This window comes from Phasianus colchicus, chromosome 15 (assembly GCF_987193195.1).
Source record: "Phasianus colchicus chromosome 15, bPhaCol1.hap1.1, whole genome shotgun sequence".
In the NCBI taxonomy this organism is placed as follows: Eukaryota; Metazoa; Chordata; class Aves; order Galliformes; family Phasianidae; genus Phasianus; species Phasianus colchicus.
The window spans coordinates 10,970,674-11,041,340 of record NC_143450.1 but is presented as its reverse complement, the minus strand read 5'-3'; the positions used below and the strand labels follow the sequence as shown (position 1 = coordinate 11,041,340).

The window sequence follows — 70,667 nt, the reverse complement described above, 5'->3', positions numbered from 1 at the left end:
CAACGTGATACAAAGAGAAATCATTCAGCTCTCAGACCCAGGTTAAGCAACCCTGGATCAGCTGAAAAACAGCACTGCAGCACAGGAAAAAAAAGTTTTGTCCGTGAAAAATTGGCTGCCCTACTTTTATAGAATGATATCACTTCATGAAACACCCCTTGAGCTGGGGTGAATATTTAAATTCCAGTATCAGGCTTTTCCCATTTGTAGTGGTTTATTCCATTTTGTAGTTTTATATGAAACCTACCGAAAATACTGCGTGGAAACTGTGTCTAATGGCCACTTTGGCTTTTCCCCTGAATTGCCCAGGCAACTTCTTTACTTTGTGCCTCTTTGAGTTCGTGTTTGCCTTCAGTATCATCAGACTATGTATTTCACAGAGCAGGATTTGGCACGCCTGCCCCCAGCTAATGTCATTGAGTAGGATCTTGATAGCTTTACTGAAAAGGCTGCAAAAGCCAATATGGGAGCAAAGCCCAAGCTAAAGTCTGCCAAAGCCACAAAAAGTTTATTCAGATCTTATCCCTAAGAATAATCAAGCAACAGTTAAACTAGATTAAAGCACCCTGTGTTCTACAAAAACACCTGAAGAGCAAATGGCAAGGTTATATAAACCAAAGGAACGTTTACATTAGGACACAGACTCAAGAAAAGCACAATAAGCCATTGTTAGTTACAAATCATCCTGAAAAGTACATGCCAGCCAGAATCTAATAGCATGGAGGTGCTATGGCCCTATTCTCTGATACAATACCAACAGTATCTCCAAGTTGGGAACATTCGCCTTCAGCCTATTAATCTAGCCTCATAATTCAGTGAGTGACTTTCCAAACTGGTCCAAATAATTGTTTTTCTTTGGTAAACCACAATGGGACTGCTGTGGAGCTGGATGTGGTGACTGTACCTATGCTGGCAGAAGCTGGAGGGTGGCCTCCAGGTCACCCTACCTCCCTGTCATCCATACAGACACAGTGACAGCTATTGTATCAGTGGGTACCCGGCTCTTTGTCACAAGAATTAGCTCAAACAACCAACTGTTGAGCAGAACTGCTTTCCTATGATTTGTCATTCAGTTAAAGTCAATCACAGACAATGCCCTGAATCCTCTTCTTTCCCAAATAGTTTCAGAACATAGTGATTTAGCAGGCCTGTCCCTACCACATGGGCATTTCCAGCCCACAAGACACCAGGACTGAAGTTGTTCTGTTGCATTAATAGATTCAGACATATACTCTATACACAGACACTTCTGCTCTGCAATCCTGAAGGGAGCCTGGCATTCCCCTCCTGTATTTTATTATCCTATACAGCATGTGTCATTGAGGTCATAGTCCAGTGGAGACAGGTTGGGATCACCTTTGTGACAGCAGTTGCTGCCCCTTCCACAGGGCAGGCTGCACAGGCAGAGGTGGCAGCAGAACCAGGACAAGGGGAATTCACAGATAGGCAGTGAGTTTTCCTTTCCAGCCCACTGAAAGAAAACTCTCTTTGTGAGAGCAAACCATCCACCTCATCTTGGGAATTACCCTGTGGGTGGGATGGACCTTGCTCTTGAGGCGAACGTCTCCCTGGATTGACTACAAAGAGGGAGCCCCTGCTCAGGTCATACCAAGGTTTAGGAGAAACTAACCCTGTCAAAATGACTGTGAAGATTAAGGAAATGCCTGCGAGCTCTAAGGGGAGCCCAGGCCCTTTTTTGAAGTTAAAACAACACGGACACGTAGCAAGAAGAACTTTACCCACATTGGCTGTCAGAGTCAACATCAATGGAAGAATTGGTGTGCACCACTGTGTACCATGTTGAGGAGGAGAAAGGGGAAAAGGCATGAAACGTGACACTAAGGTAAGACAGATAAATGTTGCCAAGTGAGTTTATTCACCAAAGAGGTGTTTGGAGAGCTTAGGACACAAAACAAGCTGAAGGAAAACTGTTGGGGAATATTGGCCCATGAAGACTCATGTGCAAAGCATTTTGTTTCTCACGCTGGACTCCAGTGCAGAGTTAACATGTGGTCATACTCACGAGGTTGAGAGTCCTATTGCTCTCCCTAGCGAAAAAGAGAAGAAAAGATTAGACACAATAGACTTTGTGCTGCAGCCTTGTTCTTCTCCTTACTAGCCCAAACGTTGATAACATTGACAGAAGATAAAGAACAGTCTCAAAAGTCCAACTACTTCTTTTCATTATGAACATCAAAGGAAAGATGACAGGTTTCACACATTTGAAACACTCCAGCTAGTTTGGTGAAACACTTTCCCCATACCCTGATGAGCTTGTGGGACAAACTGTATGCTGGTGAAAATTAGCAAAATGTCTTTGAAGTTAAATAAAACATCCACATACAGATTGGCAGAAGTGGGTGCTTTGCATTTTCTCTTAAAAAACAAAAAAACACCTCCTTGCACAAGTCATGGTGCATCAGAAATGTCTAGCACACACCCATAAAGAGTTAGTAAAAAACACCTTACAAAATCAACCCTGCATTTGTAGTAGTTACAGGAAGGGTTTCACTCCTATACTTACAGGTATGCATTGCAGAAGGCACATCTGTTGCTGTATGTCTTGCCATCAGAGCCACAGTGGGGTATGTATTCCATGGTGCAGATGGGAGAGACTTGCTGGATCCCTTGGCAATGTTCCTGCATGCACAAGGAAGGCATGAGTCTCTGCCTGGCAGCAAACAGTATTACCCCAGCACAAAGAATGAAACTGGAAAATCACAGCAATAACCAACTCAGTTCCTCCTGGTGAGGGATGAGACCTCACACTGTTCCTGTTCACTGCCATGTCCATTCCCATGGGATGGGTGGCAGCTATTCTACAACCAATGTGACATTCCCAAAGGACCTCCCCAGGGCTGCACACCGCTCCCCCAGATTTTTTTACATGAAACAGAGGACAGTCCCCTATGACTGTAACAGTCATCAGATCCAGCTCTTTGTTCCCATCCTTTTCCACTCACCTTTGTTATATCCTCTTCACATCTTCCATTCTTTCTCTTGCCAAGATTGGTCCGGTGCTCCCTGGAGGAAGGAGAGATGGACATTAGCAGAAACCCTTCCCATTCACAACCATGGGATAAGAGCACAACCTCATCCCCACGTGGTACATGGGACAATTTCAGATAACTTAGCTAAGCACTACCTGAGCAGCATTAGCAAGAACATGCCCTTAAGGACTACGGATGGTCTTTTGGAATAGTGCTTTCCCAGCAGTAAACCCCTTTTCTGGGTCTCTGGGGGCAGTGGGCATTGATAAATGCCCATCTCAAACACCAACCATGGCAACAGGGATAGGCAGACAGGACCCATGCAGCATGAGGTTTTAGACAGAGCCCTCACATGTTATTCAGCACTCAGAGACGTGTCCAATCACAGCCACAGTGGGTCCCCCTGCAGAAGAATGAGTACTTACAGGTTGTGAGCGCACAGCGTGCATTCGCTGGCATAGGTGACACCATTGGTAGCACAGACTGGATCATAGATCATGGTGCAGGCCATCAGCTGCCTGCCATCCTTCAGCGTGGAGGTTCTGTACTTGCTGCAGTCAAGCTGGGAGACAAAGGCAGCAAATACTCTGTGTAAGGGAACTCAGATACAACCCCCTGTTTACGCCTCTGCCTTTCAAGATCTGCCACAGGATGGATTATGGTTATGTATTGACTCATTCTTCATTGAAAACTATCAATTTTCTGTCACAGCCTCATGCTGGAGAAGACTGAATCAAAGCTTGAAGGCGCGTATCACTCATTCAGCTCCGCATTTATCATGATGCCCTTAGAGCTTGCTGAACCACTGGGACACTGCAAAATGCAGCTCGTAAATAATCTGCAAATCAAACTGGTGTGATTTATGCACTTCCTGCAAGAGAAGCTCACTGTGACCAAGGAGTGTGTCACGGCCCACAAGAATCGAGATGTGCTGACATGCCTTTTGTTGCAAGGGGCTGGTTCTGCGTGTTGCAATCAGCCAGAAGGACCAACAGCAGTTCAAAATGATTTATGCCATTTGAAGAACCAGCCTTGAGTTTTAGCTATCCCAGTTTCTCCAGTGTGAGCTCTTCCTCACTGATTTATGCATCTTGGTCTGAGCACAGAGCATACTCAGGAAACAAAGCAATGACATTTCATAGTCTGTTTGTATAGAAATGAAATATCTGACTCACAATGTTGACTCTTTCAAACACATGATAATGAGATGGCTTTGTTTTTCTATTCCCCAGTGAGTGTAAGTAGTTTAGAGCAAGCCACATATAGTTTATCTGGTATTTTTACAAGATTCACTGTTGATATACATTACAGTATATCACATTTACAATAGAAAGAGAGAGGGGCTTGAATCCTCTGATACATTAGGTATAAGCATCCAAAATGCAGGTAGTTTTCTAATCCTTGCAGAACATCCTTTTGCACAACACAGGTATCCAGAAGGCATCAAGTACCTGGGGGTGCTCTGTGTCCCTTTCCATACTGCCAGAACAGATCGCTACACTCCCATGGCAGGTCTGATAGACTGCTGTGGGAAGGAGATTTCTTCCTGTAATGCCTTAAATCATTTATGCTACCTGTCTCATAACTCATTCCTCACCTGTCCTCTTCTCTTTCTTTCCCTGACTGCATGCAGAAAATGCACAGCGTTCCTGCTGCCAGGGTTGATGTTTACCTGCAGGAAGGATGGCAGCAGGAGGGCATGACACAGCATCACCAAAACCAGCCAGCATTGTGCACGTTAGGCAATAAGCACCACCTCAAGCTCTTGTTTTCCTACCTATCACTTACCTCAGGAACTTCCTCTCTGCACCTCCCATCGTGCTTTTTGGCAATGCTGGTTCCTAATTCACTGGAAGAGAGAGAAAATGGAGTTGACAAAGCTTGACAAGCAGCCGTGATGATACACAAGTGGGTGACCTGCAGAGCTTACATGTTGTGGGCACACAGAGCACAGTCGTTGTTGTAGGTGACACCGTCAGTGCCACAGACCTCCTGCAGGATGAAGGGGCAGGCGGCAATGGCTTCACCATTCTTACTATTGCCCAGGTATTGGGTGCAGTCAAGCTGGGGAGAAAACAGGAACGATGCTGAGTCAGCTGCTGGGAGCTGGGAGACAGACTGCCTCTCGAGCCACAGGAAAATCAGGGTTTGTATCAGTTTAGTCTGCTATTATAAATGAATTAATTGTAGTTGGGTTTGGTACTGCTTGCTAACAAAGGGAACGCAAAGGAATAGCAGACCAGAAAGATAATCTTCCTTATGTAGTCTATGCCCAAGTTTCAAAACAAGCATTATGCAAAGGAATTTGATATGAGGAGTTCGGCATTATGTCCAGTTTGACATTAGGTCATGCCTGACTTAACTAAGCCTTAGGTCTTGTTTCTGCATTTTCAAAACAGCAACAGGAAACTGTTCCACCAGCTTCTGCTGCAAAGATCTTCACAGTGTTTAAAAACAGTTCCAATACTTGAGGATAAATAAGCAAGTATCTACTGAGGCACTGGAAGTCAGTCTACACTAGCTAAGCTTCTGACACTTCACAATTGTTTTGCATATCTTCCCCTGTGTAGTATCTCTTATTACCCACATTCCCCACACAGTCCAAGAGCAAATTATAGCAAAGACAGCATTATAACAGTGTGTCTTTACTATAGAAAAGATACAGCATTCCCTTGAGATGCACAAAGTTATTTTCAGTGTTTTAGAGCTGCTCTGCATAAGCAGAATAAATGTGCTGAGATACTATCAGCACATATTGTTACCGTGCCTGTTTATAGAGCTATTTCTGTATGCATTCCTGTGAGCAGCCTTTTCTTGGCTGACCACGGTACGAAAATTTTTTAACCTGTCTGCTGCAATGGAAATCCCAGCACTGAATGAGTACACAGGCATCTAACACAGCTTCTGCTCTTCCTCTCCTACTGTGCTAAAATGGGCTGTGCTGTTCTGAGCTGACATTTCCCTCCAGAGACCAGCAGTATTGGGACACTTTGTTACCCGAGTCCTGGCCCATTCCCCTCCTCTGTGGCCTGAATGGACAGACCCAGGTTAGCAACCGCTGCACCCATGAGGCACATACAGGAGACAGCACTCATCTGACTTACCGGGGTGCTATGCTCCTTGCATCTTCCATCATGGCTTTTCTTAACCTCAGTACCATGTTGTCTGAAAGGGAGAGGCTGTCATTAAGGAGTGTGATTTCTAAGCAGGATCAGGTCTACTCAGGTCTACTTGTAGCAGACCCATTCTCTTTTTCCTCAGCCCTCATAGGATGCTCAGCTGTCAGTGGCTCTCCCACAGCTCCCTGAGGAGCACATCAGGAATGGAAACTGAGGTGACAGAGCTCGAGGAGGTTGAAAGAAAAACAGAGGGAGACGTATAGACATGCTGCTATAAGAAAAAAAAAAGGGTGGGGGGGAAGCCATCTGAAGTACTAACTGGCTAGTCGCTACAAAAGGGAGTCTTGTATGCTGTACTTACACATTATGGGCACAAATGCCACACTCGTTGTCATAAGTAAATCCGTCTGTGCCACAGACTGGGAGCAGAATCCTTGGGCAGCGCACCAGGAGTTTGCCACCATTGATTCTTCTTGTTGGGTATTGATCACAGTCAATCTGCAAGAAGTAGGACTGTCAGCCCTGGAAAAGTCCTTGTTCTCAAAGACAAACCCCAGCATTGCCTCCTGCTGCTCTCCATGCCTTTTATGTTGGGATGCTGAAACAACACTGGTGCTACACTTCAGTTCTCTTAAAGTCAGTCTGACTTTAAGAGTTTCAGCTCTGCAGAAACTCTCTCATGCCCAGGAGGAGGTACATGGCACTGTATAATCTGTGAGATGCCAAATCACCAGGGCAAACACAGCTCAGGCAATCCCAAATGCCACTGAGCTTCACTTCTGATCCAAAGGGGTTACAACCTACTGGAACTCTTTGCAAGACATGGCAGAAAAGCTAAAAAAAAAAAAAAAAAAAAAAAGATAAAGATATATCATCATCTTTTCATTCTTCACTATAGAACCAAACAAAAGAAGGCAAAAAAATAGTAAAGGACTTTGCTGGCAACGCATTTAGAGATCATCCTTAAAAGAAGACCTAAGTTCTTCCTGACCAACTTCCACATTGTTTGTGTGTTGGATACACGTTGGCACATCCAAAAGACACGTGCAGAGAGCCAGGCTTCAAGCCAGCTCATTTTCAGAGTAGTTGTGGCCTCAGAAAACAGTTCAGTGGGTTGAGGCAAGGGGAGAAATACACCTTATGTTGTATACTCACATCAGGAATCTCCTGCCTGCATTTTCCGTTGTGCTTCTTGCTGACATGGGTCCTCTGCTCTCTGAAAGAGGGAGATAAAGTTGAGTAAGCAGATGCTTTAACTCCTGGTTTAAACACTTGCATGCAGAATGAACCAGACGTAGCCTAAAGCAGATACCTAACAAACTAGGGCTTCAGCCTCTCTGCGTGATTGTATTGATATAGCTACATTACTCTGCTCGTTAACAAGCTCATCACGTCTTCTCATGTTATTTAAAGCAACATTCTGAACTATTCCTTTCTCTGCTCAGTCACTGCCCAGCCCACGGACTAATCCAAGGAGCTGTGTTCTGAATCTTGCAGATTTCCCCTCACGATCACGAAGAAGGCATCAGAAGAAAACTCAGTAAAAACAACAACAAAAAAAACAGTTTTTAAGAGACTTGAAGAAACAGGCATAAGCAGCAATGTAAAAGGAAGGCTCCCAGCATGGCAAAGTGTTGCTGGCTACTTTGGAGGAGTGGGGTATGAGCAGCACTTACGCATTGTGGGCGCAGATCCCGCATTCGTTGTCATAGGTGAAACCATCTGTGCCACAAACCGGGCTCAGGATCCTTGGGCAGGCTACTAATGTTCTGCCATCCTCAGAGACTCTGGATGGGTACTTACTGCAGTCAACCTAATGAAATAAGGAGAATAAGCCCTCCCAGAGCCTGTGCTACGTGGGAAAAGTCAATGCAACACTTTTCCATTCTGTATTCCAGGCTTTCTAGTTCTTGTATCAGGACAAAGCCCTGATACATTTCACAAATTTGTCTATCTGAAATAGCTTTCGGAATACCACCCTAATTCACTAGGAGACAAGAAATAGGACCTCTCTTAGAGAACGAAGCCTTCAGGCAGAAGAACACGTACAGACCTTTCAGTCCTTTTCTCATCAACACAACAGTCTTGAATTAGGTGGGAAATATTTTTCAACAGCTGGAAATCTGAATAATATTGTTTTGATTTGTGTTGGTTTTTCTCCTTCCTCTCCAGTGCTGTGATTACTTAATAATTCAGATTCCCTGCAGTTAAGCATGGCAGTTGAAGTGATAAAGGAGGAATCTGTTGGAAAACAGACTCCCTGCATCCCAGAATTTTTGTGCTGATATATAAGCTTTTTCTTCCTGAGGCACTGGACTCTTATCCCAGTATAAATATACAATAAGCTATACCCTATAAATATGTATGCTTGCTGCTCTTATGAATCTCACTATATCTAACAAAGCTACCAGCACTGGAATTTTCAATGCTTGTTACAAAGGGTGGAAATGCTTGTCACCTCCAGAGAGAAACCTGCCAATCTGCACAGCACAATGCAAGGAAAATCTGGGGCCTCTTCCTTTGCCGCTTTGTTTCAAAAGCCACCCTCACCAGGCAGGAAGCAAGAGCATGGACCAGGACCCCTGGCCAGCCCTGTCATACATTTTCTTAGGTAAATCAATGGGATTCTCTCTATTAACAGCCCTAGGAGATGGATTTTTATTTCTTTTACACTTACTGAGCCAATCTCCAGCTTGCATTCTCCATCATAGAGTTTGGAAATGTTGGTGTGATGTTCTCTGAAAGAAAGAGCTGTTTTGGTTAGGAAGCCTTGCGAAAAAGCTGAGATACTGGGGCAAGAAAGCAAGGTCCCACCCATCATGTAAGGCATGGCTGAGTGGTCTGGGTGCAGCCCACAGGTGGTAGCAACCACTTGTGAGCAGAAAATGCATGGTATTTCCATATCACACAGCACTGAGCAACACTTTGATCTATTCATGCCTCTGCTGTGGGGTGTCCTCTGTCTTTTTCATGATTCCCTTCATGGGCACAGATTGAAAATGGGGAAGAAATATGCAGCTGGCTGGAGAATTACAAGTAGCCAGCTTCAAAAAGTCCCACAGAAAAATCTACCCTAAAAAAGACTTAGAAAGTGTTTTACATAAGTGTTTCCAAGAGACTTAGCTATCTCTAATTACCCAGAAAGATGTTCTACAGAAAACACTTACGCGTTATAGGCGCAAATCCCACATTCGTTGTCATAAGTGAAGCTATCTGAGCCACAGACTGGTTTCAGAATCCTTGGGCAGGCAACCATGACGTTACCATCTCTTACAACTTTGCGGTACTGAGTGCAATCAATCTGTAAAAATAGAAGGAATGGGAAATAAGTAAACAAGTAACAGGCTGAGCAGAGCTGAGTGCCCCATCCCTGGAGGAGCCCAGTGCCAATTTGACTGGAGTCCTGGGCAGCCTGATCCGGTGGGGAGCAGACAGCCCAGGGCAGGGGGTTAGAGCCCAATGATTTGTAAGGTCCCTTCCAACCTCATCTGTTCTTATATTCTATGAAATAAAGTTAAGTCTTTATGGACACCAACAGAGCAAGATTTTGTCTTACTGTTGGACTTACCATAATGTGCTTTGGCCTGCACTCTCCATCATATTCCTTCTCCACATTTGCGCTGTGCTCCCTAGAAGAAAGCAGACCTGTGTCAGATACTGCAGAGAGCAGCCACCACCCCCATGCTGGAGGTCAGCACCCTGGTGCTAGCTCACATACTCCTCCACACTGCCCACGTTTTGGGGACAGAGCTGTCGCCCTCACCTCAGTTCTCCTGCCCTGCAGCTCCACAAAGCTCACCTGTTGTAGAGGCAGATCCCACACTCGTTGCTGTATGTGGAGCCATCTGTGCCACAGACAGGTTTCAAGTTCCTCGGGCAGGCTACCCAGCTCGTCCCATCCTTGCCGATGCCGCTGGCATACAGACTGCAATCAACCTGTGGAAGCAGCACAACATCAGCCCTAGGGTCAGCTCCCACAGTGAAAGACAGCCTGGCAACCTCCTGCCACCCAGAGCACCAGCTGGGACAAACACCTGAGGTATCATTTGGAATCTGCTCAGGCAGCTCAGAGATAGGAATCTTCTTCTGATCACGCTTTCCTGCAGGGAACTGGGGGAGGCATGACATGGAGGAAGGAGAGCTGTGGGTGAGACGGTGCCTAATGAAGGCAGCTGGTAATTGGGAGCCTGGCCATGCTCCACAGCCGCTCAACTCGAAATCTGATCTTTTCCAATCACACTGCAGTCTCTGGTGATTTGCAGGAATCTCATAACTGCGTGGGAAGAACCTGCAGACAAATGCACCGCACAGACCCTGCTGTTTTCTTCGCTTTGATACGGGTATAGGCTGGAACACTGCACTGTACGTCTTACTGTACAGAAAAAGATACCAGAATCATGGTCTTTGATGCTTTCAAGCTTATCATCTTAAGACAGCTTTCCTCTCAAGGAGGTAACTACCACCCCTTGATTTGGACTAACTCAATTATATACAAAAGTTAACATAATAGGATCTTTCTTAACTTAATAGATTCTTTCTTTCTTCATTTTAGTTCATGAACAGAAAATAGTATAAATGAGGTGTGTTTTATTTTTTTCGTGACTTGGCAATATCATTCAATCATGCACTGACAAGAATTATTTGAGCAACCAGGCTTTCATTAGATTAATCCACTTGCTCATCAGGTAATTATATACTGTTCTTATTTGACCAGAAGCCTAGAATAGAAAAGAATAAATGGAAAAAAAAAAAAAAATCTCTAACTCACCTCAATTCCAAAGGTAATATCTAAAAGAAGAGACAGAAAATAAATACACATTATTAATATGCAGAGATGACATACGCAAATCTTTTCACAAAACAGTTACATTTAGAGACTGTCGTTGATTGGCTTATTAGGTTTTAGAAAATGCTATTTTACATTATGCCAGTGATGTACATTCATAAAATGAATTAGAGGTTATTAAATGAAGTTTCAATGCACTTTCAGTAGGAGGCCATGTGTGTTAGCCAGTTCCTAAGATGCTCCAGAAAAGAAATGTAGGTATTTTCAAGCCTGCACTCAGTTGAAACTCTTCTGCGAGACTTTGTATTTGACTTCCAAGAGCTCAGACATGCACATTTCAGGTGACTGTTGACCACTAGCACTGTCCTTCCCACAGCAAACTTCTCAGTTACCAGGAACAGCACAGAAAATGTATAGATGATACAAAATGCAGTGTTTGTATTGCTTACATGGCCACAGATGCCATTTCACATAGCTTTGCTTCGCCATTGTATCAGTGCTTCCACGTGCGAACTCCTGCCCTGCACTAGCACTGCTCCCTCAGCAATTTGCTCCTATAAACCATGATGAAAACAGTCGCCTGCATCAGATTTGCTGAAACCTGAATCTTGCAGTCTGGTGTTTTGCTGTGCTCTCAGAAAGAGCATTCCTTCATGGAACAAGGTCTCTAACACATTGCTACACCCAAATACTCTCACAGATAGCCTAGTCTCTGGTCTAGCTATAGTCAACTATGTGGTATAGCAGGAAACACTCACCTGCAAAGCAGCAGAGGGCCAGAGCCACCTGTACAAACTGCCTGGCAGTCCTCATGGCAGAGCGACTCGATGCCCACACAGCCTGCTTGCTCTCAGAGTGGGAGAGGAAGGGCAGAGGTAACAGCAGGAATATATAGCGTGTTGTCATATCAAATGGTCCCACCTTGTGATGTAACACCCAATCTGTCATCAAGACGGGAAGCCAAAACGTATTTACCCAGCTCAGGGTTTCTAGCTAATGATTGACGTGGGCACAATTGCCAGGAAGGGGCCTTTTGTGTGTCTCGAGGGGAGCCAGGGAACAAGGAGCGTGCCATGGCCCCTCTGCTCCCGGATCTGCCCCAGCATGCTGCAGCTCTCATTTGCCCTGTGGCTGGCAACACGCAATTAGGTCTTCCTCCTCCTCTGCAGTTTTAACTGAGCTCTGAACTGATAACCGAAGCCCTCATTATTTAACCTCAGAGCACAGTTTCGTGCTCCTCATCACTGCATTTCATCTCAGCTTGAGCCCAGGCAATCACAGCCTAGAAGGTCACCCCATTCTCTGTGGGAGAAATCCTGCTCTTCTGCTGTTTAAAAAAAACCAACAGCAGCAATCTGCTCTGTGTGTCTGCTTTTTGTGCATTAATGCAAGGAACAAAAGTCTGAAGTTTGGTCCTCAGATCCACCTTTCTGCCTGCTCACTGCTAACTCCTGTGGGTACCCCACCTGCTCCCCTGTGGTACATTTCCACATCCCCTGTAACCTAATCCTGACCCCCTCACCAAGCCTAGGTGACACCACCCCACAGGGCAACAGGTCAAATGTTTTTGCTGCCTGGGTAGACTAGATCTACTGTACTTCCTTTATCTAGGAAGTCTGCCAACTTTGTAAAGATTGATATTAGCCCATGCGTGATTACCTTCCAAGCAAGTTTACTGTGCACATTAATCATTCCTTTATACTTCACGTCTTCAGTTTGCTTCAAACGTCTCCCGAAGGTTTGCCCAGTACTAAAGTAGCATAGCTTGGATGAGTTCTAAATGAGTTTTTCTCCTTTATTTAAGTAGATTTTTGTAAACTGTAAGGGTTGTACACAAAAACAACAGTTTTCTCAATCAGAATCCTAACTTTGCCAAGTTTTAATCTTTCATATTCTGTACTCACTAATCAAAATCCCTATTTGCAGATCTACTTTCAGTGTGATTTAAACAGAGTGAGCTCAGGTTGAATCATATCAGGTTTATTTTCTAAGGGAAGTACATCTCCAACACCCCTTGCGCTCAAAAAGCAAACCCACAATAACATGATTTTGGGGATTACTTAATGGAAAACTCTATTTGCTCTCACATCCAGTAGCTCTGCTAATATTAGTACTTTGCAGTATGCATCCACAGAGTTAAAATCTCCCCAGATATCAATGTTTCCAGCTAGAGAGGTCTCTATTCACATACTGTGTCTGATACTCAGCTCTGATATCTCCTGCCTTGTTCCTTATCTCAATATCACCAAATGTCAAGGACTCCAAACCTTTGGACCAATGTAGCTCTCAACTACAAGGACCTCTATTCATTCTGATTACAATATCCATCTCTCTGTGCCTATTGCAGCCAAGACTATCATCAATTAGTGCTTCCTGGCAGAGGAAAATGTGTCTTGACAGCTTAATTGCCAGACTCTGTAAAACCTGTCACGGTCAAGAAAATTCCTGCCAATGTCCACAAAGATGACACCTGAATCTTATCAGCAAGGAGACAGTATTTGCAAACTAAATCTGCAGTTAAAATAGATTGACTCAGCATGTTCTATCAAGATCACAGCAATTGTCTTCCAGCTAAGTTATTAAATTCAAGGAATGTTTGCTATAGGATACAGATTAAAGGGACAGAACAGCAAACACCTGTCAGTAATGTAGGGAAGGAACTGACATCTAGAAAATATTGCTGCAGCTGTAGCTATGCCTTTGCTAAGACAAACAGCACTGGTCTTAGGGTCTCTGCGTAATGCACAAGCAGCCCCATGCTGCAGCCCTGCAGGCAAGCTGGCTTCTGTGGAGCAATTAGGAAGAGCTTTTTCCATCAGCTGTCCATCCATCTCATCCTCTTTGCTCATTTTCACTTTGCCAGCAGTGTGTCTGTGCTAACACCACAGTGTTTCTTTTTGGCCCTTCAGCATCAAGGTAAACTGTGAATTTTCATGTGGTTTTGTATCTTGCAGTTGGTTATATTGACATCTTACTGCCTTCAGTGACCTACTCAAAAAGAGTGCTCATACCTTCATGCTGGGGAAGTATTGTAGACCTCTTCCAGCTCTTTGTCGTGTACTGCGGTCCTGGTTGGAGGGCTGCTTAGCAAGAAATCTCCTGCAGAGGGCTGAAGTAGGGCAGGTCCCAAATCTTGGACAAGAGCTCTGCGTATCAGAGAGACTTGCAGGGAAGGGAGATGTACCAAAAGGTGCTGAATAGGAGCCCTAAAGAGAAAAGCCTGCTCATCAGACCCCAAGTATAAATCAGATGGGCCACAGAGCTGAACCTCTGATAATCCAGGGAGATAAGGCTGAAACCCTCAGGGATCCATATGCTGTGGTTGCTTGGAAGGGTTCAGCATCCTAGGGATGTATGGACAGCCACGAGACAGCTATGCAGTAGACACATAGGGTCCTCCTACACAGTGTGAGGCTCCTGCAGAGGCAGTACCACAGCATCACACTTCCATACAATCATCACTTTCCACATCACCCTGCAGCAAGCACAGACTGCTGCTGTGTTGGCCATGGGAGTTGGTGGGCAGAGCTGCTAGACTGCAGGGATTGGGAAATAGCAAGGGAGTACAAGGTCTGCAGAGGGTTTTGCCAGAATCAACAGTCCTCAGAGCAGCATTTGCATGCCCCTAAGGATTGCATAAGTACCTGACACCTTTTATGCAAAAAAGCAGGAGGCTCAAGGCCCCTGCAGGGAGCAGTTGAGCTCAAAACCCAGTTGTGCTTGGGAAAAGTCGAAGAAACGCTGTGAGAAGCAGGAGATTTGTGAGAGGCCTGGAGGCTGCCAATTCGTAACACCAGTCCTGCAAAGCCTTAGAAAACACTGCGAGCCACGTGGGGTCAGTGGGTCTTGGCAAAAGAAACGCCTGTAATACAGCGCAATTTACAGCAAACTGAAGACTTTCCAGAGTGCTGGTACCTTTCCAGGTTTATAGAGGACTGGTCTCTTTACAGTGTTAAAGGGCACCACAAAGGGTAACCAAGAGCAAAACAGAAGACAGAATAATATATCTGGAGCACGTCTTGATCTTTTTGCCTCCTCCTTCTTAGGAACCCCATGGAAATAACACATTGCATTGCTCACACAGAGCCCTACCTGGAGATCAGCTGCTTAGAGCACTGCTGGGGACAGACATCGCCTGCAAGCCACCAGATCAAACTGCAAAAGGAGGCTCTACAAGAGGAAGGAATGATGGAAGGTAGCAGTGGGTAAACCTGCTAAAAGGAAGAAGTTAGCATTGCTACCTACAGTACGCTCACTACAGCACAGGCAGCTTTAGAAAGTCACTGTTGTGTGCCTTCTTAGCAGTTTTGTAATCTGATTAATACACCAGCTATGATTTCTGTGGATAATTTGTGCTGGTAGCGGGAAAAATTCAGAAGGTGCTCAAATCCAGCAGAAGAGGCTACTAGGGCACCCTCCTCATCAGCTCATTGGTTTTAGAGGACAATTAATGCAGGTTTTATGGGTGATTATTTCAAAATCTAAATGCTTGAAATCACTACAAGTTATAATAGCGCTCTCAAGTGCGCCGATTTTCATTTGCAAGAACTTATTTTAAGCCTCAAATTGTGTACTGCTTTTACAAAAATCACGTAGAGGTCCCTGCACACGATTTTAGCTGGAATCAGCGAGCAGACATCATTAGTGAACATTTTTACCATCTGATATTCATCCTTCTCAGAAAGTATAAATAACATTCAAGGATTCACCCGCTCAAAGGCAGAGGAATCTTGCATCCCTAGAAACAGCTAAATTGGATCCAACTGGTGACTTCTGCCATGCATAACTGCGAGGTGGGATTTTCCACATAGAAATAAGCAGAGATAACGTACTTCTAAACCACAGTGTTTGCACACATTAAAAAAATCAGCACACAAAATATTAATCTTGTGTCAAAGCCTGCTGATAATCAAACCATAGACAGATAAATGTGATACATGCGGAAGTACTTTATGAGAGTAAAAATCGATTTTCATTAGCTGCATTAAGAAAAAAAAGATCGCGATAACTTAATTGAAAAAAAAAAAAAAATCAATATCTGTGGAGGGAGCCAAATTAATTGGCATTGAGTGAAATTCTGCCAAAACCTGAAAGTCACTCCGGCCTTATCTACAACAGAGAGTATTTGCAGATCAGGTCATAGCTAAAGTGGACTCAAACACTGTACGTTCACTCAAGGTCTTCTGGAAATGTCCTGCAATAAAGTTTATACAAATAAGAACATATTTGCTTTAAGTAACAGCCATAAACGAAAGAACAGGAAATACACACGGCCCATCGGGTGTTGGCTGGAAGAGGCCATGACTGCAACAGTTAAACGTCCTGCACTCCAGCATTGGTGCGTAGGAACAGAATTCCGTCTGTGGGCTCTCCAATGCAAACCAATTAAAATCTCCAAACAACCCTCTGAGGTAGGTAAGCATCTTTTAATGTCCATTTTTTACAGGCAAGAGAAAAGGGCTGAAGGGAGGCAAAGAGATACACCCAAGGCCCTACAGCGAGTCAGAGAACCCAACTGCTGGTCCCTGCTAACAGAACCCAGACCACATTCTTCTTGTCTGTGTCTGACATCTTCACTTGGGTTTGGTGCTTAGTGCTCAAGGGACGCGCGGCGAGCAGCCGGACCGGGGACTCACACGTCCCTCCTGTGAGGCTCAGTGAAGAAAAGCGACAGGACGCTGTGGAGTTATCTTTATTGTAGAAACATGCTAAGACACAGCGAGGGGGCAGAGCCCGAGCCGAGCAGCGACTACAACAACATGCGTGGGGCCAACGTGGGAAGCCACCACTGGGTCCCCACAGCCCTTCACCCTCCACCTGAGCGAGGACAGGCCTGTTGGCTGCAGAAGGAGATGAAGGTGGATCCAACAGCACTGGGAACTCAGCAGCTTCCCTGGTGCTTGACATCAGATCTTCCTTTACTTGTCCTAAAGAAACGGGGTAGATGGTTTATTACTATAGTTCCAAAAGGCAAGGGACACAGAAGAACCACAAGGAAAGCTCAAAGCTGGGTTGCTTTGGGCCACCTCCACCTCCTTGTGACTGGGGACTGCAGTACTCTGCTCTGCCAGCATCCTTTCCCTCTGCAGGGATGCCTGAGGGGAAAAGGAATGGGCATGGCCCACCCCCCTAGAGATGAAGTCTTCATGATATTTGCACAGCCCAATGGGCTCAGCCCCCTCAGCAGGGGCTTTCCTTCACCCTGCTTCTTCTGCAGAAGACACACACCCCATCCTAGTGCTGTGGCAATAGGGAAGGGTGTGTTGCAGAGCCCTTTGCCCCAGACATACCCCACAGCTTGCCCAGGCAAGATTTGACACCCAAACCCTTGTGAAATGTGGACAAGTTGTCCAAGAGGGAGCAAATCACCGCACCACTGTACCTTTGGTCACAGCTGATCCCTGGTATTTGCTGGCAGTCTGAACTCCATTATTTCTGGAAAGAAAGAGCAAAATATAAGTCCATCCACAAGCACAACCACTGCTGTTATGCTGGCAGAGCATTAGGACCTAGATGGCAGCCCCTTTGGACAGCTCAGTGGCCACAGGAACCAGCTGGGATGCAAAGTGGCACCGGGGCAGTGGGTGGGTCACTGCCAGCCTCAGAAAACAGACAAATTTCAGCCTGGATCTATGTGTTTCTAAAACCAACATCTAGCTGGAAAAGGTCCTGCTTTGTTGTTTGTTTTTATTTTCTTTTCTTTTTCCCTTCTTCTACATTCTTAAGAAAGGCATGACAAAAAGAGCATTGTAAGAAAATGGCCTTGCCCGTTAGAAATCTGCGAGTTCTCTGTTCTTTAGAAAACAAATTAAAAAGGAGAAACTGCATATTTTTTTTTCTGCCTGACCTGTTTACTAACATGGACAGACTGGTATCTGTCACAGGGAGATCTGTGAAGAAGCATCTGAACAAAAAGAGAAACTGAAAAAAAAAAAAAAAGAATACAGCACTGAAAGTAAAACATTCTGGAAAGACCCACCATTAATACAGCTATATGTCACAGCATGAAGGACACAGTGGCCAGCTGCCTTGTTAAAAATAAAAATAAAAATCGAAACCGTGGACTCTGCTACATTCATCTGCAGTAAAGCAGAACAGGATCAGAGGAGGCTGGTTATGGCACAGACCTCACACAGGCAGCAGGGGCTGCCAGCCAGCCCCAGGGCTCTCTCTGCAGGAAGGTTTTCCACCACATCAGTGCACGCTGTCCAGACACACCCTTTAATGTCAGATCTCTCTCCAGCCAGACTTCTCCTGTCCCTTCCTACAGCCATCCCTCCCTGATGGCAATCCGGCCGCTGGTAGGGAAGGACTGCCACAAGCTGTTGGAAATCCAGGAGGAGCTTTGCTAGCAGGAGTGGTTGCAGGCTCTGAGCTTGGACACACATTTTGTGAGGCAGCACAGCATTACCGTGGCTAATTTCAAAACACGACTCAAGGACAAACAACACTTTTGGGCAGCAAAATTTTTCCAAGACTCAAGTCTTTGGGCCTTTGCATCTTTCTTCTGCATATTGCAACAGCCTACAACCTTTTCTGATGCCAAAGGCGCTGTGATCTCCTCCACACAGCGAGTGCCTGGGCCTTCAGAAGGATGCATTAAGCTGAATGTTAGCATGAATTTCAGTGGCAGAAAATAACACTGATCAGTACATTGTTCATAAGCTTCCAACTGAGAAAAAAGGAAAGTCTTTGACGGACACAAGGGGTTTGCTAAGGAAATGGGCTTCCATAAATTTCCAATCTGATTCTTCAGGTGACACAATATACATAAAGAAAGAAATAATAAGTCTTTGTTTGGAGGGGTGTTTTTGTGGAGGATTTTCCCCAGTGGAAAAATCTTATCACTTCCCCTTTAATTGCTTCCAGCTCTCCTTGGAATAGCTACAAATTGTCTGACTTCTAGTGCTATGGCATATTCCTCTAATTGCAGAGACCCAAGAGCTGTAACATCTTGGTAAAACACAAAATGGTGAGGAATCCCAGCCCAGGCACAACTCTGAGGGAATCCTGTCTGGTTTTCAGTTGCCATGGTACACCCAGTCTTGCCTGTCTCCAGCAGCGTGAGCACAGCCACCAACAGGTACGCATAGTGCCTCCACTCCCAGCATACACGAACCACAATGCCTTCATCACACCAAAGAACAAGACACACAGACCTCCACAGCATGATCACAAGCAAAACTGTTTTTCTCTGCACTTTTTCTTCAGCTTTAAACAGCATTGAGAGCACTCTGGTACTTCATAGAAGAGAGGAAGAAGAATGGGAATGCCTCATTTCTAAAGTTTTGGGTATGGGTGGACATCCTGGCAATGAGCAGAGGAGAGTAAAAGCCCTATGATGGTAATTTTGCTCTAAAGCTTTTTCAACAGGCAATACTGTTTTACCTACAAACACTGTCAGCAAATTCATATTCAGAAGCCATATCTCTCATTGGGAAAAGAAAAATCTTGCACAACTTCTCCATTTAGCTGATTTGATATTTTGATTCATTCCAAGTTTGGAATGGGAGTAAGTGTCAGTGTTTTCCTGGGGATGAATATTCAGTTTCTCAGCAGTCCATGCCAACACTGAGGTCAGTCCCATACACCCAAAACACACGAATTAGGAAACCCTGGCTCCAAATCAAAGCTCTGGATGCTGCTGAGCTGCCATGAGTGGGAAGACGAAGCACCACTGACAAATCTTTGACTCATCTACTCTAGGAGAATCACACAAGACCTTTCCCAAAAGAATACCACTTAGGGAATATATTTCCTTCCCAACCAAATCCCTGAATATCATTTGGGAAATTAGGCCCTTATGATTTATACAACTGCAGTCTTTTTTGGCCTCACCAAAATCCCAGGAGAAAAGCCACATATTTTATCCAGACTGTATGGTAGGAGAGTGACATGTCTGGGAAAACATGGAAATTATGCCTCAAAATGACTTAAACCTGAGTCTGAAGTGTGTTTCATGTGTGGACTACATGCACCCTCCTAAGAGGGCTCTGATGATCCCACCACAGATACAGGATCCAGGCTGGGACTCCAACACACACTAGAACAAAAACCAGGATGCCGTAGCAGGGAGGCACTTACCATTTCAGGGACAGTCTTTCGGCATTCACCTCGATAGTTTACTGTGATGTAAACTGATGCTCTCCTGCAAAGGGAGGACAAGACATTGCTTATTCACTTCCAGTGCCACAGCTCTCTGACATCGACACGGTGGTCCTCTGTGGGCTCCTTAAAGCTTTGATACTGCTTCCAATTTGATGGCATTTATTACTCCCCAAACAATCCTATGATTGGGCAGAAAGGGAATAAGGGACTCTGGAAAGTTGTGTATCTTAATTAGCTGTCATCAGATTAATCTCAGACATTTGATCTATGTTTGCTTAACAGCGAGGCACCAAGGACACACTTGATAGTGAGTCATGATACATCAAAACAAACACTGTGCTGCAAAAGACACTCGGGAATGGTGGATGGCCCTGTATTACTGAAATCTCTCCGCCTACTCACATGGCAGCTGAACACAAGTCACATTCATTTTTGTATGTTTTCCCATCAGTGCCACAGACAGGTTGTGAGGATTCGCTGCAGAAAATCCTTCCACCCTTTACCCCGTGCAGAATTCGATCACAGTCCAGCTGAAGAGAGAAAGAAATGACATTTGGTGCTGGTTCTCTTGCAAGACCCTCCTATGCACAACTTAAAGGGCTCACAAACCAGGCGTTGCCCTGAGCCCCTCTGCCCTCCAGCACATCCATCACATCTTCAGCAAAGAGGTAACACCTCCTGCTGAGCCAACCAGCCACGATTTGGGGACAAAGCTGCCCAGACCCCACTTCCAGGCACAGACCCACTCATCCAATCCACCCTGACATCTCAGTCCAGGGCGCATTTACTTCTCCCTGCAAATCCACAAGAATACAAGGAATGTCTGCTACCTGTCCCTAGTCCTTTATCAGGGCTTTCATGCCTGTTGCTTCTGCAAGACACTTGGCAGAAATGAAGGGAAAACCTCGACAATCAAGTCCAGCCGCCCAAGGGCAGCCTGACATGCAGCACAACTTGACACCCACGGAATGAAGAGATGCAAACATGTATGAATAGCTCTGACTAATTAAGTGTGCCCTCTCTTTCTTCTCGAGCATGACAGCAGGAGCATCTAGCATCAGTTTTCCTACAAAGCAGACGTGGCACAGCTAGAAGGAGCTCAGAGCAGGAGGAACAAGACTCCTCATGATTAGATCGTCACCCTGCAAGCACACTGGCACAGGTGCCTGCAGAGTCATAGCAAGTTTCAGACAGCAGAGGTCGGAGATCCTACAGCCCTCTCTCTTCCTCAGCCTCACCACCCACCTCTGCTGAAGGTGGGCACCAAAGACTGAAAAAAAAAAAAAAAAAAATGCAGAGACAAAAGGAGTGAATTCCCCAGGTCCTATAAAAGGTGTTGCACCATTTGCAGTCATTGAAATCGGAGAAGAGCTGCAGGCAGGACATTTTGCCTCCTGTCCCACCTGGAGAAACACCATTCAGCACAAAGCAATGACTCATTGTTTTGCTGGGGTCGGCTGCACTACGGGGTTGAAAGCACCGTGGAGAAGAAAGGTTTCCCAGCTGGGCAGTGCTGAGGGTTCAGCGGCACAGGGTGCTGCAGTAACACCCTCTGTTTAAACATCACTTGCTAATTTCATTAATGTGCTGCTTCCTCCCTCATCTGGGTAATTAACGATGACACGAAGACACACAGCGCTGACCTTTGCAGTTCCCTGCCAGATGCCTTCCCACACACCAGACACCACTGCCCACGGCGTGACCCACACGTGTGCAACCACCACCACACCAGCAGTCCCCCACAGTCCTCACAGCGACTGCTGCCTCTCCTTCAGGACAGCATCTCCCTGGGACAAAGCTCACAGGTGGTCCTGGAGTGAGGAGAGGGGCAGGTTTGCTCTCTGAATCACCCCTCGTCAGTCAGGCTGATCAGCATCCACTCCTTCACTGGAGCTATCAGGAAATACCACTAAGCCCTGAAGCAGACTGGCATTATTATGCCTAATGCTTCCTCTGGAATGCATTAAAACTGCCCTACCTGAACCGCCTCCCAGGTTTTTCTATTCTAATATCATTTTTCTAAGAGCAGTCAGTGACAGAGACTTCAGAGAGAGTTAAGGCAGTCTGCAGTCAGGTCCCTCCAGCCCCACAGAAAGGCATTACCTATCCCTTCCAAAATGGTACCTAAATTGCTGTATGGACTATAAGTGGCAAGTCATTTTTTTTAATCATTGTAGCTCTTGGCAACACCCTGTGACAGCAAGATCCACAGGTTAGTCATCCTTTTTATAGTAACTTATTTTCTCCTATTAGTTTCATAATTTCTACTTTAGCTTCGTTAAAAATAACAAATTTTGTTCTTGTTGAGATGGAGAGAGCATACACCCTCTTCTCCCTCCCACATGATTCCACATACAGTCGTTATCTATTGCTCAATGTGTCCTCCCCCACTACTCCCTCTGCCCTCCTCTTGTCAGCCCCCCAGTCAGCCCCAGCACCCTGCTCTGGCCATGGTCTTTGACCCAACATCTCAGCATTCAGGAAGGGCCACTACCTTCACCTCCTGGAGACTGCTTCCCATACCTGACATACTTCTACAATGAGCCAACGCCAGCATCAGCACTGGCTTCAGAGACTCCCGTTTGGACACATCCAGCCTCACTCCCTTTTGATGCCAGGGGACAGCATCAGGGTAGAGACTCTACCACCCACCTAAACCCCTCTAAGGATACAGGTCCCGTTGTGAGGCTAGAGATTGCAACAGAAACTGGGGCAGCTGCTGGGAAAGGCTGTGCCTGACCCGTGGGAGCTTGGCATACCGGCTGGTAGGTGTTGGTGCCTCCACTCTGTCCCTGGCGGCTGGGTGCCGGGCTGCAGTCCTGAGCCAAGTTTCCTTGTGGGCTGGCAGGGAGAGAAAGCATAGAGCTCATGACACAGCCACAGATGTGCAGATGCTTTCAGCCACATCATCACCCCAGGGTGGAATTGAACTGCACTAAGGTGCATTGCCATCATTTTGTACCTTGTTTTTCAACAGGACATTTGGCTTGCCATGGGATGGAGGCACTCCCTGCAACAGGACCTTTGAATCCTTAGGGGTGGTCAGCAACAGATGCTCATCATAGAAATGATCCCAGAAACCTGGTCCCTGAATTTGCAACAGCCATTGCTGCTATGGAGATCTCTGCACTCTGTCTGCTGGCAATGCTGGCTGGGGGCAGATGAATGGGCTGCACCAGCAAAAAGCAGGAAGATTAAGGGAGTTCCTCAAGGCTTAGACAACACAGTAACTGAGCCCTGCCAGAGTCTGGCAGCCCTAAAATCCCTCAGGGGTTGCTCAGTGCCCAGACAGCACATGGTGCGCGCAGCACTGCCTCAGGTCAGCAGATGAGGATGCACTGGGCCAGGCAACAGGACAGCTGTGTGCCTGCCAGAAGGCAGGATTCGGGGGCAAGGCTAGGGAGGGATTTTGAGCGCAGCAGTCACCACTGCTTTGCGTGCAGGGGAAGCAAGAATGCCTTTGAAAAGGAAAGAGTGTTGTATATATGCCCTATTCTAAGTGCTTCTTCTCAGTGTCAAGACCCCAGGACTTGTGGGCCAGGCTGGGATCCCAGTGCTGATGTACTCACTCTCTGTTTGTGGAGAATGGCCGTCTCTCATTCATACCCTGCTGAAACCCTGAGCCACTGCAGCTCTTCTGGAAGATAGACAGGATCGTGTTTTACAACCAAGCAGTGAGATTAAAGCAGCTCCCGTCCCTCCTTCTCATCCCCCAAGAACCACGGAGCTCTTTATGAAGAAGCAGTTCTGATGCTTGCCCCATAGAGGAGTCCAAAACTGCCCATTATGCATGCTCATATACAAACCCATCCCATTAACCAGCAGGACTTGCAATGCAACCTGCCTCTCTGCCATCACCAGCAGGCTCCTGCACCTCAAGCACCAGGACCACAGGTAACCCTTGACCATCAGGGTCCCCACACCCACTGACCCCTTTTCCCAAGCCTGGTGATGATCCGAGCTCAGTCCCACCTGGTTTGCACACTCTGCAGCAGACTGTTTGTTGCGCTGGGCAGTTCCAGACTGACCTCCTCTTTGAGCTTCTTTTTTGCTGGAAAAAGGGGAGAGGAGAAAGAAAGGAGCACTATGGCGGTGCAAATGCTGCCAGGACCTGGGGCTACCTTGCAAGCCAGCATCATGTCATTAGGCACCAGCCTCCCCATCCCTGGTGGCCCTGCACCTAATTCCCACCCCCTAAGCCTTTTCCCTTCTCCTCACCATTCCCACTGTACGCTACATCCCGGCTCCAGGTGGCTGCTTTCATATCAGGGCTGCTTCTGCATATGCTCTATGGGAGTGGACAGAGAGCATCTGGAAGGCAAAGTACACGCGTGGGAAACCCCTTGGGAGCTGCCCCAAGGAAAGGGCTGCTCTCTATCAACCCTGCTTCTCCTCTGCTCCCTGAGGGTTTAAGGGGGAGGGTGGGAAGAGGGGCAACATCCACAGCCCCACTGCAGGAGCAGCTCCTGGGGGGCCGCTGGGATTCGGGACTCCCCCAGGCACAGCCACACCGGCAGAAGCTGCACTTTTGCAGCATGAGCTTTCCCTCTTTGCTGTTGCCAGGAACTGTACTCACAGCTTCTCGGCACACATGAGGCACTTGTTGGTGTGCTGCTTGCCAGAGGAATCCCGGACGGGGTCGTTCTCCCGTGTGCAGGACAGCCGCCCACCAGCCTCAAACTGGGAACGGTACTCACTGCAGTCATCCTACGGAAGGAGCAGCAGTTAGGGCACCCTGCCACATCCCTCTGATCTTCAGAGACTTCCCAAACACACCAGAGGAGAGCCCGGGTGTGAGATATGGAAGAGGGTGTGTGGCACAGCCACATGGCTGCAAACAGAGTGAGTCAGAAGAGCGGCGGGTGCCTCTGCCTGCATGGCACGTGTTAGGAGCTCTCTGCCATGCTCTAATTGTCATGCTCCACGTGGGGCTATCCAGAGCATGCCAGCGATGTGCCTGATAAGGTAATGGGGTCCCTCCCACTTCTCCCACCGCCCTTAATACACCCTTACAGCTGTTTTTAAGTTGCCACTCAGAAAACTTCACATAAGAAGAAGTCCCCCCCACAACCAACAGCACTTTGAGGACCAAGCAGCAACATCTGAAGCATGACGGCACAATGCAAACGTGCTTCAAAGTCCCCACTTCTAAGTCAGCTATTTGAGGCCCTGCAATAGCCAACTCCAAATTGCAGAAATAGGAGGTGCATAACCAGATCCAACTTAACCATGACTTCTTACCCACACCTTCCCAGTGCCACACTGGCTGGGTGAAGGAGGGACACAGTGAGGCAATGAGCCAAACCCCAGGTGAACCCCAGACCTGCTGTGGCAGAACTGCTTCCCCCTAACAGTGTCTCTCAAACCCTCTCCCTTTAAAGCAGCATTTCTGGAGATTTGCTGTCAGCCCGACCTCTGCTGCACAAGCTTTGCTGAGATGTGCATTTGCCTCCTTCGCAGGCCTGCCGCATCCGTGACCCACTAATAAATGCAGAGCTTTCTTATCCTTTGTCATTTCTAATTGATGAGCAGGAATTCTCGTTAATCACTGCCTGTGTGATCTTGCACTCTCTGTTATTACATTTTATCTTGTTTCTATTACTCCAGGCCTCAGTGCTATCCAATTAGTCCTGAGTGATCTGCTGATCCTCCCTCCCAGCTTTGCCATCAGCAAGTTTCATTAACGCTTCCACTTTTTTTTTGTGCCACCGTTATTAGGAAAAGCACTGAAACAGGATTATCCCCAAGAATGAGGCTTAAGGGGACCATACCAGTTCCTAGCAAGACAGAAATGGCAAGATTTACTTAGTGCTTTTTTTTCCCCATTGCTGAATTGCTCTCACCAGAGAAGTATCAGTGCACAAGGTCACAGTGGCTGCGTCATGAGAGTGAGGTTTCCAATCAAGGAAAGCTGAAACTGAGCCACCCAAGGGACAGCACAGGACTGAACTCTCCTCCCACGACATAATGAACTTTTGAGCATCTCAGAGCTCACATCTAAAGCTTTTCACCCAGATTTTCTTTTCAATCTCATTAGCGCTCTCAGCAGCAGTGCCTTCTCCACCCTCGTGCCAGATATCAGGGCAGTTCCGCTCAGCTTCTTATTGTGATGGGGTTTGTCCCCGTGTCACTGCAGTCAGTGGGATAGACCACAGCATTCAAACAAATTATTCACTCAGGATATGAAAGGACATCAATGAGAAACAGACAGGGAAAGCCACGTGGATCTCCAAAGTAACAAAGAAATTGAGTGTGGCAATATTGGGTAGGAATCCTATAGACTTGTATATTGACCCGGTACTTTAATCTCACCTTTTGTTTCCCTCTGGTTGAAGTTGCCTTCTGCTCATTCTCCCTTTTGCTGAAAGCAAAGAAGGATGAGAAAGTGAAGAGAACATTGCTGTAGGAGCCCACCCCAGCCCCATTACCACTCTCGATAACAAACATTGGTTTCCTCTACTCACAATTTCTCCGCACACATGATGCACTTGTTGCTGTGCTGCTTCCCTGAGGAATCCCGGACAGGATCGTTCTCCCTGGTGCAGGAAAGCTTCCCATTCTTGAACAGATCCCGGAACTCCCGGCACTCATCCTGCAGCAGCACCAGAAATGTGGTTTCACACAGATATGCTGACCAAGATGCATCTCCCATGAATCCACACAGCGTCACCGCCCAATCAATTACATCTCTAACAGTTGTGTTTCCTTCAGGCATAACTCAGTGGCAAACCATCAATTGTTTGCCTGATGTGTTTTTCTTAAACCATAGCACGCAATGTAAAGCAAGTAAATCTGTGTTCTTAGCTGTGTACATTTATCTTCTGATCCAGGGGAGTTTTATTTCTAATAGAGGCGGCACACAAGAGCCTGCCTGAAGAACTTAGATTCTACTGTAAGTATAAAAGCAACACTTTCTTGTTTAATTTTGCATGAAGATGTTGGTTTCTCAAACTGCTGAGGGAGCACACTACCCTGAATCTTAAAAAGCAGAGGGCAGCAGAGGCTGCAGACAACAAAAAACCCCTCCATACCTCAAGCTTCCAGGTATGCAGGGACAGGAGGGGGCATTTGTACCTTCTGCCCAACATGACATTGTGTGTTAACATCACAAGACTTTTGCAGTAAAACCTTCTTAAGCATTCCTGCCTCTTCTGAGCAGTTTTCCTATGACCTTCAGGACTCGCAAACAGGTCTGGGGCATCAGCATCACCCATGCTATACTGAGCCTTAAGGCTCCTTTATTCAGCAAGTTTAACATTTTTTTTCTCTCCCCTCACAGTGGAGGAGATGGTTTGATAGCTTATCCCAGCTATGCAGGTAGGGAAAAGTCAAGTCCAGAGCATTCCTTGCCAAAAGCCACACTGAACGGGTGGCTGAACAATGAAGTCCAAGGTAGGTCTCTGCCTGACACTCTGGAACAGTCCTTCTGCCTTTAGGACCACACGCTGGCAAGTCAGATGTTTAAAAAAGATTTCCTTAGAATAGCTATGCTTTATAAATCATTTAAATTGCCTGGACACAGCAGAGCCAGAAAGTTATCCTGTTTAACCAGGAGGTATAAAAGAATAAATCACAACAGCTAATGCTATCTGATGGAAACCAGCTTGCTCCAATTCTGAATGAAAACCCAAGACTGGAAAAGACAAGTCCCACTCCATAAAGGTGTGCTGTCTAGAGAGACAGCTGTGGGTGAAAGAAAGCAGCCATGTGCATCAACAAGATAAACAGGGCACAATTAGATCCAGCCTGTCCCACACCCTGCCCTAGTCAGAGCTCTCACACGCCATCGCTAATTACTTGCCAGATGCCAACCATGTGCTTTATAAACAGGAGGTACCTTCCTTAGCCTATGCTCTGGCCAAACACAGACCATAGGTGCTGTGTCAGTAATTGCCTGATAGAGACTGTGTGAACAGAGTTCAGGTTTCTTTTACTCTGGCAGATAGCACAAAGCTGGCTGCTGCTCCAGCTGCTCTGCCCTGAGCATCACCAGACCTACGCACATCAGCTAAGCTGGCATTCCCCACGCTGCAAGCAGGGAACAGGCCAGAAAGCAGAAGGGCCACCCCACAGCATCACCCTGCTGCTGGCCAGCCGAGCGGCCGATGTTTCACCTCACCTCTCCAGAGTTCACGTTCCTGTTTGCTTCTTCACCACTCCCTTTGTTTCTGGAGTATCTTTCCCTGCAAAAAAGGGAGGTGTGAGCAACAGAGTGGCGCGCAGTGTTCAGACGTAAAGCCAAAATAACCGGTGATTAAAAGCAGCCCTGCCAACCCCACCTCCTTGTTGTGCAATGCAGTGGGACAGACCAGGACTCCAGCCCCATGAGACATGCTCAGGGTATTCAGCATCTCCTCACTGGTGGCATTTTGCCATCATTTCTCACTGCCTAGCATCCAGTTGTTCCCATCCTATTCAATATCCTCTAGAGAAACAAAACAACACTGCTGGGTCCACTGGTTTGCTGGACAACTGCAAACTGCTCTGGCTGGCCCAGGGCTCCGAGGGGCCGATACTCACAGCAGCCGCTGGCACATCAGGCACTTGTTGAGGTCCCTCCTGCCATCGGGTCCTCTGATGGGCTGCCTGTTGGTGTGACAGGAGAACTTCCCACTGCGAAGGAGGGACCAGATTTTCATGCACTCGTTCTGAAATGCACGGAGGAGGACGGTCAACGGTGGGCTCTCTCGGAGGCCATCAAGGTCCTGCAAACAGTTCATTCACATTTGATTGTCTGGGGGTTGGGGCTGTCACTCTTCCTCCCCTTCCCCTCCCCCCCCATCCCTTGCTGCACTCAGAGCTCTGCTCGTGGCTCCCAAGGCAAGAAGAAAGTTCAAAACTCATTGCAAAGGCCATTATTCATGAGAAAAGGAATACACACTTAATTTGCATACAGCTGCAAATTGCTACCCGCTGCAGGGGAGGACTCTATTATGCTCTTGAATATAACATACAGCCCTAGAAGTGCCAGCAGGATGTGAAAGCAATTGGCCAGAGCGGAGTAACTGAGGAGTGATTTGGGTGCAAGGGATGAACCACAAAAGCACACTCTTCAGGGATGGCAGCAATAATGTCTAACTCTGCATCAGCCAATTGCCTCTTCTGCAGGGGAACTGGGAATGTGGGCTGTAGAGAATTAATGAAGCATTTCGTTATTTTTGGCTACTATGTTTTCCAAAACAGTCTTTACTAAGGAGAGAGAAGCTTATTTGATTAAAACATGAACGAAGCTGACTTCTCAGCCATTGAATCAAATCATTTTTCTGAGTCTCAAAGGGCTTTGCTTAATTATTATAATTATCAAACTCAGAAGTTACCAGAAATGGGGGTTTCTGCTGGATCAGAAGCACATTTTTGAAATATCTCTAGAAATACAGCTCACGCCATTTCTAACCTCATTCCAGAGCAGTTCGGATGTTTGTTCAGCATAAAACACCAAACACACAGCTAGAGCCATTGCTGACTGTCTCTAAACACAGAAAATAACTCCTCTCTTTCAGCCACAGGAAAAGCATGATGATCTCTCAGTACGGTTTGTCTGTATGACTTTGCTTAGAGCATGCATTAAGCAGCATAGTTGGCAATATAAAAGGAAAGACAGAATAGAAAAGGTTGGACTCGCCTTAATTGAAGCTTGGCTGGCAACATCTGCAGAAAATAAACAACAATGAAACCATACAAAGTCTTTGAAAGGAAGTTTTAAATCAAAAGCATTTAATTAAAATGTTTAATGCAGTTTCCTAATCCACCCAAATACCTCCAGATAAAAGCTAATCCAATACATTATTGTACACTGACAGAAAGGACTAAGCATTAGAGACTTTCTAGAACACTGCTGCTTTTTGTCATTCAAATGCAAAAATCACAGTTTTTTTCTTGTTTGCATCTTTGTGTCCTCCTTTAATGTGTCACTTTTCTCTTAAAATCCCAATTTCAAGGTTGCATCAATAACTGTTTGCAGTGGTAGTCGTATCAACCTCATCCAAACACTGGCTTTCATCTTCACCTTAAATGGGGATACCAAAGCCAGCCCATAATATCGTTGTTTGTCCAGAGCTTCAAATTCCTTTTCAAGGCCCATTCCATTTGCAATACTTCATATAAATTACAGAATTAATGACTCAGTAGATGAGTGGCTGATATCTGTTCCTTTCTACTAAGCCATTTAGAGCATGTATAATACATGTTTCATCCTTTTCTCTTGCATCATCTGTGGCATCACATGGAACTATCGAGAAATCCTCCATTAGATCTTTTTCAGCATAAACAGTGAAGTGAAAGACCACTGCATCAACTCTGAGCTCCTGCTCAAGTTTCCCTATTGCAGCCGTATGAAAATGCATTCACTAACAAGAAAATTGACTAGAAATTCCCATTTTTCTGAACACACCAGAAGGTGTAGTATATTTTTGTTCAAAATTAGATTTTTATGCAAAAATTCAGTCTGGCTGGAAGTTTTTATTCTTCCACATAAGCAGTTGGGAGGTTTAGTTTCAGGATTTTTTTTTTTTTTAAACTGTTAACTCCACTAAATATAGATAGTTGCTTGAATATGGAGGAAATTCACCATTGTCACATGCAAAAGAAAAAAACATTATAAAAAAGTGTTAAAATCAGTCTCATGAGTAGTACAGTAAAAAAAAAAATGGTCTTCTGGTTACATCACTGCTCGTTTTAAATAGTAGTGCCTCTCTAATCCTCTATTTCAATGTCTTTAAGTGCTGTTCCAGTCCCAGATTCCAGCACAGAGAGCATCAGAGGTTACTAACCTGAGAAGAAGCAGAAAAAAGCCAGAGCAAGGACCACCGAAGCACCTTCTATTTTCATGGTGAGGGTGGCAGCTGTTTGCCTATGTAGCCTCTATTAGCGCATTGCTCAATGAGACCCAAAGAAAAGGCTCAGGTCAGATCACATATATATAGATGACCAGGTTCTCCGCCTTCTTTATGACATAATCTTCCCAAGAACCATCATTAGCCACAAAAACCAGTCTGATGACAGTAGCTTTAAATTCTAATCATCCCATTAACACAATTAATTTCCATAAGGATGGGACATATTTGAGTCACTCCCTGCATTTTGTCAAGGTAAGAAAATTACAAACGGATCGTTTCATTTTCCCTTACACATAGACAGGGGAATTCTTCCCATGTTTAGAATGGTTTGTAAGACAGAGGTATCACTCTGGCATACCATTAATACCATTTCATATTTCAAAATAAGCTGAAAGGATTTTGTTTTAGTTATTTTGTCCCAGTAGACAATAGAAAGACTGGGTCAGTCAAGACCTCTGGAAGGTAGATAGTTTATATTAAAGCAATCCTGTTTGAACCTAAATAGTAAGCATTCAGACAAGTTGAAAAACTTGCTTGAGATCCTGTTGAAAGATTTCAAATTTGCTCTTACAGGTCATGTAGAAAAACCTTATTGCAGAATCCTCATCCCTTCCCCGTCTCTCCCAGTTATCTTCAGAAAAAAAAGAGCAACGTTATTGGTGAAAAACCTTTTCTCAGCCCACCTGGCACTTGGGAGACCAATCAGCCCTGCTAAGGCCTCTCCCAAAGAAATGATGAAATATGAAGGCTATAAGACAGAGATTCTCAGTAGATGAGAGAAAAGAAAATAAAGATGACATCGAAGTTTCAGAATGTGAATACATGGGAAGGAGCCAGGTGTACTGTTATCCAGTGTGTATCCAGGTATCGTATCCAGGTGTACTGTTATCCAGGAAAAGTAAATGAAATGTGAGGGAAAAGTCATTTACAAGGTTTGAAGGATGTGGATAAATGGCAGCCTAGCAGACCAGAGCCACAAGAGTCTTGAGTACGGGCAAGCAGGCAGAGGCTGCACAGGAGAGACAGGTCAGCCTGTCTGAAGAAGGAAAAAAAAAACACACATACTTTTGCATGATATATGCATTTGGCCAGAGGCACCAACACAGCTGAGCTCAAGTATAAATCCTCATAATAAATTGCTGCCACATTTCTCAAATCAGAATATTTGCTAGTGTTTAAAACTGAAGCCAATGCCAAGTGAGTAGAAAGTCCTAATTTGGTGCGTGGTCATCCTTAACGTTTCTTTTCAACTCAAAAAATTAGATCACATGCAGATTCACAGTGGTGAATTTGAAAAAGAAAACTGCCTGAGGTCATACAGATGGTTAATGGAAAATCTAAAGAGCTGTGTGTTGACTTGAATCGTGGCATGGTTTCTGTAAGCATATTCAGGCATGGAATTAGAGGGGAGAACAAAAGGAAGAAAAGACAACCAGCCTGATATGGTACGTCTCAGTAAATTCTTGGGAGAAATTGAAAAAGAACTACAATGGAAAAAGCCAACAAGGATATGGTAGTTTAAAAGCGTGTAGAATCCTATTTGGAGAACAAAAACAAAGGGCATTCTTGGTTACTGAGGTGTCTTCCCACAAATCAACCAGAGTGGTAGAGAAGGCTCATCTTTAGACAGGTTTTGTTTTTATGATCATCTTTCCACTAAAAGCTCTATTCTTCTAAAGAAGTAAAACAACGTGTTGATTTAAGACAACTGCCTGACCACCCTGATCCAGAAGGAAGTACCCTGTGTGCCAGACACAGTTGGACTGACCAAGCAAGAGCAAATCCCGGCCCTGGAAGCAAAAGGAGGATGGAAGCAGTCAAGGAAGGTGGAAGAGATCCAGATCCTGACCCTGAAACAACCCATGATTGCTGCCTCTCATTCCATCTTCCCACCCCCTGCACCCTGTCCACCATTCAAATCCACACCAACATCAGAAGTTCCAAAACCAGAATAAAATTTCCAAAAAAAAAGAGATGATTTTCTTCCCAATTACAACCACCTGAAAACAAATCAGTAGTACAAAACGTGATGTAAGGGGACAGGGAGAATTCTACAAACCCGTAGAGTTTAAATGATTTGCTCTGGTGTACTTGAATTGCAACAAGCAGCGCCAGCAGAAGAGGCATGGCAGCAAGAGTGCATTAAACAAACCTTGCATTACGTACTTGATTACCTTTATCGATGGATTTGCCAATACAATCTCAGTCCTGCAGTGGAATCTAGTCAGCCCATTCATTTCCTTGGGATTCTGCATTGCAGGACTAGATGTGCTGCAGGAGAGAAGATCCTGATGCTTTAACAATAGATTTGCTACGGCATCTCAGTAATCTTGATTTAAAGCTGAAGAGTGCTGAGCCACCGAGGAAAGCAGCTGGGAGAAAGATGCTGCAGAAACAGTTTTGTTCATTTCTCAGCTTCAATTCTGGAAGAAAAGTAAAGAGTTCATAAATGATGCCATACCAGGTAGATCAGCTCTCACTTGGTCCGTTATCTTACATCCCCAGTTAGGAAAAAAAAAAAATGGGAAATGGTATAAAAATAATCATGGAGGAACAACTGGGAAAACACAAGAGAGGAAAAAAGGCTGAGCAACATGAAATTTAGGCAAACTCTTGTGAGATGGAAACCCAGTAGGGTTATGTATCACCTGGGGATGTTTTAGTTGAGGGAAAGCTTCCTGGCAGCATAACTACTTAAATTCTCTGCCTTGGTAGTTCCTCACCAGAGGGATGCCAGTGTCCACCCAAGCAGCTCTGAGGGTGTGCTCCATGCCCAAGAGTAGGAGCTGTGCTGCCCCATTCTCACCTCAGAATAACATTGTGTTTGGGCTGAAATCTCCAAAGCCACTACTGAGGGGCAAATTGAACCCTAATAAGAACAAAGTCATGTTTCACCCCCTAGTTTGAAATTTCTCCCAGGGACTGTCCCTCTTGCAGTGCTAAAACTTACCTTTTTTTTTTCTTTTGCCCTGCAAACCCCACATCCCTGCAATAAGTGCTGTGGCTTCAGCACCACTATCATGGCTCTCAATGAGTAAAGGAGACTTTTCCTAATGTCAGTGCTAGGTTGCATTAGATGAGACTAGAAATGCAACACATGCCTGCATGCCACTAGCCCTGCTCACCTGCAGGGCCCAGAGCTCCTCACCCTTCTTGCTGAGCCCCGGCCAAGTTCACCCCAGCACAGCCTCAATGGTTCCAGAGCTCTCTGTCAAGCAGCTCCTGCTCCATCACTGCTCCTCCATCACCACTCCCCACCTGTTCAGCCACCCTGTGAGACCAGCTCCCACTGCTCTGCTTCTGTTCTAGGGAAATGAACTTCATGTCCAACGAGAAATAATGCAAGTAGGGAAACTAACATATTTAATAAAACTACACATTATTCCCATCAGAGCTATCCTTTTCTGTCCTAATTTGCATGCTTTTTACCTCCCTACCATCTCTTTTCCCCTCTCAGAGGGGCTGTATCCACACTGGCACTAGACACTTATTTCCCTAAAATATTGAAACTTCTCTTTCCCAGCCCACCACTACATCTCTCTCTCAAGCCAGAAGCCCTCAGGGCTAAAAGAGAAGAGACATAGCTGTTCGGCATATTTAACAAACCAAATGTAGAGCAGATTATATTTTGCTTTCCAGCCAAAGCAGAGTCCAGAGCTCTCAGCTCCAGCACTGCAGTATGAGCTGCACCTCCAGAGCAAGATGTTTCAAAGCCCAAGGACTCCAAAGATACTTTCCCATTTTTAATCAGCCTCTCAGCACTGTTAACACTTAAGATTCAGAACAGAAGGTTTCTTGCAGCTTCTTCGGGCTCATCTGAAGCTCTCAATTAGTGAATGTCAAGGGTAGAGCACTGCTGTCACATGTAACACTGCAAGCCAGAACAGCATTTTGGGCTGAATCTCTGCATGTTGACTATCCCCATTCTGTGCACCTAGGTGCCTCGCTTAGAGCCTCAGAGGACATATTTCTGCTGTCAGTCACTACATTAGGATGGCTTCCTCCCCTCCAGAGATACCCAGTTACACACACACCCCATGCTGCAGGAGACATGAGTCTCATCCATCTCTTCAGCACAGTTTGGGAGGCACCAGATCTGCACACACCCCATGCAAGAACAAAATTTAAGACACGAGATGACATTTTTGGTTTTCACCCATTTCTGCAGCCAAAACCCAGGCAGTGGTCAGCCAACAAGACAGTCAACCCCAAGCTAATGGAAATGTGTTTGAGTTTCCAGACTACAATATAATGCCTCAGAGCTCCCTTGTTTGTACCTAATGCTACAACAGGTCTCACACAAGCTTTGCCCAGACCTCCACAGAAGCAAGTTCTGGTCATCCCGAAATCCCACCAACACCGCAGTTACACAAGGTCTACATCATGATCCTCTCCCTTCAGCCAGGATGAACTACCTGAGCACAAAATGAAGCTCCACTGAAGCGTCCTTCCCAAGAGGCTGCTCATTTACAACCCTTGTGCTGGGTATGCAGCTCAACTCAGCATCCCAGCAGCTGACTCTGCACGCCACCTGGCTGCATTGCTACAAATGCAACAGCTGTTGTGTTAACTCTCAGCATCCTGGGGCCAGTTCACGAAGGAGAGCTGGAAGCCAGAAGAATGATGGGAGTTTCCTGACTTCATCAGCTTCTGAGAACTTCAGTTGCACAGCAAGTCCTGCGCATTCTAGAGCACATAGAGAGGCAGCAAGAAGTCTCAGAAACAGCCCACAGCACGGCAGCAAGCTTCTCCAAGAAGAATCTGTCAAGACTTGCTGCTTCAAAAGGACAGGACGTGGAAAAGTTTAATTTGAATATGTTTTATACACCCCAATGCATGGAAAGCATCTAACCACTTTGCCTCAACCCAGCATGGATTGCATCCTCCTCTGGACCCAGCATCCCATAGGTCATGACCTTCCTTGTCACCACATGCTCTTTCATACCAAAAATCTATGTCTTTACTGTGATTAGCTCTAAAACCACAAAAAACACTACAGATTATAGACTGCATTGTGTGTCAGTCGCGCAAACTCCAGCATGAAACATTGGTGACACACACAACAGGTCTCCTTGCCACATCTGCAGTACAATCACAGCAAATCCCAGCTTGAACAAGAGCATGGACTTGCCTTTGCACCTTCCCAGGCCGTGAGCCACCACAGCATGGTGCTGACTGTTCTGGACAGGACTTTGCCACTGCTGACTTAGCTTGAAGATGCTGGGGAGGAGGGGGAAGTGAATCAGGAAGTGAGCAACCACGAGTGGTGCACATCCGAAAGGCAGGGACGAGACTAACTTTGGAAGATCACAGGAATAGCACGTAACGCATACCATCTTCAAAGCACTAATGAATCCCTACAAGGTTCCCCTGTTATTATTTGCATTTCACAGGTGGGTATATTAAGATGCAGAAGGCCACATTATCCTCTGGGTCACACCTATCTCAGTCTCTTCATCCTTGGTCTTCCACTGGCATCCATCCCAGTGGTGCGAGAGATCCTCCTGCAAGTCACAACAACAGTGCTATCACTCAGGCAGGCTTGGTACAGGAATCACCAGTATGATCTGTGGTCTGATTTGCACAGCACACTGGTCTGACCAGACTTATTGATCTCAGCTAGCCTTGAAAACCTACCAGCTAATCAATCCCTCCCTCCTGCCAGGCTGAAGGATACAAGGAATTCTAGCTCAAATTGGATCTTTTCTTATGCTCTTTTTCTGGATGTGAAATGTAGGACAGAAAATCAAAGGAAAAACATATCTGTGAGCATCCAGCACACCACCCAGTCTTGTTTCATGCAGCATTCCCAGCCTGGCCCAGGGAAAGGTCCCACCTTCCCACCAGGAGTCTCCCTGCAGCTCAACAGCTTTTGTTCGCAGAAGAATGGAGCTGCCCTGGGAAGCGTGCTCAGTGGGAGAGCAAAACTGCTCCCCAAGCCATAACACATACCATGTGGGGTTGGGGCAACAGGATGCTGGAACCAGTCTCCGCATCGAAGCGGCAAGCTCTTCCCACAAACTCAGAGGAAGCAGCCTGCCGATCCCAATGTCAACGCTTTGCAGGGCAGTATTTGCTCATTAAAAACTGCTGTGCTGGAGGTGGTTGGGTTTTGATCTACAGGGCCTCAGCAAATAACATCTGCACAGTGATGGGATTTCCCACGGCACAGCACCATGACATCCCGTGGAGCTGCAAAGGACTTGCAGGCGCAGAAGGCCACCAAGATCTGTGCTCTGATGGGCCCTACCAGAGCTAGCTGATTTCACGGCCATTAACAGTATTTGTAGCTTAGATAAGGGTAATCAAAATCTCATCATTCAGGGTGTAAACTGATTGCCTGCAGGGGTTAGAAAGGAATTTTACTTCATGTGCAGAGTTGCATAACTGCCTAGATCCATTGTGGGTATTTTCTAGCATCTACCGAGCACCAGTCGTGGGCCATGGTTAGAAGCAGAGCATGGCACATCGGCTACAAGCCGGAATTGTCATGCAAAAATCACAGTCCCATTGTTCAGAAACAAAGTAGAATGTTTCTCTGTCTGGCTTCAACTCACACATGGAAACAGAAGACAATGACTGTCACTGGGCTGCTGAAGCAGCAAAATTTCAACAGAGGATGAAAAATCTGTCCTGAGATTAGTTTCCCGTGGACAGTGAGAAGAGCAGCAGCAAGCCCACAGGCACAGCACACAAAGGATTACACAATGCAAAATGGCCCATTTGAATAAGGCTGCCCATCTCATTCCACCAGCTGGACCCTGTAAGTACTGCCACAATGGGGGTACCAACAACCTGCCTTTCTAGCAAGGCCCTTCCATGCCATCCACCAACCCTTATCACCAGCCTGAACAAGGAGGGACAAGAACATGCCGTTTTTATCTCCACAAAACTATTATTTATGTTTTATTAGTGGCAAAGGCACTGTAATGTCAGAATTGGCCGCAGGGCGTGGTGGCTCAAGCACCAGTACCCATCAGTGCAGTAAGAGCAGGTGGCCAAAACATGCCCTGCATGGGTGTTGGTTGCTCTTAGATTATAGTATCACCACGCCCCACTCAGCTAATTGCACCATGAAACTCAGATCTCTACCATATCCCAATGCCAGCCTGATGGCAAGTACCTTTATCCATGCACGTGATCCATCACAGTGTTAGCTGTTCCTCTGGGGAAAGCTGTGGGAAAAACCCCCATTCCAGAGCCGCATAGAGGGTAATTGAGGCTAAAGCATTTCTGTGCATATATGCCACTATTGACTTTCCACCTGAATTTTTCACATGACTCGTTATCTGACGCTGTGGTTTGTGATTGGAACTGCTGGAAGGCGCTCCACAGAAAACCAACAATTCTTCACTAAAAGCGTAGCCACAACTGAAAATGAAATATGTTTGCATGAGAATTTCCATCATCTCTTTTCATTTTATGTTTCCCAATTTTAGGTTAGAGCACATAACTTGCAAGTTTTTATGATTTGCATTTGGTGGAAAACCCTACCCTAAAATGAGTAGCCGTAGAACATCTTCCTGGCTCCCATAACGTCTGCGCTTGTCTATGCAATACCTACTGGCTGGACATCAGCAGTTCTACTTGTGCTGAGTCAAGTATTTGCTCAGGTCCTGCTCTGAGTTGCACAAAGGCTGACAAGACATCCCATCAAGCCCCCATCCAAGTGCCAGCAAGCAAGGGCGCACCATGCCCAGGACACACACCAGATCCTGCCCACCCCACAGCTCCAGCACAGATTGCCTTTGGGCTTCCCATGCACAGATCACACTTCCCAACATAAATGCTCAGCACACCAGTTGGTGATTTGTCATGCTAAAGGGCACCTCTCAGCATCTCCAGGACACCTCCAGCAGAGATGGCTGATTGCCATGGCAGCCTTGTTCTTTTTTTCAGCTTTTCTTCTGGAGGACAGAGAAGAGGGATGTGAGTCATCATTCTTTCTCCACTACAACCTATGCTGTTGTCTTTTTTGTTTTGTTTTTTTAAACATCATGCTTCTCTGGCTTTCCATTTACTCCAAAGAGAGGGAGAAAAAAAAAAACTTTGCTAAAGAGTTTGTGGGCCATTCACTTTTGCTGTTGTTTTTTCCCCTCCATCTTATTTAGCAAATCTGAAGCACTCTCCCAAATACTGGAAGAAATATCCTTAGTACCCTTTTGTTGACTTTCACCTTCATGGCAGCTCAGCACACATTTAACCCAATCACTTTCCCTGAGTACTGTCATAAACCATTCTTTCCCATAGGCACTCATCCACATGCAGTTCTGTTATACCCGTAGCAGGAATGCAGTCACCACGGGAAGCCCTGAGGTTTACCTGATTACCTTTAACTACCTGCGGCTTTTTGCTTGTTTAATAACATTGCTCCACACAACACTCTAGCCTGTGTACCCATATTCAGCTTAATAAGCATCCCAGCGCAACCAGGTCACCAGTCTGGTGGTGGAGCAGATAGGTTAACAAACACCTAATGATGGCATTGAGAAGTAGTACGTTCACCAGCAGTGATTAACAAATTAGCTACTAGGAGCAGCAAGTGGCAAATTCTGACAGCATCTCAGAGCTGAAACAACGCCATGGAAATACCCAAACCAATATTATTTCAGGGTTTTCTAGGAACATCTGGAATACGACCTGCCCTTTTCTCCTTTTCTGCCAGTCGGGGCCGTGTACTTCACATGGGCAGTATCTGACAAGGGAGCCAAGTTTCCATGGGTACTCACTTGTGTTCTAAAACATACAACGTCTTAGCTGACCATATTCCAAGTGTTTGACCATAATAATGCATGAGCAATAACAACACTGTCTTTCTGGTAGATTGCTGGAATATCTGAACCTGTGATCCCTTCCAGGGCTGGGCTTGCATTTGCCCTTTGTGTACAATCTGAAAAAAATCAGAGAATCGTAGATTGGCTTAGATTGGAAGGGACCTTAAAGATCATCCACCTCCAACACCCTGCTACAGGCAGAGATGCTCCCCACCAGATCAGGCTGGTATTTCACCACATAAAAAGTCATTCTCCCTTCTGCTTATCAACATCCTTCAAGTACTAGAATGCCACAATGAGGAGGCCCCTTCTCTTCTCCAAGCTAAACAGGTCCAGCTCCTTCAATTTCCCCTCATAGCAGATGTGCTTGCTCCAGATCCCCGAGCATCTTTGTGGCCTCGTCTGGACCCACTTCAACAGCTCTGCACCATCTTGTGCTGAGTGCCCCAGGCTTAGACACTCCAGATGGGGCCTCACAAGGCACAAGGGTAGAGCAGAGGGGGACAATCCCCTCCCTTCCCACTGCCATCCCTCTGTTGATGCAACCCAGACACTGGACTGACCTTCTGTGCTGCAAGCACACGTGTCCAGATTTTTGTCCACCAAAACCTCTCAAATTCTCTCCTCAGAGCTGCTCTAAATGAGTTCTCTACCAGCCTAAATATATATCTCAGATTGCTCTGACCCAGCTGCAACACCTTGCACTCTCCCTTGTTGGACCTCATTAGCTTCATGTGGTTCCACTTTTCAAGTCCCTTTGGATGGTGTCCCTTTCTTCTGTTTTGTCAACTGCTCCACTCAGCTTGGTGTCATCAGTAAGCTGCAGAGTGCACTCAGTCCTACTGCCCCTGCCATCAATAAAATTGTTGAAGAACTCCGATCCCAAAGCAGACCCCTGGGGACACAACTCATGACCGGCCTCCACCTGGACACAGAGCTGTTGCCCACAGTCCCCCAGCTGTGACCATCCAACCAATTCTTTATCCGCTGAATAACCCAGCCTTCAAATCCATCACCCTCCAATTTAGAGACAAAGATGTGGCACAGGACCATGCACAAGTTACATAAATATTGCATTTGCACCTTCTGTGGTAACAGGGCATGGAACAGAGTGTGTCACACACCAGCTGCCACACAAGTACATCCATAGATGCCTAGCTACACTTCACACACAGGGTGAGTCAAAAGGAAGACATCCTCACTGAAGAGCTGAAAAAGGAATCCGAGACTGAGCTGCTTCTTCAGGGATTCTCCCTTCATTTTGATAAGTCTCTATTCATAGCAAGGTTAGTCTACTACATTTGTAGTGCCCTTCTCCTTTCCTTTCCTCTGAATCTGTTACATTCACCCAGTTTCTACTACTTCTTGTCCTTCTACAGCCCTGGTACACCATCCAGCTGCTGCAGAGGTCCATTCTTGTGCAAATTACTGCCTCCCCACAAAGTCTGCCCATCCGCCATTGGTACAGATTGACTCAGTACCAGATGTAGCACAGAACTATCAGTGTCTAAACCCTATATTCTTGCACTCATTACCCTCCTTGTTTGGCCCCATGGGCTGTTTTGCCTGATGCACTGACTTTAGGGAACACGCTGTGCCTTGTTAATCGCCATACTGGAGATGCCACAGAGCCCGCTTCCAAAGATGTAGGACAGATATACTGTGATTCACTCTCACATTAACACTGCACTACCTGCACGGAGCACAGAAGTGCACAGAGCTCTCGGGTCATCAAGTTCATCTGCCTGTCGTCACTGGTAACCACATCACTAGATCAATTAGGGAGAGTCTGACTGGCCTGTCACAGCTAATGGGATCCTCGTTCTGACAGGAATAAAGGATCCAAAGACTAGAAGCTGCAACTAGACAAAGTCAGGCTGGAAACTAGAAGCTTCCATTCAGCAGTGCTGGGTTTGTGCAGAAGAGCAGCAGTCCAGGGCATTCCACGTCACCAGTGATTTTTCAGTCTAGTTTAAATGTTTTGCCAGTGCAATCTTATCCAGTAGCTTTCTGCCTAAAAATCCATTAGCCAATACAATACCAGTACAGGGTTTGTGAAAGCACAGGAAGAGCAGTTCCATCAGATGCACAGCAATAAAACTCAGGGGGATTTTTCTGAAGGAATTTCATCTTCCCTGGAGAGGTCCATAGGAATCCATCAAGCTGAAAGAAATGGCTGGAAAAACACTGCCCCAGTTGAAACAAGAGATAACTCGCAGCAAATTTCTGGCTGGTTAACTGCTCTTCTCTGACTAGTTAACTGGTTTAAATTCCACCCTAATCTAAGAGCTACATCCCATCCCCAGGCTCACAAAAGCAAGCAGTTAAATAGAATTTATTATTTGTTTTCAAGGTAAAGCATGAAATGAAATAGAGAGGTACCATATCCACACGCCCCAGGCTTTTTTCCACATGCTTTTGAAGATGCTCTCCTAGAGATTAGACTGACATCTAAGATAATTAGCATATCTTCAAGCTGAAGATTTAATTAATAAACAAATAAGTCTCATTTAGTTAGAGAGCTGGGGAATTTATGTCATGATATTTTCTCCTAACTAAACAGGTGCACATTGCGTCATGGCTATAATGGTGTTTATAATGGTGTTAGCACCCACTATTTTCTGCCCCCCTCCCCCCTCCCTGTCAGTTCTGGGGGAGAAAAAAAAAACTTGAGGGGGTAAAATAATTTCAGAGTAAATACAGTGTTTTTCTTCATTCTCATTCTGTACTCCACAGTACACACAAAATCATAACATCCCAGCTTGAAACATAGCTTAGACAGCAAATCACTAGCATCCAAAGAGCATTCAGAACTAATGCCTGCATTGTATTGGGGTACTTTACAACCTTATGGGGGTTGATGAGACTATGATACAGCACAACTGCCCAGAATTCATAATATGAATTCATCTTGCCTCTGAGCAACAGGACAAAGGGTGATTGCATTTGTTTTGTTTTTCCCAAGGATGAAAAACATTCCTATTCCTTCATGTCAGGTGTTAACTGACTCCATCAAAGTGCAGCAATGTTGAGGAAAGTACCAAAACCTTACCAAAAGGAGAAAAGTCTAAGAATTCACATTGGATTATGAAACTATTCATGTAAATAATTTATTCCATCTAGCCCTGTATAGAATATTTCTGAAGACCCTTTTCAGATGATCATTCCCTGCAGTCCCTCTTAAAGGTATCACAAGAGTTAAGCAGAGGATCCAGGCTGGGGAGCAGAGCTTCTGGACTTGGTGTAGGTGTGCAAAGGCTGGCCACAGGCAGGACACACATCATTCTTGCCACGTTATGAAGGATCTCAAAGACAAAGTTCCATGCCCTGTAGCAGGAGCCGCCCAACTGGAGGCTTGCTGGTACCAGAGATGCAGCAGTGGCACTTCCAAGGACACTATGGAGCACTCAGTGTCCTTCCAAAACTGCTGGAGGAGGGAGAAGTATTCTGTCATGCTAATAATATCCCTCTGAAGATGGGGAATTCAGTGAATAAGGAGAAAGGCTATTGCAATAGAAGCAGCTGAGCAACAAAACATTGCTTCCCTGCTAAACACTAAGGGGGTGGTCTCACATCTGGACTGCCCCCTACCCAGCGAGCTGAGGACAAACTCATGGTGTGGTCCACATGGTCACCACCAACACAGGATGGAGGAGGAGAACAAATTGAAGGCAAAATTTAGCTGGTGCTGGCAGGCTAAAGACCAGGAACTACACTCAGAAGCATTCCCTTCAGTGAGCCGTAGAAAAATCCAGAGGCACTGCAGAGGTCAGAACATTGTACCTTGAGAACAGGCTGAAATAGCATTTAGATCTTTACTGCATGATCTCTACCTAAATCCAAGTGAAAATGAATCAAAGCTTCTGGCACATAAAGGAGGTCTTTTAAACTAAATACTGCAGGAAAGCCAAGAGTTTGACAAGACATGTGGTTTGGGGAAATGCAATCTCCAGTGGAGAAGTCATGAAAATTTTGTATCCTTGAATAAAAGGATAGGAGAGTTGCCAAGAACAGTCAGGGAGGGTACAGCAGACTGCAGTCCCAGCAGACAACATCTCTCTCAGGCATGCAGAGAGAACAGAGTGAGACAACACCACGTACACAATTCTATCCCAGTGCCAAGGGTCTGAAAGAGAGATGAGTGAACGGCAGTGCCCTGGTTTCAGATGGGGCTATTAACATAACCTACACCTTGGAAGTCTGGTGGAAGGCAGATAAGCAGTGGGATGTGGTAATGAGTGGCAACAAATTATACAGGAATGGGAATAGGCTGGGCAGGTGGAGGAGCAGAGCTGTACATTATGGAGAGTTGAGCACAACCAAGCTAACTGTATCAAGTGCCACAGAATCCCTAGGATTGAAGTCCTGTGCCCAAGCATTGTAATATTAGTGTTACTTCATCCATCCAGAACAGGGCAATGACCACAAATCTAAGGAAGGTAAATGAGGCTGTGATGGAAACATCAGGATGCAAGCACAAAAGATGTCCATCTCTCCAAAAAACATGTAATAAATGACAGGATGGAAAGATGTCTAAATGTAAGATGAGAAGCTACTGCTTCTCCAGCAGCAATTAGTGACCTCTGAAGCAGAAAGCCAATCCTTCAATATGGCCCAAGTAACACCCAGAAACATTGGTGGGTTGAATTTTAAGATGCAAAGAACCACTGGTAATAAACTTAAAACCAAAAGAAGAAATTTTGCAAACCTGCTATTCTAAGTTTAACTTGAAAAGAAGGAGCTGCTAAAGACACAGTCACTTGATCAAAGACAGTTAACAGGAAAAGCTGGGGGAAAAGCACACCTAAGAGGCAGGAAGAACATTTGAAGAAACCATTGAACATGCATATCCATAGGGAAAATCCATAGGGAAAAAGCTTCAGAAAAGTTGGTGTGCATTGCATCAAATGGGACAACCAGCAGTAAGACAGGGCTAAGTCAAGATACTGGACAAATTGCAAAAATATAAAAACGTTCAAACACAAAAAACCTTCAGCTCACATAAAAAAAATACCCCGAAGATATTATGAGCAAATTTTTTCAAGCCATGGGCACTAATAAAGCAAATCTGGATGTTCACCACAGGGCTAAGGGAGCCTCCAAGGACAATAACATTATAGCAGAAAAGCTAAAATAACTTTTTTTCCCCACAGTAAATGGACAAATCCCAGTAACACTGGGTCACAAACAGACTAAAATACCCAGCAGGGCTGAAGGAGCTCAAACACTGTCATTCAGCCCAAACTGAACTGCATTTTTGAGGCAAAGAGAGCAAAGCTCATCCAGAGTAATGATGCAGGGACAGAGAGAAGGGACAGACCAGGGAGGACTCATGCCAGGTTTGGGGGATGGAATTCCTGTCTTGCCACCCAATAGAGTTCCACCAGCAGTGGACGAGCAGTGGCTTTGCTTGACATCATAAACTTTTACCTCCAATAGGACAATACTGAGATCCTTCCTCTAAGCTCCTCACATATTAAGGTAAGAACTAAAGGAAAATGTTGAGCTTTAAAAATGATTAAAAAAACAGCAGTAAGAGGTCAGCTGTCACAGCAAAGGCGAGACCCAACAGAAATCTCTGCAGCTCAAGTTATTATAAATTACTCGTAAAAGGAGATTAGCAAAGGAACAAATTGAATGATTCAGAGGAGTTCAAAGCCTCAAACCATTTGAGAGAAAAACATAAGTCACTTGTGACACAGCTGCTGGACAAGAAAATGGCAGATTAATTTCAGTGTTAAAAATGTAGATGGAGAAAAATAGCTATTTATTGTCTACCTGCACATTACAGCTCTATCCGTGTTCAGTCAATTAGTGTTGAGGGCTGTATCATGGAGACATCATAAGGTCACAAATAAATGTCAGGCTGCAAAGAGGGTATGGGTTTGACTGTCTATAGTCAGGAGTGCCCAGAGAAAACAGATTTTTAAATTACAGCACTCAAATCAAAGGTTACCAGAGGAAATTATCATATAGTAGGTTTGAACAAAAGGAAGTTGTGGTTTTTTTTGTTGTTGTTGTTTTTCCTCCCTTTCCATACAATCTAACTGCCTTGTGGAACTCATTGCCCCAGGATGTTGTGGATGCCAAACACATCAAGGGAGTCTAAAGCCAATTAAACTCATGGACTGGTCCATCATTAAACGTGACGATGGAGATGCAGCCTCTGGCTGGTGAATCCCCAAAGCCACAGGAAGCTTTATCACAGGAGGAACTGCTCTGTGCTTGTCCTGTTTATTCCCCTCAGCAGCCACAACTGTCACACGGTCACAGCCAGCACCCAATGTGGGTGATGCTGTCTCAAGGAGTTGGCATCCCCTGGGTTGAAGCTGGCATGTACCAAGACCTGGGATCCAGACTGCTCCTTGGTCCCTGTCCTGAAGTGACACTAAACCTTCTGAAAACAGAAAAGATGGACAACATTTCAGGCTGAAATTTTGGGCTTAAATCTCAGGAGATCCCCAGTACATGAAATCCAGAATCACACCCAGATGTCAGCCCTTTGTTTGGATGTCGTGATTTACATGCTGAGTGACACTTCCTCTTCTGTCTCCCTAACAATGACAAAACAAAGAGGTATAAACAAAACTTGGCTCCAGATGTTCTGCCCTCATTAGCGACCAGCTTGGCTAATGCTATTTCATCAGTCCTTTGTTTCAGGGTGGTAAGCCAACATCAGCAAGCCAGGGACACTTTGATGGGCTCTCCCCCCCCTCCTTGGGATGTGACAAATTCCCAGGACACTCCTGCCCAACACTCACTGCAATAACAAGCACGGGGCTGAATGACTGCCCTCGACAATGTTTGGTACGTGGAAAAACTTGTGCTCACTAATTACCATGATTGCTCCATTAAATGCCCCTCAGGCAGCCGCGTGAGCACAACACAGGTGCCCTGCCCCTCAGCAACCCACAGCAGCATCCAGGTGTGGACAGATGCCCCCACTCCCTGGGAGCCTCCCCTGGCCAGCACTAGAGGTATCCCACCCACCTGCCAGCAACTGATATGTCTAGGAATAGAGCTATTTATTCTCCCCATTCTTCCACCAGTGAAAAAAGACAAGGTTAAGAATCAGCGAGACCAGGCACAGGCTACAAAACAAAGATTTTCCTCCTCCTTTGAAGCCCACTCGCTATTATTTTTGACGAGAGATGCAGCAGATTAATTTCCCTGGTTTGAGCATTCCTAAGCCTCTTTACTAAGCCTGGCAGCAAGAGCCTCAAAGCAGATGCCAAACCCTGCAATCCTTTTATGCGCTGTAGAAATAATCCCTTTGCCTGGTGCCTGGGAGAGCTGAGCCATGCAGGATGCTGCTGGACCAGTGCTGAGAGCCAAGGCAGAGCCCACAGCTGGAGCCCAGCGCCTTCCCTCTGCCTCCAGCCAGCACCACTGCTCTGCTTCCACTGGAGTTCCAGCCACTGCCTGGTGCCAAAGATTGGAAAGAGATACACCTGTCCAACCCCAGAGCCTGTCCGATCTGCCATGGGAGATGCAGCATCCTCCAGTCAAGGACTCTTTGCTCCCCATTGTACCTGCTTTACAGGTGGAAAGGAGAGCCCAAAAACATTCTTCTCAGAGTGCAGCACAGCTCCAGAAACAGCTCCTTCCTTCTGACTCTGAGATAACGAGGTCCCTTCTGCTAGCCAGCTGCCTTGAGCTGAATGCTCAAGGTTGAACCCTTTGAATCACAGCTCCATTGCCAAGACCCCAGCGCTATGGTAACCGCAGACATTTTGAACCAGAACAAGCTGCAAGGGCAGAGGGAAGCTAATTTGAAAATCAATAAATCAAAAGGAAATATTTGGCTCTTCTCTTCTGGCAGGGAGGGGCTCATCAACTTCTACTGCAGAGGAACAAGGAGAGAAAGGGCTCTTTCCTCTCTGTGCTCCCAGGATGCCCAAGGACTTTCACATCCCTGCACAGAGAACAGCTGCTCTAAGTCCTTGCATCTCAATGATAGATTCCTTGTTTAAAAATAAGTCAGTGCAGCCTGGGATGCATGCCAACACTTTTCCCCCGGTTTTCCCACGTCCTACATTTTAAAAGCAGCTGATAAACTCCATCCTTGCTTATCCTTCATCCTTCCTTTAATAACTCCCTGTGTTCCGTTTAAAACCAACACGTTGCTCTCTTCACCTTTGCATTTTCCCAGAGCTACAGCCTCTTGTCTTGGCTACTCTTGTTTAATTTTGCACTGTACTGCTCTACTTCAGCAACACCAGCAGCCTTGACAGCTTCTCCTACAGACATCACCCTTGAACTCCTTGTGCCCCAGTTCTAAGTGTCCCCCTCTGCTGAACTTCATCTCCTTCCCCCCGCTCCCCCTCCCCCAAAAAAAGGCAAATTAATAGATTGGGGCCAGTTGGAACCAAAACACTGTTCCTCCTTACGTATTACTCTTGACCTTCAGGTTGGTGTAATTCCCTAAAACTTACAAAGAAGCACCCAAGGTTTGCAAACAAAGCACTCAAACCTTCCACGTTGTGCAATACACAAACTATCAGACCTGGGATCTCATTACACCCTCTGCCTCCCACTCCAGAGCGTGCTCCCTTGTTACATCTTGTTTCAAATTAGACTGAAATCTCTGCATGCCAGTGGCAGAAGCTCCCATGGCACCACTGCAGCAAACAGAATTAATAAGCATGACTAAAGACAGCTCTCAAAAGCATAAAAATACAAAGAGGAAACCAAAGAGATGAGGGAAATTCAGTGTCCCAGCTCTGAACAAAGCACAGCTCTCCAGATGCTAGAATAGCTTCAGAACAGCCAGTGAACTTGACTTGTTTATCATGAGTTTCATTTCTCACTTCTAGGCTCAGCATTTCCCAAATAAATCGAACCTAAGTGAAAAGATCCTCTGCATAGTCTGAGATTCTCATGCTGTCTTTCATCAACACCACTTAAAGATGCAGCTTGTCCACTCAAATTGGGTCATTTGTTGTAAATGACAGGGCACGCTCAACAAGCAGAGGATACAAGAAAATTAGTGACAAGAAAACAAACAACCTGTTCCTTGTCAGCAGACTATGTCCTAGCCCATGTTCTTCCCCCACAAGCATGGTTTTGCAGTGCCTTATTACACGGACGTCTGTTTTAGGACCTAGCTTTGGTACCAAGCTGTCCTTCCCACAGTAACTGCTGGTTGGTGAGGCACTATCTCATCCGCTTCCCACCTCTGACTTAAATCCCACCCAGATCCCCAGGTGCTGCACTTCTATTAGGGAATACCTGCTATTTATAGAACGTTTGGCCAATGCTTAGGGTCTTCACACTAATTTTTTCAATAGCCTGGAGATGCTGTTGTAAGAACAGCATATTTTCTTTATCAGCTGAACCATGAAGAAAGCCAAGATTTGACATTGGCCATGAGGGCTTGCTTCACCTTCCCTGGAGCTGATCCTTGGATTCATTTAGCTATCTTCCACCATCTCCCCAGGCTCACAGAGATGAGGTGACAACAATAGCACTGCAGCCCAGGAGATGAGAGAGGGCTTGCATAGCACAGCTATTTCACCCTGCTACAGAAAGGATGATTTTATCCCTCCTCAGTAGGAGGAGTTTCTGTAACAAGGAGCTTTCAGTGATGGGTATTACCAGCCCAGAAAGTATAATGCTAATATTCCAGGTACACAACAGCTGATTAGCTGCCACAGCTTCCCAGAAGCCACTAACTTCTTCCTTTGCCTGCCTGCCTATCCTCCCTATGTATCATCCCTGCAGGTACACTTCTCCCAGGCCTATCTCACTTGAACTTCATTTTGCTTCTGCAGAACCTGCTGGCATCAAAAGTCAAGGCCAACTGGCAACAAGGCAACATTGGTGATCTTCTCCAAGGAGGCACAGTGGGACTGCCCTGATGGTACTGCTGGTTTCAGAGGAGCATAACCTGGCGGCATCGCTGTCATAAGCACCACTGGCCTCCAGCAAAGATGGACCTCTGAAGGACAGGAGGAACACACTGTGCCCACACAGATGAGCACACGCTTATTCACAGAAGACAACAGCACCGCACAACACAGCAGTCACTCCTCAGTCAATCACCAATTTCAAACAAGGTGAGCTTTACTCTTTCATTCATCCCCCATCCAACTAGCTCTCAGGACAAGACTTGCAGGCAAAACTTTAAACTCTCCACTGTTATCCTCTGCTCACAGCAGTAGCTACGAAGACTCACAACATGAGACCACCATATCTGCACACCGTTTCACTTGATACTACAGTTTTCCTGCTGAGAGGAGTCTTCCTGCCTCCTCCCAGAACTTTAGAGCGAAGGCACTAATGGCAACAGCAAACAAGTACTCAGCAGCACCGCAGTGATGTGATTTAAGGAAAAATCTTGGAGCTAAGCAGGCTCCAGGCAGTAATGGGTACATGATGAATAACAAACCCATCCGAAGCACCAAGCATGAGTCAACCCAGATGAAGAGCTCCTCAGTCCCAATTCTCCCCCCACACCCCCACCAACACTTTGGTTGTTCCTTGGGAAACCCATCTGCGTTATGAGGGTGTCCATAAAACAAACAACATTTGGCTGATTCTTTGAAGAAACCTCAGAGAGCCCAAAACTGGCTGTGTGGGCTGAGTCCTCAGCAGGGTACAGTAACCAACGCAAAAAGCAGCCTCCTCCGGGGCTGCTACAGCCTTTGGGATGAGGAAAGTGGAGCAGAAATCTTCATAGAAAAGCTATTTACATCTGTTTGACCCTCGTAAGACAGGTCCCTAGGCTCTTCCCCATTTAGAGGCATTTGCTGTTACAAACTGTCATCAGCTGGATCCTTTCTGAGGGAAAGGAATGGTGCAGAGCAGGCATGGTACCCACCAAGCAGCACACACATCTCATACAAGATGGGTCAGATAGAGTGGTCCCACCTGCTCTGGCAGCATGGGCCCTGCAAGAACCTGGTGCCAGCTGCCATGCCATCTTTTGGCTTGGGTTTGCAGGAGAAGCCAACGAAAGTGAAAGATACCTGTACCCTCCTCCCAGCTCCACCTGGACACCCAGCCTCCCTGCAGACTGGCTGCTCCTCCCCAGGAGGCTGCAGAGCTTCTCCCACACAAACCCCTTTGATCTGTTTGCCAGAACCCAGCCCACTCCAGGAAGGCCTCACTTCCCAGATATTGATGATTGATGCAGGACTGCAGCTCAGCTCCAGGCTGTTCTCAGGACTAGGTGGCTCTAGATCTGGTTCTCCCTTAATTTGTCCCCAGTACCCACTGGAGATCTATCCCAGCACCAGTCCATCCCCATGTGCTGCCCCCAGAACCAGAAAAGCCACTCTGTGAAGTACAAAGGAGTGTCCTGTGCACTTAGCCCAAGAGACAAGCCCTCCTGCTGAAACCAGTGCTGATACACATAGTGAACAACCCATCCAGAAGCTGGGCACAGCTCTGAGCAGATCCCAGTCTGAAGCCCACAGCTCACTGCTTCAGCCTGGCCCAATGTTTCCTACCAAACCCTCCTCACAGGCCTGAACCATCTCCAGTCCTCCCTATCTTATGAAGGGACAAATCCACGAGGACTGAGCACCATGAACTACAGAGTCCACAAGCAGTAGCAGATGAATGCTGCCCCATGGCCACATGCTCCATTCTTCCAGAAGAAAGATCTCAAGTCTTTGACCTCTCTTGGGACAGCACCGGTACCAACAGTTAGCTCTGATGCTGGCTTCTGCCTCTGCTCCCACCCTACGGGAGCAAGTCTTGCCCTGTCTTCTCCAGTTACCTACAGAGGGGAAAAGCATCCTTTGATCCCACTTTGCGCAGTGCAGATGCTCTGTGTACGTGATGCCACACCACACGTGGCACGCAGACAGCTCACCCCCAAGAACAGGTACACACAGCCCAGGAGGGCTCTGCCTCCAAACCAAAGCCCCAGCCACACCAGCTGGGAATGGGACATTCCACTGTGCCTGGAGCTCCCGGCCAGGCTCAGCCCAAGCAAACATCCCGCTTCCTCCTGCAGCCAGTTGAGCAAGCACCAGTGGGTGGCACACACCCAGGCTAAGCACTCCAGCACCTCCACCCGCACCCGCCAGGGCTTACTCAGGCCTCCAAACACATTCTTGCTTCAGGTGCACTGGTTCTCACGCTCCTCCCCCGGGAGGGAGCCTACGTTGCTCAACCCCTGCCCCACTCCATCTTCAGCTTCCCCTGCACTGAACCCGGAACTCCATTTCATTTCACTCATCACAAAACGTGCCGCCCCTTCGTGCCCACGCAGCCCTGGTCCAAGCACGGGGAGGATCGGTTGCTGTCACCACTGCAGCTGGAGCCAGGCTGTCCTTGAAATGGGGCTGTGACACCATGGCCCGTCCATGAAAGCCAGGTCAGCCAGGTACTTAATGGGAAGGGAAAGGTCTCTGTTGCAATTGCCAGTCTCAAATCCTTCTAATCCCTTTGTTTGACTGCTTTTGAACATGGGAAGCACCTGACATCTGAACAACAGAAGGTTTAAGGCTCACAATGCCTTCTCAGCACAGCCTTTACCTCCACATGACACATCCAGCTTTTGCAATCTTGGTTAGCACTCATCTGTCCTATTTCAACTTCAAAGGACTTCACAAACATTAACCAATTAATCCTCTCACCACCCTCAGAGGGAGGCAAGCATCTTTATTTTTATCCATTTCCCCATCTGGGAGGAGAATTCGGTGCCTGTCACAAGGCCACTCCAGCTGGCTCCCAGCACTGCTGCTCAGCTCCCAGCCCCTGGCCATGGCATGAATGCACACACCTGGACTGGCAGAAGTGCTGCAGCACCGTCACAGCTGGCCAACCAGGGCTGTCACCAAGCACCTTTGTTTTCCTCCATGTCACATATGAGCTGGCTTCTTGAGCACCTTCTGTTCATCATCAGTCAATGACCTGAAAGGAAAGTGATCCAAGATACGCAGCGCAGAGCTGGCATCTGCTGCAGAGAGCCCAGGATCAGCCAGCAAGCCAAGAGCGTGCACAAAATAAGTGCGTTTAGCAGGCTGATGATAAATGTTGCATTTTGTAATAGAAAGCATAGGCCAATGGGGCTGGATCCAGTACAAGGACAAATTTTGACATAACTGAAGCTACATACACTGACAAAGCATGACATGAGCTACTGGCAGTGCTTAGAATTTGCTAAGAACTGGGGCAGAATATCCCAGCTCATTCTGCACTCATTTTATCCCAAATGATTTTCTCCAGCTCAGGCACAGCTTGGCTTCAGGGACCTCACAGTCCTTGGAATTATCGGTAAGGAGGGACAGCCAGCTGCCACTTGGGAGACTGCAGGAAAGCAGCACACATCACACAACACAGTGGCAGCTCTCCCAGGGTGGGATGTGTGCCACCAGGAGCAGCACTCCCCCATGGAGCCATCATCTACATCAGTCAGGATGCAATCAGCACCCACATCCACCAGGTCCATCGCATACTGCCGAGGTGTTAACAGCCAAAAAAAAAACACCTTCACTGAAATGAGCATTTCTGTGTTGAAACCTACAGGAAATCCTTAGCATGGGCAGCACTCCATCACCCAGCAGGTGGGGGGCAGAACTTCTGTGCAAGGACACCCAGTGCTCCCATGCTTCCTTGCAAGGACACTCAGGTGTGCTTTCATGCTCAGGATTTATCTGATACCCAGCACTGCTCCCACTCAGTGCCGTTGGCTCAGGCAGGGCTGGGAGCTGCTCCCAGCTCCCTTTCTCTCCAGCAGCAATCGCCATCCCCAGGGCTCCCCGCAGCACACCAGTGAAAGTCACTCTGTTTTGCAACACTGCTGACCTGGAACGGGACTCTGGCTCCTCTGCCAGCAATGAGAGCCCACAATTGCAGGGCTTACAAGGAAGCATCAGTTCGTTTTTCTCATTGTTTCCAATAGCCCAATGCTGACTGCAGACAATTATCCATTACCATTCATCCTAAGGTCTCAAATTACTCATGAAATCCTCTGAAGATGTAGGGATCCTAAAGCCTTTTGGATGGAAACGAGCAGCCTTTAAGCAATGCTCAGCAATGCTAGATCAATACCCTAAATCATTCCAGCATCTCACTGAAGCAGCAGGAGAATTTCAGGCTGATGAAACAATTTTCTAACTGCAGTTCTTAGAGGAAATGGGGGTAGAAACCTTTCTTCTATTACAGATACAATACCATCCCAAGGGAACGCTTAGTGTCAAGAACCACTCTGAAAAACTTGTTAGAACACCACTACAAATAATGTGCTTTGAATTTATCACTAAGCACAGACCTGAAGTCACAGTAACATCTAACAGCCCCATTTGCCCACCTCCGCAGGGGTGACACATCTGCACCAGCGCTCCCCCGGTCCTGCAGGAGCACCCCGAGGTGCAGTACACAGTGCCACCTGCTGACACCCTGTCCCCAGCCCTCCCAGCAGGACAGCTGCAGTGTTTGCAGCCCAGGACTGGAAGTCCCTGCCATGCCCCTGCACTTTGTGCTCCATCCAAGCGACTGCTGTCACTTGCACCTTGCAAACCAATAGGCTCTAGGCAGTATCACCCCATGAGATCCAACCCACATCATCCCTTATTTCCTAGAAACCTATTTCAGCTCACATTGGTGACAGAGACACAGCCCGACTTCAGCCATTACTTCCTTCCATGAACACATGCAGGACAGACACAGATGTTGGACCATGCACTACCTGACCAAGGCCATCAGCATAACATGGGATTTGATGCTGAATCGTAGAATCAGTTGAGTTAGACCAGATGACCTTTAAAGGTTCCTTCCAACTCCTCTACAACAAACAAGGACACCCACAGTTCCATCAGGTGCTCAGAGCCCTGATGTGATACAGTGTCCAGAGGGACGCTCTCATCAGTCCCGTTCACCCTGACCTTGGGTGTCTCCATGGATGGCACAGCACCACATCTCTGGGCAACCTGTGCCAGTGCCTCACCAACTTTATTGTAAATAATTTCTTTATATGCACTCTAAATCTCCCCTGTTTTAATTTGAAACCATTTCCCCTTGTTCTATCACAACAAATCCTCCCAAATCCTCCTAAGGAGTCTGCCCCCTTCTTTCTTACAGCCCCATAAGACTACCAACACATATCAAGACTGCTCTGCAGGGAGGGAAGAAAAAGCAAGGAACTATTTCATTCCTCTTCTTCCTCTGGATGTTTTCCCATCTGTAAACCTTTTTTGTTAGCTCTTTTGAGTATTGCCATCATCTATTTGTCTTTTACACACTCCCCTCCTTTTGGGCATGAAGAGGAACCCAAGCTGCTCAAGAACACCTTGGGAACAAGCAAAGAGAACCCCACTTCATTTATGCATCCTTGATTAGATTGCATACTTGCGAATGCTCAGCATGCCCAAACACCCAAAATGTCTTTGATAATGGCTAATAGGTTTGACTTAACCCTACAGTAATGCAACATCCTCACAAACTCCCTTTGATCCCTGCAGGCGGTGTTTGCATCACGGCCCAAACAGAATCAAATCCCCAGACAAAGCTAAAAGCAAGACTCCAGGGCTCTCAGGGACTGGAAAGGCTCTTAGCATTCACTACTGTTAGTTTCTTAATGGTTGACGATGTGATTAAGGATCCACCAACTTCTTAACCTTCATCCTGCTCTTCTCAGTTAGATATGGTCCCTCCAAAAGATTCATTTCTTAGGCCATTCCCAAACTTGCTTTGTTTCCTGATGGGCCACTAAGATCCTTGGGGTCACATCTTACCTTGTTCCTTGACCAAAATATGTCAACATTTGCTCTAAGAAGTGGAAGAGGCCAAACGATTCACTAGGATACTTAGAGCTGGTTTGCAAAAAAAGAAAATCTCCAGAAATGTGGTGTCACATTTTTTGTGTATGAGCTACCATTACTGCTGATTATTTACACTGCAGCAGTCACTACAAGCCCCATTGCCATTGTGTCAGGTACTAGATAATATGCACATGCTGAAAGGCAATATTCTTTTCTGCAAAAACTATAAAGAGAGGAAAGACAAAAGGCAAGAAAACATCGTTCACTCAGGAAGCAAAACCAGAAATTAATTGACTAGACTAAGTTATACAGCAAATGGCAATACCGAGCTGTGCATACTAATTTGTGCTCAAAACATGCTTATTAAATATATTAAAGCCCACAGGGACACTGCTATCAGTCTACATAAACAGCTCCAGCCCATACTCCTCAACTCTCACTGACAATTACACCCCTAAATCTTCCTCCTCCTGCCCTGCCTTCCCCTTACAGAGGCTCTGTTCTAATTTTAGAACTAATTAAATTAAACCTCTGACTCACCTCAGATCTCCAATTTAAGCTTACATGATCTCTGCTACAAGATCTTCCCATGCTGTTATTTGGCAGCACTCCCCCAAACACACCCCACTGCCTGTTTCACAGCCCAGTGATGCTCAGCAGCTCCAGGAACACACAAGCTAGGTTCTCATCGGATTCACTCCAAGCATGAGAAAGGAATGGAGCAACCTGTTTGTAAAGAGGTCACGCTGCCCCGGCACCGTAGGAGCCATGGGCAGGCACAGATGCCAGCACAGATGCCAGCACAGCAGGGCTCCCCCAAGACCTGGCATGCAGAGAACCTGCCTGGCTGTGAGCACAGGCAGCTGCAGGCACACCTCCAACAGCACAGCCACCTGCAAGAGGTCCACCTGGAGAGAACCACCTCCTCAAAAATCACCTTTTCTGCTCCCCAAAATGTTTGGTTTTGAAGCAGAAAGTACTACCAGAGATCTCACAGCAGCTTCCAAACCAAGCCCTGTACAACCAGGGCACAGGCAGCCCCCCCACAACTCCAAATCTCATCAGTACCTGGAATTTACCTTAATTACAGAGCTAGCATGTAGCCTACAGACTCCTCAAAGCCCAGCAGCCATCTCCTCCAAATGAGCCCAAACCCACCTTACCCACACAGCTCAGGGGCCCATATGCTTCTGTGCTTCTCAACAACCACAACCCTTAAGTCAGCTGAGCTCATTTCCCAAATTTCACCATTTTTTTCTTTCCTGTTTCCCTCCTTCAGTCAGTGCTAAGTGTCACAGGAGAGCCCAATTCAATTAACAGGATTGATAGCAATTAAGCTGCAATTGGAGTCAGGGTTGTGCTCTTTAGGCCTGGAAAGAAACGACGTGTCACTGCAGTGAGATAAGCAGCAGGTGATGTCAGAGGCTTTTTATTTCCAAGGTGAAAAATTGGTTGTCTCTGTGTAATTAAAAAAAAAAAAAAAAAGTTCTTTTATAGCATCTATGGGAAAATAGAGCAGAGCGTTTGAATGTGAAGCCAAATTCCCTTTATTTGTCTACAGGACTCTCTCCTGACAGCCTGATCGGGGTCCATCTCTGGGCAGGAAGGGGTGCCACCCCTTGTCACAGCACCTCGCAGTAGTTCTTTCAGCTATTTCTGGCTTCCTGTGCTGTCCCTCAGCATTCCTCCTAATTGAGGGCTTTTAACACTAACAGTGTTGAGCAGCTGTTCTCCGTCTGGCATGGGAGAAGCACAACCAGATCTTTTATTTCAGCTTCCTCCGTATCGAGTGGAAACGTGACCTGCACCCTGAGCAGTGCCCCTCCAGAGAGAAGCCTTCCTGCCAGCGCTCCTTTTGCCCACCCATCCCATCCCATCCATCCCATCCCGTCTTATCCCATCATGCCCAGCTGGCAGCCAGAGATCCCAGTTGGATTTGTCCTCCCAAGACCAAGCTCCATCCATACATGTGGGAGGGGTTGAAGGCTCCCAAATCTGTGGCAGGGAGAGGACACTGATATCCCAATGGTTATGTGATACAGTGTCCAGAGGGATGCTCTCATCAGTGCAAGAATCACAGAATTGTTAAGGTTGGAAAAGACCTCTGAGATCATCTAGTCCAATAGTCAACCTATCACCTCCATGCCCTTAAACCATGTCTCTCAGTGTCACACCTCCACATTTCTTGAACGCCTCCAGGGATGGTGATTCCACCACTTCTCCAGGCAGCCTGTTCTGATGCATTACCACTTTTTCTGAGAATAAATTTTTCTTAATATCCAATCTGAATCTCCCTTCGCCCATGTGTGGCACAAAGGGCACAACATTCTCCATCTGCAGCTGCTAGAAGCAGAGGCTGCTGCTCCTCACACTACTTGCAGACAATATATCTTCCATGTCTTGTCTCAGTCCCTCCACATGCATCAGCTCATGCCTGATGTATGTGTGCTGTTTGTGCTCGCTGTGCCTGAGCATCCCATCCTACAAAGGAAAGGACACGGCTGTGTCATGAGGTGATGCTGCCCTCATCTCACACACATCTGAGGTCAAGGGACACATTGCATTGCAAGCAGTGAGGCTGCTGGGCAGTATGGAAGGACATGCCATGTGTTATTGCCCATTTGATGCCTGCTCACCAGCAGCAGGAAGAAGAGACTGGACTAGGAGCAATCCCTCATATAGACTGGGAAAGGGTGAGGTGTTGGGTGCAACAGACATACAGTACATCCACTGAGCAAACTGGAAAATGGGGTGGGAGGGTGGCCAGTGAGTTATGCTGAGCTTGGTGATCTACCAGCCAGGGTATCCTTACAAGAGAGGTGAGGTTTGCTTTTGTCAATGTTCAGAAGTTCAGAGAGAGGCAAGCATCTGCATGCTCCAGCAGCGCCCTGGGCAAATTGTGGCAGTCACCAGTCAAGAGCATTCAAAGATCATAAACCAGGTTCAGATGATCATGAATCATGGCTTAGAAACCACAAACAAGTATTAAGCCTCTTTAAAATAATGGCATTTACCAATGGACTCAGTAGGGGTGGTTCACTTTTTCCAGCCTTCCTCTGAAACTAAGAGAGGGAAAGGGCTGAAGCAAAAGCAGAACTGTTCTTGTAGTGCTGGTGCCTGGGAACAGGCCCAGGGGAGCTTGTGGCACAGATGTGGGATCAGGGGAGAACAGGGCAGCTCCAACTTGTCCCCAGCTCTGTGATTTATATACTAAAAGAACAGAAGAGCATGAAAGCAATGAGAGCACAGGGTTACCTAGGACTAGGAGGACCCAGAGGTCTCCTCCAGGATTTTACCCCTCCAACCCACTGCCAGCTTTCTGTGTCTCGTAGTGTTCATTTCAGTTCATGACAGCATGGCAAAGCTGGGCATCATGGTAATTACTGATGACTTACGCTTCTGGCCATGTTTCTATAGAGGCTTCAATTATCATTTGTGCCTCTTTGTTCTGTGTCCATAAAAATCCCAGGTCTCTGGAAGGCTGGAAACTGAAGTTATGGAATCAAGGAAACTGCAGAGCCTGGATTTGATGGGAAAGGGTTCTCCTGACCAAGAGGCAGCAGAGCTGGTCAGGCTGAGGGACACAGCCAGCTGTGCATGCTCCCTGCTGCTCCACAGCCCCTTGTCTGTGGTGTCCAACCCCCTCCAGGTGACACTCTGAGTGCTCAGCTCTGCAGCTCTGTTCAGCTGCATCAGAAGAGCCGAGCACAATGCTCAGGGTTATCTCAGCTAAACAGATGCAGGACAGTGTGCCCAGCATCACTGCCTCAGCATCACTGAAGGAGAGCTGCCCCAAGCAGCAGTGGGGCTGCCTTCAGCTCAGAAAAGGGATGGGTTTCTTCTCCAGCTTCTCCAAGTATTTACTCCGGAAGCATAGCATGGGAACCTCAGCTGGCTTTGCACAGGAAAACCAAGTTTCTTTCTAAGGGAGGTGTGAAGCTATGAGCCAAGGGCGTCCAGAAGCTCAAGAAATAGAAAGAAATGAAGAGGATCCTGGCAGGGATAAATAAGGATAAGAAGGGAAAGCATCCTGCAGGCAGCAGCCACAGGCTTTGGCAGCCTCTTCCTTGTGTAGAGGAAAAAAACCCAAGTTGAAAGCTGCTTGGGAAAGAAGGTTCAGCAGTGAGTTAGTTCATCTCCTCTACCAGAGCAACAGGAGTGCTCTGCATATCCCTGATGCTCCCAAGGCCGGGCTGCAAACATACCGGGCATCAAATATAATGTCACATTTATTAGGAAGTGATTCAAGCGGAAAGCTCACCGAGGGACACAGGGAGCTGACTACATGCAGAAATCAAAGGCAAACCCTTGATTGAAAGGAAATGTTTAGGCACTATGTTCAAAGGCTGCGTAAATCAAAGACAAAATCCTTCTTTAATCAAGGCCGTTGACCAAAGCTGAAAGCACACCGAGCCGTGACGTTGTTTTCACAGCCAGGCTGCTCTCAAACCCCAGCACCCCATAGCCATGCCCTCCCACTGCCAGCTGGGACCCCAAACTGGGTCTCGTGGCACTCCAAACAAAGCATACTTTTGGAGGGACAATAAGCAAAAGCCATCAGCAAAGGCCCAGAGCACCATGATGCCCTCATTTTAACTGCCTTCGGCTTTCAGCTTCTGTCTTCGAGCTCGAGCAGTCATTAAGAATTGGAGCAAGCATTAATTGGGCCTTATCTAACCTCAGCCCAACCCAAGGGTCAGCAGCAGGTTGCTGAGGTTTATCGGTGTTTAACCAACGTTTATCGGCTTTGGGGAGGTTTCACTCCTGCGTGTGGCAATGCAGGGATCCGGGAGCATTGCTTACCCTCACCAGATAGCAGATAGGAACAATCAATACGATGATAAATGCAGATTTATTGCCGCTACGGCAACCTGAGATAGCACTAGATGCTGGCAGGGTAAAAGCTTGTCATGAATTCGATCCAAATTTATAAATGAACTCCTGAAATAACACGCCATGTGTCTCATGGTGCTTCATAGCAGTGAGGTTTCGAGGAAAAGCCAACTCTGGAAACAGGAGCAGCATTTCCAACCTCCGCCAAGGTCTCCTCTCCCTTTTTTGACGTGTTCAAAATCAGAGTCCAGCAACAGAAACAGCATCACCAGCTCGAACCCACATCCACTGCTTTTTCCTTTTCCTACAAAAATTTCATTTATATCAGACTGCAGAAAAACTGTTCTTCTCATTTTAAAATCTCTCTGGGTCTAACAAGAAGAAATGCTGCCAGAAATGAAAGCCACGTTTCATAGTCTGAATTACTTTTCCCTTGCTTTCTGCATCCCTCTATTTTTCAATAGCTAGTTTTCCCCATATTTCTAAGAGGCTGAGAGCTCTCTGCTGGAAAACCTTGGCCTCTCTAATTGTCCAAAACAGAGCCAGAACAGACCTAAGAGCTTCACCCTCTTTGAGCCCCGTATTTCATGGAGATCAGAAGTACAATCATGTTTTCCTGAGTCCTGGCCTGGGGAGAAATAGCTGTGAGCTCTGCCAATGGAACCCACAGGAGTAATCAGAAATGACAAATAATTCTGGGGTTGTGACGAATGTCATTTGCAATTTTTTGTTCATTTGTTTATCAGTTGGATTCCAAAGTAATGGAAAGGAGTCTAAAAACTGAACAAGAACTTGGACATAATGTGAAATTAAAAAAACTAATAAATGTAAGAAATGTGAAAATGTTCTGCATTTCAGACCTCCACTGAGAGCAGCCTAAAAAAAAACTACTGGACTTGGGAACACCGGGTTAGTTAAGGACCATAGAGGGAACAGCTTTGCTTCTTTGCTGCCTTTTAAAACATTCCATGGAAAGCACTGCTTCCTTCAGTTGGGTTATGAACCTCTCCAAGGATGGGGAGTTGGGTTGGGATGACCCTTGTTGTGATTTGTCTCCATCACTCCATCACTTCTTCTGTAAAGCTTCTGGAGGGCTCTGGTTCCATCTTCTCCCCATGACCTGACCACTTCTTCACCCATCACTGAGCAAGATGCAGCCCTGGACAATGCATGTATGGTGCTGGGTCAGATCAATCCTGGGGTCAGAACAGACCAGATAATCCTCCAGGAGTCCATAACCTTTAGAGGAAGATGCCAAACCCTCTTATCTTCTTCAGTAGTGAGAAAGGAGTGGACAGGGGGCTGCTCTTAGTTCAGAGGAAAGTGGAGTCTCTTGCTGGAGGAGATAGAAAACTGAGTTCATCCAATTACTGAGCACAGCACTTAATGGCTGTGCCCTGGATTGCCCTGGCAGCCATAAGGGGCAGTTGAATGTGGAGGCGGGAGGCAGAAAGGGTTTAATAAAAAAAGCAATTTCATAAAGGAATTCTTTGCTTTTGGCATTTTCTGTAAGAGTGGGAAAATTATGCCATTTCCTCAAAATTGCCAAGAAAAGTGAGAAGAGCAGAACTCTGTGCTGCAGCTGCTGGGGGTCTGACCCCACACGCTCCCACTGCCCATAGGCCAGGAGCCAAGCTGAGGGGCACAAGCATTTAGTGCTGCCCTTTGCCCAGGATCACTGCAGGGATGAGCAGGGACCATCTCTGCAAGGGACAGTGCCCTGAAGCCATTGGTGTGAGCAGGAGTGACTGCAGCTCAGAGCTATTCCTCCAGCCACGTGCCCTCACCCAGTAAAGCCACAGCAGCTGAGGGGAAAGGTACTGGGACTGAGCGTGGCTTGGTGTCACTGCAGCAGTGGAAGAGCACAGGTAAATGGGCCAGGAGCTGGGCTGGGGGCTTGCCACCACGCCAGGGAGATGTGCAACTGCAGCCCAGGCAATTTCAGCTCAGTAATCCTCACTAACACATCGCCTGTCCCCGTCACATCCATCCTCCTCAGGAAGCATTTGATTGGCATTCAGGCACGGCCTCTTCTGAACAACCCAAGCTATGATTTATGCGATGCCTTTGTTTTCAGACACTGTTGTCAGCAATACCCATCCGCAGGCGAAACCGCCGATGCCTGCAGATTTCCAAAGGTTGTTATCATGGCTGCGCTGCCCTTGCTGAAGGGTAACAAACAGAAGCTTTGGTAAAAGTAGAAATGATCATTTGCTAATTCTCGCCTGTGGCTGTGTTCAGCCTCCTCCCCTGAAACCAAAAGCCCCAGGGACAGCACTTCAATTCAGGAAAGAGGAGAAAACAAATTGATGTACTGTTCTGGGTTCCAAAGAGTCTCCTACGGCTGGAGAAAATAAGCGCTATTTTCACACCAGCCAGTCACAGGATCCCGCTTCCCAAACTGTCAGAGTGCTCAATATCAGAGCAAGAAAACAGTTTTCTGTTTTTTCTGTTGAGCTTTAAATGGTGAAGAATCCAAGACGGAATCGCTATGGATTAAAAAATAGCCAAATTATGATGTTGGTTATTATGTTTGGTTTTGTTTGTGGGTTTTTTTGGTTTTTTTTTTTCAGTAAAAGTCATGTTTGAGCAGCATCCTCAGGATACAAGAGCAGCTGATCACTGCACAGCAGCTAGCCCTCACCTTGCTGATGCAAAGTGATTTACTCTTTCCTTTGTGCCCAGGGAACCAGCCGCACCCTCACTTTTCCTCCAGGCATCTTCCACATTTCTCATGGGCACCGTGTCCTTCTCCCCTCCATGGGCATACCATGAGGATTGCTCACCTGCCCTGTCTTCACCAGCTGCTTCCAAACCCAAACTGGAAACCACAGGCAAGATCTCCATGCTACAAAGCTTATGCCTGCAAACTCCAGGCCTGGCAAACTGGTCAGATAACAGAGCTTTATGGAACTGGGCCCATGAGAGCTTTGGCCATCTTGGGAAGTTTCTCTTGTAACACCTCTTGGGTTCCCATCTGCACCAGCCTTTCTCCAACCTCTCTCCAGCCTCTACTCGTCCCACATCAAGCTCTGCCATCATAACCTTTCACCTCCCTGTTCCCAGGCACCAGCACTGCAAGAACAGCTCTGCTTTTGCTTCAGCCCATTCCCTCTCTCAGCTTCAGAGGAAGACTGGAAAATGTGAACCACCCCAAGTGAGTCTGTTAGTAAATGCCTTTCTTTTCAAGGGGGTAAAAACCATTTGCAGTTTCTAAGCTGTGATTCATAATCATCTGGACCTGGTTTGTGATCTTTGAATGCTTTTGACTCATGACTCTGTTGCAATTCCCCCAGGGCACTGGTGGTTTTTCTTAGTAGATCAAACCTTTATCAACAAGCAATTTGCAGCCTTGATGCAACAAGTTCTCCTCCAGCTTGTCATGGATGGCCATCCCAGGGAGATAGGTGGGCTCCCAAATATTTTGTTCCTCTTCAAAGTAATTCTTCATTCATTTGCAACATTATATTGCACCAAAAAAAAAAAAAAAAAAAAAAAAAAAACCAAAAAAAAAAACACTCAAAATTGGAAGAGCTCTGATTTGGCCAAAAGGTGGTGCAGATATCCCACCTGCAAAAGGGGGATGATCTCTTCCTGCTGATCTACCCAAAGGTAGACCTGATGGCTCAGAGTATCCTTCCCCAGCTGTCCCTACAAGAGCCTTCTGGAAGCCTAGACAATCCAGCAAAAGGGTTTGCAGAGCTCCTCTGTCCCACAGTGCATATGGTGACTGCATCCAACATGGTGACTGCCCCACTCCAGCCCCTGCTTGGAGCTTGCCTGTCCTCCCCATTTCCCATGCTGGGGGCTGTGCTCAGCAAGTCACACCGCATGCCTGACTCATTTTTCTCTACTCCTCCAGCTGATGTGTTTGGAGGAACACACTGCTCTGACAAGGTGACACATCCCAAGAAAGCCCACACTGCTGAAGACACCTCCCTGCTCCCTCTACCAGGAGCACCCAGCGCCATAGCAGCTAACAGCTCTTTTTCATCCCTCCCTGCTCAAATCAGCCCTGAGCATTTCTGTTTGATTTTCCAGAGAGATGTAGAATATATGTCAATCAGACGAGCCCTGAAATCCCACATTTTGAAGGCATCTTACAAACATACAGGTGTCAGTAGAGGCGTTTGGGAAAGAAGGGCAATATCTAACAGAGAAATTGCATTAAAAGCCTTGTGCTTGAGTGCAGCAGCATTAGCAGCCTATGTTGTCCTCCATTTGGCAGAGGCAGCTGCCCCTGAAACAGTTGGTTTGGCTCCGTTTGTTGTGGAATAACCAAGTTCAGCTCATTGTCTTGCATGATGTGGAGTTTCTTCTACACATTTCAGTAGTAAAACACTTAATCTCAAACAGCTCTGGGAAGGGTCATTAACATGAAGTTAAGTTACTGCAAATCCAACATGAGCTTAAGCAATCAGAGGACGAGAAGCGTCCAGGAGGCAGATGGTCCCTGCTTTGATGCATCTGGCTTGCAGAGGAAGGAAAGATGAAAACTACAGCATCATACATACCTGCAGTGTTCCAGAAACCAACAGTTCTCATCTGCAGATTAGCTTTTGTAAACACCGAGGATTTACCCACTAAACTCAAGTTTGGAAATATGCCTGAATGTTTCCAAGGAATCTGAGGAAAGATATTTCTTTTTCTGGACAATCAAAACTATCACATTTCCTGGCTACAGTGAGATTCTCTAAACTGGAAAATGTGCAAACATGTTTTACTGTGAGTGGGCACATCCCAAACAAGGATAATCAGAGAAACTCTTTTCAGCACTGCTCTATTTACATATGTTAAAGACTGAAGAGGAAAATTTTATCCCCAGTTGGCCTGCCATAACCATAAACACCCTTACTAAGTCTTTTTCCAGCTTTGGGAAGTGACACCAAGGCACTTAGTGGCACTGTCTGCTTTACTGAAGGAGCAATATGGACAGTGCTGGACTTAAATGAATGTCTTTCATCTCTAACAAATGGCCATACCTCACTCCTCAAAGAGTAATACTTTGTCCCAGGCACCCAAAGGGCTTCTGCCTGCTCGCAGAGATTCACCAAGCACCCAACCTGGATGCTCACAGAAGCTGAGGGGGTCACACCCAACACCAGCTTTAAGTAATCCATTAATGAAATGCAAAATGCCATCCAGAGTAGTTCTTACAGAAAATGGTCCTAGGGAGAGCAGAGGGAAACCTAAGTGAGAGTAGGAAAACTCTCCTCTCTGTGTGGGCAATCTCACAGGGAACGTTTTTGGCAAGTGAAGCATCCTCCAGGGCTGCATTTGGATTGGGGTCTCCCTTGGACAGCAGGGCAGCTGCCTGAGCTGAGATTCCTGTCTCACAAACAGCTCCTTGAATTGCTCTTGGCATTGACTTTTTCTGCTCAGCTAATTAAAAATCTGTCTTTGAGTCATAAGCCCCCATTAGTAATAATTTGCTTTGCACTTCTCCAGTGATTTATGGCTGAGATATCAAAGTGCTTTAGAAACATTAATTAATCCTTCTAATACCCAAGGGACTGATCCACTGCCTGCAGCGCACCACTGCAGGAGTAAATGCAGGAGATCCCCAGGGCTCACTGGAGCCCGCAGGCAGGGAGAGGGGCAGGGAGCAGCACCCGACCCGGCCAGCTCAGTTCAGCCTGCGACCAGAGAGAGGGGCAGGCAGAATCACAGCTCTACACGTGCAGCCGCAGGAAGCCTGAGGCACATACGGGCTCTCCATCCTCCAGCAGCGGTTCCTGCTGCTGCCTCCATCTGTCCAGGCAGAACCTGTTACTGTGATGGCTGTGAGCCCTGCGAGTGGCAGTGGCAGAGCTGGTTGTCAAAGCTGCACACTGATGGAAAGGGGAGCCCGGTTCGTGCGGACGTTCCCTTGCTTTTCTGACCATTTCTCCAGCCTGGCTCTTGTACAATGTCATTTCTTCCCTGCAGCCCCATGCACAGTGTGTGGCTCCAGCCCTTGTTATTGATAAGGATTGTGACCGCCATTGGCGTCGGGAGGCTCTGCTCCTTGTGCCATTTGCCACCTGGCGTTGTCCCTGTACTTTCACCGTTGTCATCATGACACTGTGGGGTGGAGCTGGCCACGGAGGGTGGTGCCAGCGATGGGAAAGTATAAAGGCCTCTGCACAGGCGGTGAGAGATGGCATCTCCGTGATCCAGAGCAGTGTCCTCTGTTTCCTCTTTGCTGTCTCCAGCTGAGCATCACCTTGACCATGAAAACAAGTGCTGTTTTCCTGCTCCTCTTCCTAGCGATCAGCTTCACCCAAGGTGAGTGCCACATTTTGCTTAGGAGCCATTTCCTCTCCCTGCTCCAGCTCCAAGCCTGCTGCGTGGGAAGGCGAGCCTGGGAACGGGCCGGCTGTGCTGCGGCCTTGCTGCTGGCAGTGAGCAGCAGTGCTCCCAGAGAGGGCTGCAGTGTCAGCAGGCACTAAAGCAGTGTCTGCAAGCAAGCCTAGAGAAGTTTTAAAGGTGCTCAACTCCCACAGTGAGCAGAGCTGCTGGGCTGAACTCTTCCCGTGGGGCTGGAATTCGGTGGGAGCTGGTGATTTCTAGGACGGTGCAATTCTTTTAGAATAAATAGTTGTTATTCTAGTTGTAAAGAAGTAAAACCAGGAAGACAGGAAACAAATCTATGGAAAGGAAAATGCAATTCTTGTTTCCAAAGTCAATGTTTAAGCCAACTGTGTTTTCAAAATCCCATATGGTGCAGAGGGATGAGAACATGAGTTGTTGCTGCTCTCCAGGTCCCGCTCACCAGGGATTTCTGCATTAGCAAGTTCATTCCCAATGCTTCTGAAGCCAGACCATCATCCTATTTTTTGTGCTGCAGTTGCCATTGCAGTGCGTTTGAGCACAAAGCAGACCTCCTTTTATATGAACTAAGCATGTACAGAGCCACAGATCCTGGGACTGGACTGGTGCTCATTCAGAATAAAGCCCCTCAAGCACAGAAGTGTGACTACCAGATCCTCAGCAACAAATCACTTCACCCTACAGGCCCACTGCTATTGGGCCACACTGACTGGTGATGTAGATGCAGTCTAAATGCTTTGAGCAGATGAGTTCTGGATCTATAGGCAACCTAAAACCATCTTCCCAGTACTCCTTTCTGCCAGATAGATGCAGGCTGTTTTTCAAAACAACCCACCATGTTGGGTTGTTTAGAAAAGGCCACAGCATCCCAGCCATCAGCTCAGGGCCAGCTTCTCCATGGAAAAGGCCAACAAAGTCACAGCTTGCTCCCACCAGCTTTGGTGTGAAACCTCAGGGTCTAGCGTTTCTCCTTCTAGTAGAGACCAAGTTGCCTTTTGCTCTGTTTCCTTGTGGTTCAAAACCACTGACACCAGAAAGTTCACCCCGGATTTACTCCAGGAGCAGTCCAGCACCAACAGAAGTTTCTCATTTATCCATGAACGTGTTATAAGAGATAACAAAAGCCACCTTTGCTCCCTGACAGCTGGAACAAACATCATGGAAAGTCACAGGGTACACATCTGGCCTTGAAAGGAATTGCACCATTGTGCGCTTTCTGCTGAGGGAGAGAAGTAAAATGGGAGAGATGCAAAGGAGGGAATTATTTGCTGGGCTTTTGAAAGGGCAAAGCTCTCAGAGTGAAGACACACAGTCCTCACGCTGAAGCTTTTTGTTGGGACCCCTAGAAGCCAACCTGAGTGAAGAGGATCCTAAGGTGTCTTTTCTCTCTACACGCTTTCTCTAGGCAATGCTGAGCCTGACGGCGCTGCTGGCCAAGGAACAGAGGTGAAGGCTCCTGTTTCTTTGTAGCATGAGGATATGGACAACTCTGGGGAGTGAGCACTAATCCATGCACTGGGATTCCACTCTTGCTACATACAGTGAAATAACATGAGCTGCTGGGCTGGGAGTGCATGCTGCTGCCTGCAAACCTCCTTCCACCTGCTGCACCACAGCCAAATCCCAGGGATGGTACTGGCCTTCCTTTGCATTTTCCCACACTCAGCAAAGGGAACCTGTTACCAAAGAGCTGAATGTTGCTGTTACCTGCCAAGAGAAGATCAAAGCTCCCATTGCTCTTTAGCTTCTAAGTGTGAGGGCAGGTATTCTTGTGGCCATAGAAAATAAAAACTGGGGATAACATGATCAGACACTGCCCGTGGAGCATTACTTGCTCTGTGTTGGCACTGCCGTAGGTGTGCAGGAGTGCCAGGTGGAGTTCAACTGCCAAGGGATGATGACACAGTCAGCTCATAGCAGAGTGCTAAGCAAGCTGGGATGGGTTACCAAGACATACAAAACATGCGCATTGCTGGGAACGCAGAGCATCTGTGGTAAAGTGAAAGCACGTTTGATATTCTCAGAATTTCTCTTCACTGTCTCCAGGCAGCATGTGGCAATTACGACGTAAGGAAAGGTTGCACAAAGAACTTTGACCCCATCTGTGGCACAGATGATGTCCTGTATGGCAACGAGTGCATGCTGTGCGTTCAGAACATGTGAGTATCCAGGCCTCCTCCAAGCCTAAATACCACGCAGATGATGACACCGGGATTTCCTAGACAGCAGGCTGTCTGCATGCAGCTGGGTGGAGCACGGGCAGCGAGCCCAGCACATCTGGCACACATCTGGCCTCCCGCCGAGGCTGCTCAGAGCATGTGGGCTCCTGCTGCGAAATAGGTCTGCAGGCTGTGCCGCGCAGCGCCCATCTGCCCACACACCGCGATCAAATGGCCAACATCTCCCCACACCTGCAGCTGCCAAGCTGTGCCGTGGTTCAGGCTGTGCTGGAGGCTGTCCAGAAGCTCAGACAAATGGCAAAACCTGCAAAGCCTGCCCGGATTTCACATGCAGGCAGAGAAGCGTGTGTTCGGGTGGAAGAAATACTCCGCTTTTCACACCAGCAGTTTACAGCTGAGCTCTGCTTTCTGTCTTCTCTGCATCTGAAAGGTTACAATTTGCTGTGGATATTTTTAAGAATAAGCCTTTATTTAATCTGTGCTGGTGCCAGATTGCAGAAGGCCGGGACCAAAAGCCAGTGAAGTGTCTGGCAAGACTTGATTCATTTCATCTATCTTGGGCCCTAGGTAATTCTGAGTATATTTATATATTGCAAGTGCTCCATGGCAGACAAGTGAGGGAATTACTTCCAACTCAATGCTATTAAGTACTTGAAAATCTCTATTGGGAAGAGTGAGTCTGTTCCATAAGCAAGTGCTGCAGTCTGCGTGGCTAAGGGAGCTTCACACTGGCTTTCCCTGCTGGGTTTGGGGTGACCACACTCATCTGCCATCAGCAAAGACATCTCCAACAGGAGCTCAGATTCCAGTCCCTGGATGAATGGAGCTGTGGAGCCAAATTCTGGTTTTTTAGAAGCAGTGTCAGCTGCAATAACAAGGAACAGAATCCAGATCACCAAAGAGCCTGGATGAGAACTGTTGGTCTGGCTGGCCCCTGTTCTTCATTAGCCCAGGCTCCAGCTCCATATTCTGTTCTTTGACACTTAAAGAAAATGCAGCAGGGCAGAGAGGTGCCGAGCGGGATCTCCAAATGAAGGCACTGCAGTTAATGACATGGCGCGGCCGTAATGACCATGCTGGAAGCCAGCAGCCCAGCACCAGCTGCCGGCTGCATTGTGCAGCAGATGGGGGTGGGAGGTTCGTCAGACACAACATCGTTAGGGCCTTGGCCAGAAACCAGGAGAGTGAGGAAGGCTTCGAAGCCATGTGAGCAGGGAGCGATGCAACATCAAGGGCTCCACGTCTCCTTGGTGCAGAGCACAGCTTTGGTGGGGATGGGGATCTCCATAGCCATGGGGAGGAAAGCGAGGGGTGCCAAAAATATTTTCCTTATTTTAGATACAGAAGCAGTCACATGGGAAGCTGGGAGCAGGCCCAATCCAAGCAAAGTGGCAGACATTTGTCTGCAACAAATTCACACAAACAAAGTTATAACCTTCAGCATCTCCAGCCAGACAGGCATTGGAGGTGACTGACGTTGGTCCTGCAGCAAGGAGGTAAACTGTTCTGCCTGGAGGCACTGGGAAGTGCCAGCTCTCTGCTTATTGGTTAATTAATATTAACCTATGCCCATGGTAACCCTGAACTCTCTGTCAAGAGTATGTGGGCTTACTTAAATGTAATGCTTAAAGGAAGAATTAAGCAGTATTTTTACTTCTATCCTCATCCCCTGAGCCAGGCTCTTTCTGTCAGGGACTTGAAGGCATCCTCTGGCACTTTTAACCTCTCTTCCAGGCAAAGACACACTAACGTGCGCATAAAGAACAGGGGAAAGTGCCAAGAGCCCTCTCCACGCTCCAGCTCTGCTTGAAATTAAAGGCACGGCTGTGATAGAGAAGATGGCATGAAGGTACTCCTCATCTCTACAAACTTCAAATAAATTGAAAGCATGACAACTGCTCACGCTGGGATTTCTCATACACATAACACACTCCTTTCCCCTACATTTAAAATACCTTCCTGGAAAACATGGGGAGGTTTGGTAACATCCACACAGAGTACTGATGGAGCCCCA

At 46.7% G+C, this 70,667-nt stretch overlaps 3 protein-coding genes across 4 annotated transcripts; 1 reads left to right on the top strand and 2 right to left on the bottom strand.

Annotated features, from left to right (window-relative positions):
• Positions 1-1,890: 1,890 nt before the first annotated feature.
• Positions 1,891-11,858, bottom strand: LOC116231907 (ovoinhibitor). Of its 2 annotated transcripts, XM_090150921.1 has the most exons (17): positions 11,654-11,858; positions 10,878-10,897; positions 9,909-10,045; positions 9,678-9,738; positions 9,277-9,410; positions 8,787-8,847; positions 7,786-7,922; positions 7,265-7,325; positions 6,471-6,607; positions 6,095-6,155; positions 4,921-5,054; positions 4,779-4,839; positions 4,588-4,662; positions 3,416-3,552; positions 2,964-3,024; positions 2,525-2,640; positions 1,891-2,048 (listed from the first exon to the last, which is right to left on the bottom strand). In XM_090150921.1, the coding sequence occupies exons 1-17, from the start codon at positions 11,841-11,843 to the stop codon at positions 2,003-2,005; spliced, it is 1,629 nt and encodes a 542-aa protein (XP_090007047.1). In that variant the 5' UTR covers positions 11,844-11,858; the 3' UTR covers positions 1,891-2,002. The 2 variants fall into 2 exon arrangements, with proteins under 2 accessions (XP_090007047.1, XP_031453778.2); XM_031597918.2 differs by lacking the exon at positions 4,588-4,662.
• A 4,511-nt stretch (positions 11,859-16,369) lies between these two features.
• LOC116231906 (serine protease inhibitor Kazal-type 5-like) lies at positions 16,370-56,750 on the bottom strand. Its single transcript, XM_031597917.2, has 14 exons — positions 56,408-56,750; positions 33,013-33,261; positions 28,524-28,708; positions 28,123-28,186; positions 26,468-26,595; positions 26,316-26,364; positions 24,580-24,710; positions 23,976-24,054; positions 23,573-23,640; positions 22,763-22,844; positions 20,406-20,533; positions 19,980-20,043; positions 17,278-17,330; positions 16,370-16,822 (listed from the first exon to the last, which is right to left on the bottom strand). The coding sequence occupies exons 2-13, from the start codon at positions 33,091-33,093 to the stop codon at positions 17,325-17,327; spliced, it is 1,065 nt and encodes a 354-aa protein (XP_031453777.2). The 5' UTR covers positions 33,094-33,261; positions 56,408-56,750; the 3' UTR covers positions 16,370-16,822; positions 17,278-17,324.
• A 9,041-nt stretch (positions 56,751-65,791) lies between these two features.
• On the top strand, positions 65,792-70,548 carry LOC116231905 (pancreatic secretory trypsin inhibitor-like). Its single transcript, XM_031597916.2, has 4 exons — positions 65,792-66,428; positions 67,879-67,919; positions 68,520-68,632; positions 70,388-70,548. Exons 1-4 carry the CDS (start codon positions 66,263-66,265, stop codon positions 70,461-70,463), a joined length of 396 nt encoding a protein of 131 aa, XP_031453776.2. The 5' UTR covers positions 65,792-66,262; the 3' UTR covers positions 70,464-70,548.
• The last annotated feature ends 119 nt before the right edge of the window (positions 70,549-70,667 follow it).

Excerpts from the sequence above, each read along its gene's own strand:
- LOC116231907 (XM_090150921.1), bottom strand. The coding sequence starts at position 11,843 with ATGACAGATTGGGTGTTACATCACAAGGTGGGACCATTTGATATGACA. Across the intron at positions 9,739-9,908 it reads GGGATCTGCCTCTACAACAG|GGAGCACAGCGCAAATGTGG; the intron begins GTGAGCTTTGTG and ends GCTTTCTTCTAG. Across the intron at positions 7,923-8,786 it reads GCAAGCTGGAGATTGGCTCA|GTTGACTGCAGTAAGTACCC; the intron begins GTAAGTGTAAAA and ends TTATTTCATTAG.
- LOC116231906 (XM_031597917.2), bottom strand. The coding sequence starts at position 33,093 with ATGCAGAATCCCAAGGAAATGAATGGGCTGACTAGATTCCACTGCAGG. Across the intron at positions 28,187-28,523 it reads CTGATGTGCCAGCGGCTGCT|GGAAAGATACTCCAGAAACA; the intron begins GTGAGTATCGGC and ends CCTTTTTTGCAG. Across the intron at positions 24,055-24,579 it reads CTCATGTGTGCCGAGAAGCT|CAAAAAAGAAGCTCAAAGAG; the intron begins GTGAGTACAGTT and ends CCCTTTTTCCAG.
- LOC116231905 (XM_031597916.2), top strand. The coding sequence starts at position 66,263 with ATGGGAAAGTATAAAGGCCTCTGCACAGGCGGTGAGAGATGGCATCTC. Across the intron at positions 67,920-68,519 it reads CTGCTGGCCAAGGAACAGAG|GCAGCATGTGGCAATTACGA; the intron begins GTGAAGGCTCCT and ends CACTGTCTCCAG. Across the intron at positions 68,633-70,387 it reads ATGCTGTGCGTTCAGAACAT|GCAAAGACACACTAACGTGC; the intron begins GTGAGTATCCAG and ends CCTCTCTTCCAG.